Below are 70,789 nucleotides of genomic sequence, written 5' to 3'. Positions count from 1 at the left end.
CCTTTTTCCTCCAGGCCAATTACGTCCTGGACAACGATAATCTTCTTGTGACTCAGCGGCCCGAGTACGACGTGATCCTGTGCCTGAGCGTGACCAAATGGGTCCACCTGAACTGGGGGGACAGTGGCCTTCAGCGGCTCTTCAAGAGGGTCTACAGACACCTCCGACCCGGAGGCATGTTCATCCTGGAGCCGCAGCCTTGGGAGTCCTACGTGAGGAGGAGAAAGTTGACCGTAAGATCCCCAGAAGCGAACGAGAATTTCCGACAACAAAGCTGCTCCACCTGCATGCAAAGCAATGTTGTTTTGCTGAAACATATTTCAAACTTGGCTTTCTCTCTCACAGGATACCATCAGCAGAAATTATCACAGCATCCGCCTTAAACCCGACCAGTTTTCTTCATACCTCGTGCATGAAGTGGGCTTCGCCAGTTTTGAACATCTCGGGGCCCCCAAGTGTTCAATGAGGGGTAACTACCAGACACAATATTCTGAACAGTCCGTGTACGTCGTTGACCACCTTAGCTTCTCACCACGTTTGTTTTATTCATCTGCAGGTTTTCAAAGGCCAATCTATGTTTTTCACAAATGACCGTCCCTTCCTCCCGAACGTCGTTGGGACGCGAAGTAGCTTAAAACGCCGCTGTACATTCACCCGGCCGGCTGCGGTGGGCTGCAGGGAGGCGTCTGAATCCTGAAGGAACCGGGACGGCTTCTGGAGCTGAGGAGGAAGATCAGAGAGGAGACGGGGACCAAAACTGGAAACGATTGTGTAAAGATGACATCTGTCGTGAACCGCAGGCCGAACAGTAGAAAAAGGTTGGATTGAACTCTTGAGTGCAAAATCTGGACCCCCCCCCCCCCCCCCCGCCAACAAACATTTATTTGGCCCACCAGTGGAAGAGATGGAATATCCTTGGACTATCTTATTGCTGATGATGCCCCCGTTTGACGCATAAGGCCAAAAGTTGTTTGAAACTCTTTGGCCTCATGTTTTCTACCTGCGTTTCACTGTGCCGCCACATCACCGTGCATTGGCCATGTTGGGGTTGGGCAACAGATCAGGCTTCAACCATCATGATGATACCTCCATCTACTGGATCCCAAAGTCAATTTTTAGATGTTTTACACTGACGTGAAATAAGTTTTAAATCCACACTTGAAGTGCAGGGAATGCGTTTCATGCCACGTGTAAGACGGAGCGGGCTTCATGAAGGATGTAGCTCATGATGGCACACAAACTACACCTTCCAGAGGTTCTGCTTCATTTCATCTCATTGAATTTCTCAGTCGTGAACATTTGATTTGTGGCTCTGTAGCTTATGGAAACTTTTCACTCCTAACATCTTTTTTAGAGATTCCCTTGAACACTCTTCTCTCTAAATAAAGTCAATTTGACATCAATTACTTCACAGAATCATTTTTTAGTATTTGTTAATGCTACCTAGCAATAACAATCCACATAGTCTGGATTTTTCAGATTTACTTATTTAAGAGTCACAACAACAGGTCCAGACTTGACTCAAAGGTGGATGGATGGAGATTTTTTTTTTATTACAGATAGCTTTAGCAACCTAAAACAAATGGTAAATGGAAACTAAAGTAAAAAAAAAAATGTTTTTGTTCTAATGACTAAATTAAAAACATTTGGGTATATACAAATTCTTATTATTGCCACAAAATTAAACACACAGTGGAGGTCGAGGCTCAATGACTTGACTAAATCCTCCACCAAAAGATTTTTTTTTTTAAATATATATAAAGAATGGCTCATTCTGAATTAAAATCATAACCACACAAACATGGAAAAGCTAATGAAGAGTATAGAAATGTTTTTAGAAAGTTGAGCTACAAAGACAAAATACATGCATCAATGGGAATGAACGAATCCATAAGAACTTTAAAAATTCCGAATTCTAATAATTAGAATGAAAAAGACTCGGTGACATGGCAGCTGGTGTTTATGTCTTTTCTTCCAACCCTAACATGTGGCTATCTGTGTGTTTTTTGTTTTTATTATTTGCAAAAATGTCTTGAGTGGATTTTAACTTCATTTCATCGGAGCGTTTGAAACGCGCACGTCTGTTCTGAAATAAGACTCGAAAAGCCTCCCTCACTGCACAAAAAAAAAAAAAAAAAACCCAGAGAGGCGAATGAAAGAAGGTGGTCTGAGTGATAAAGACGATGTTGCACAATGTGGAAGGTTCCCTCCAAACAATCGGACCCACCTTGTTCCAGTTTTGCTTTTGCACAGCCAAAGTATTTCTTCATGCGACTAACACTGTAATTATATATCTATAGTAATAGTCCCAATACCTCAGAAATGACATTTTGACCCTCCGAACGTTAGCTGATTCATATCAGACGGGCCACACGGTGGAGTCGTGGTAGAGCTTGCATATTCTCCCCGTTGACTCCAGCTTCCTCCCACAGTCCAAAAAACAGGCCTTTGCAAGGTTTAAGCGACGACTGTAAAACGGCGATGCTGCGAGTACGCGACTCTGTGACGTGTCCGGGACGTTCCCTGCCGTCGCCGTCAGTCGGCGGAGGGATTCCCATCCAGGGTGTTCTCATTGTTTTCCCTCCCAGATAGCTTAGAAGACCGGTTGTAGCAAACGCCCACTCATTAAGCCGCCAAAAATGTTCCCCGTATCTCATTATGCTTTCGTTTGTCGTGTGCAAACTTTTTGAATTTGCCGACCTCGGAGCACACAAAGCTTTCGGCCCCCCCCGCGTGATACCCGGAAATCTTTAGGAAACTGGTTTGTACTGTAGTTACATGCTCGAGACGAGAACTCGTCGTTTATTTCAACAGTTTGCCGAGGGTTTCGGTTGTACTGAGCGTGAACGTTTCACTTCATGGTCCTTTCTCGGGTGTCTCGACGTCGGGCGGCAAATTGGAACTTGCGATGACGGCGACAACATTTCAGCACACGGGCCTGCAGCAGTACTTTGCACACGGCAGCAGGCGGCGGTCCATTTCTTCACAAGTCGAGGTCCTTTTGTGTCGCTCGCAACGTCCTCGCAACAGTTTGAGGCAAGAAGCCCCCGGTGGGGGGAGGGGAGGGGGTCTTCTGGACAGGCTTGAAGTCAATTAGCCTTACAGTCATTACGATGGGTTAAAAAAAAAAAACGTCGAATTATAAAACACAATTGCAAGAAAACGCTCCTCATTCCTTTGAAGGTTTAATGCGGTTATCCTGTTTTTATTGAAATGCTGCCAAAACCTCCTGGCTTTTTTTTGTTTGTTTATTTTTTATTTTAAACTGCCAGTTCATCCACCTCTGCCTTCATCAGTTCCAACAGTTTTGAGTTACAGGTTGTGAGTGTTTGTTATTGTGTCCCTTTCCACGCGCACTGAGCGCCACTCCTCTCCGTTTGAATACTTCTTCCTCTTGTTAAAACGACTTTTTGTTGGATTACTTGGCGTGCAAACACAGCAAGCGATGGATGACATATGTTTCTATTTTGATATGTGATCTGTGATCAATGTAAATACATTTGGAAATTTTTTTGTTTCACTTTTGATGTTGAGTTCATAACTGCTTTTGTCATTTGCCAGTGTTTTTTTTTTTTGTTTTTTTTTGGTCTTGTTTTGAAATGTTTGCTGCCAATTGAAGAGCCGGGGTGTTTCTGTCCTGAAAGCAGATTGTTAATTCAGCTTTTAACGCAAAGCAAACTTTGGAAATTTCTGTTGCGTTTTTTCGCTTTGTTCTGTCCTGGCAGGCACATGGATTGTTAGATTAGTGCTTTATTATCTTTTTTTTTTTTTTCATAAATTGTTTCAAAGCAGCTTCTGTGTCCATGCCCTCTCATCTTTACATCATTTTACATGTTGGGGATATTTTTGAAAATGGAAAAAAATAGGGCTTTTCTTCCTCAGGCTCTTTTGAGGTTCTGGAAACGGTGATTAAACGAATTATAAATCACATAAGTATGAAGATACAAGGTAACTTTTTTTTTTTTGAAGTGAACTGGCCTCCGGCTCAAACACAAGTCACCATATCTGTGTCTTTGCAGTAAATGACATTTTGTGATTTACGGTGCTTCATGAATGCTGCGCTCCCATTTCAACCTTTGCAAATGTCTGAAGTCGGTATAATTGTGCTTCTGTTATATTTAGCTGCTGTTGGAACCCGGCCTTCCGCCCACTGGTTCCTCGCGGTCCTTTGATCCTAAACTTAATGTATCGGCAAATGCAATGCGCAGCTCTGGACACCAGGTGAACTTGTTCAGGACGTCGACATCGGGTTGGTCTTCTCGCAATTGGTCAATTTGGTTCTGACGTCTGTTACCAAGCGAGGTTGGACGTCCCGTGTGTGTGTGTGTGTGTGTGTGTGTGTGTGTGTGTGTGTGTGTGTGTGTGTGTGTGTGTGTGTGTGTGTGTGTGTGTGTGTGTGTGTGGTGGGGGTGGGGGTGTGTGTGTGTGGGTGTCGTTTCAGCCAGAGAGAGAAACTGGTATCTGGTAATATGTTCCAGTCATTCTTATCTCAAGGACACAGTGACTCCCTATAAGCAAAGAGCCTCCTGCAGGTGTTTCATGTAACTGGTGCGGATATACCAGTGACTCCCCGGTGCAGGTGGTTTTCCGTTACTCAGACTTCCCGGAGCAGCTCGGCGTACAGCACTTTTTAAATGACCTCTCATAAATAGTTCCACTTGGAGGGAAACCTCATTGAAAACATTCAATATCCAAACTTTGATTTGGGGTTGGCTTCAAGTAAAAAAGGTCAAATACAAAAAAACAAAAACAACATGTTCTGGCCTTTTGGAGCCATTAACACCTTTTCTTTTTCCAGGTTACATTTCGCAGTTTGCACACGTATCAGGTCATCTTTGTGCATAATGCCCGTGCGTACTACGCTGAATTACAACTAGAGTCTTAAATTCAAGGCCACTTGAGCAAAAACACAAAGTACCCTTCCAAACTGCCAGTGTTAGTTTCTCTTAACTGTTGGACACTTTCTGATGTCCATTGCAGACTTTTGATTCAAGTTACTTGCATAAATCTCTGTGTTAAAGCACATTTATCAGATCAGGGTTAAGTCTATAAAACTCCATAGCAGTTTTAATTGCGAACAGATGTAGATAAGATGTAAGTAATACTTTTCTCATATTGACTTTAAACACGATATTCACAAGCTTTGAATATTATTTTAAATTGTGAGTGTACTCAATCGCAACTTATGATAGATTATATATGAGCAGAATTCCATTTAAAACAAAAACTAAATGCACCTTAAAATGCTGCTTTATTCCAGTAATGTCGGTTGGTTTGAAATTGTTGCGTTCACTCCTGGTGGCAGATAAATAATAAATGAACTCCATTCTCACATTTTCTTTTCAGATAAGAGCTTTCACATCACTAGAACATAAACTAGACTACAAGTGCATATTCATTTTACATGACAACTAATATTGAAAATAAAACTTCCGGTATCAAAACCTGGAAATCAGAATTTAGCAGCAATAGTGATTATATGTCCTGCAAATGTTTCCCTCGTCACACATTATAGAATCTGACACTACATTATAATGTTCACTGAAACCATTTTTTTTTTTTTAATGTCAATATCTGCAATAAATGCACAAGCTTAATGAGTCTACAATTCTTAGTGGCACTGACATTTTCCTCTTCATGTCGAATTTGTACTGACATGAAACCCAGGAATTAAACAGGACATTTTTGGAGTTAAAAGTTTTGCATATTTTTACCATAACTTGTGAATAATCCATTTTCCTGTAATAAAATGCACATTTGCTTTCTTTACTGTCAGGAAAGCATGAAATTGTCATGCCTCTGAATAACGGACTATATGTGAATGTTTCTCCATGTAAAACATTTTGTTTAAAATACTCCGTTTTTGCTTTCACTGTATTTTTTTAAAGCTTCTCCATCTGGAATGTCCCTTGTGACCCGTTTTGCTGTTGTTTATGCGTTTGATAAACAATAGCTGCATAATTAAAGTTTTGGGACAGCATCTCTATGAACCTCAGTAGTCGACTTAGAAAAGTCAAATTAATGACTTTCCTTCGGAAACAACTCGTGGTTATTGGTGTTGAAACGTGTCCGCTGCTGCTCGAAGGGATTGTTTACCTTTTGGGCCACTGTAGAAGCCAACATGAATATCAAAGACCAAAAAAAAAAAAAATACTAAATGTGAGGCAAATACATCTAATTAAAGGGTTTCAAAAGCAGGGAACGAACCATTTGATATGATCTTCTTTCAATTATGAAAAATATATATTCACAATAAGATGATAATGTGTTTTTTTTTTTTTCATGTTTCTTGCTGAAACATGCCTAAGACATTGATTTTGATAAGCCATTAGCTTTAGATTGTCTGTCTGCAGTTCTAAAAAAGCAACATCCGCAGCTCAGGAATAAACACATGCCGTAATACCTCTGTTTTAAGCGGTGGCTGACAGCTTTGTGAAGACAGACGTGTAAACAGGTTTGGGGGGGTTTGCCCCCTTTGTGGCTTGGTCACGCTGCGCTGTCTGAATAGTACAAAGATTCGACCCAGATGACAATGCAGGGTACAATACAGCGGCCCGTGTTTACAAATAGCATCCATGCCTTTAACACCCGCCGGCCCGGGCCAGCCATCAACCATCTTCAGGTCCCAGCTCACAAAAAAAGATAATAAAACCAAACCAAATGTCGCTAGCAGGTTGTCAGCATGTATTATTTATCATGCCAGGCTTTGTGTCGATCAGTAGTGACGAGCATGTGCAAATGCGTTTTCATTTCATCTCTATGTTCTTTTTTTTTTTTTTAACACAGAATGAAAAATATGAGGGGGAAAAAAAAAAGCGCAAAGTTCACCCGCAATCTAACCTTAATCAAACTCAAGCTGTGCGACAATGAATTCCCATTGCAATCAGGGCTGTTGGATTGTGACGCGTGTCGTGTGTCTGTTCCAGACAATATTATCCAGACAGGCAGAGTGGGGGGGGGGGGGGGGATAACATAAACACAGACAAGAGACATTACTCTTCATTCACAAAAGCTCGACTCCATCACAGCTATTTGGGTCAGTCACTTGACCATCATTGTCTCCCGTCGGTACGGGGCCGGGGAAAAAGCGTGCCAGACTCAACTCGGACTGCTTTTCATGCTGTTGTTCCCCCCCATAAGGTCAAACCGACTGAGGCAGAGCCACCAGCAGAGTTTCTCTGTTTCGCCTACGGTTTAAAGGTCACATTTTATCAGAGGCAAAGATCAACAGAGTAAACATCGGTGCCGTCACTCACAACACATTTATTGTCAAACGCTATACTCCAGAGCGTATCGGCGTCGGGGTTACATGGCGTCACTTTCGGGTAACAGGTTTTCGCTGCACGCCTGACAGTTTCAAATGTCTAACTACACCAAGTCCACTTCAAAAGCACTCGTGGTCAAATCCCGCGGGAGGAGTGAAGATGTCAGAATCCAGCGGAGAGCCGCGTGAGTCAACGTGGCGGGATACATCCGCCGGCGTCATCAGCAGACCGGCAGGGTGCTAAGATCGCGTAGCGCAGCACCTGAAAAACGTGTTCAAGACAACCTGAGTTACTCTACCAATTATTGGTTCTTGAGAGTAGACGTTTGCAATAAAGGTAATCAACAAAACCATTGCTCGCGCTACATATTTATTTGTGCGGGCCTACCTGTATCTCCGAGGGCAACCGTGATGGCCAACAATATACTCCTGAGCATAGCAGAACCGTCTGCAGAGTCCTCTATACCCACAGGTGTAGTAATGCATTTCGGGATCATTTCCTGAAGATAAGGATTTTTTATTTTTTATTTTAATAACAATCATAAAGCCAAATTTAAATCCCCTGAAAACAAAAACAAAAGTCAACCTGATTCATAAAAATATTTCTATATCATAATGACAATTAATCCCTTCAATGTGACACGGCCAAACAACAGCTTGAATGACTTCATGTTCCAGAAAAGTCACAATTAGTCTTATTGCTCCCCAGAGCACCACAGACAGACAGATTATGATGAGAGTATTTGTAGTTTTGAATTAGTCATATATTGATTTGATGCCTCGCTGCTACAAAACAGGTGTATCTGTCGCTTACCCTCTCCGACTGCGAGCATCAGGAGGAGCACAAGGAGAACCAAGCTCAGTCCCTTCATGTTTGGGTACCAATAAGCTTTCAGACACTGCTGTTGACAGGCCGATGCTGCATTTATACAGCATTTCAAGCACGGGGGAGGAGTCCGTCGTGCTCTGTGTGGAATCACAATAACAGAGTATCACTGAATGATGTGAGTCTGAGGGCTGAAGGTCATGACGATCAGCTTACTCAGCTTAGTCAACAGCTGCAGCCCCTTGAGACTTTGGGATTGCTTTTAGGATTTACTTTTTTCCTTAAAGAGTCGTGTTATACTTTTCTGAACTCAATGTGCAAAACTCTGGCCTGTTTACATGATAGACAGTTTCCTTTCCAGCAAAACAGAAAACTGAATTGGACCAAAAAAATAGAGCGTTTCCTGGTATTGTACTTACATACGCCTCTATGGCTGAACAGAGGAGTGATAACAGACCACAAAGGATCCCCTCAAAGGAACAAACCCTTCAAAAGTGGCACAGATAAAGATGGAGTCCTAACTGATCTGTTTGTTTTAGGCACAGTGAGCAGCAGCCCGCTTCAGTCCATCCCGTTGTATTTTCAGGTCTGGCCTGCGTTCAGCCACCGCTCCCCACATCTGAATATGGCTGTACTTCATGTGTTATTGCTGATGCTGTGTAACAACAGTCACACTGCACAAAACAGCTGCTCCGGTGACGCAGGGTGGGATTGTCAACTGAACAATGCCAAGGCATGAGCACACAGACAGGTATGTACAGCGTGCCCCCTAGTGCTTATGGAAAGGTGTTTGTTTGCCTTTATATTTATTCTCTCACACATGCAACAACAAAGAAAATATACTTAAATTTGTTTGAACTTAAAAATAAAAGTGTAAGTAGTGTCTTTGATTATTGTAGATATATATTTGACCACGGTCAGATTGGAACAAAGTAGAAATTCAACAAACTTTGCACAAACTTTTGTAGAAACTTAATTCAATAACACAGATGAGAAGACATTGAGATGTTTTATTGCGCATGAATGACTTGAGGAGTGTAAAATTAAGGTCACTGGTATAATCACATAATGAAATGGACTTATTGGACTGCGAAAGTGCAGAAACTCATCTCATTAAGTGAGGCCTGACAAGCTGACACATCACACCGACCTCTGTAGACTTCATTCCAATTTTCCTGTAACTTTTCTCTCAGCCTGAAAAGTTTATGGGGATTTTTTAATTAAGAAAGAAGTGGAGGAGTGAGGAATCATTTTACCACTGTTGACCGATTACTTTTAAATGTGAATGTATCTGTAAGTGGTTGCCTATCCTGTGTGTCTGTTGTCTTGACTGTGTGTGTGTCCCACTCACATGCACGCACGCACACACACACACACACACACACACACACACACACACACACACACACACACACACACACACACACACACACACACACACACACACACACACACACACACACAATGAGAACATGCAAATATACAAACGTGCAACACAGAACTAGTAGAGAAACGTAAATGTGATGTAAAGCAGGAACAGCAATAAATCAAAACTTAGAATCAGAAACTTTATGTGCCTGCTTCTCCTTTGTTCTTAGCGTTTTCCTGGCAACAGATGCTGAGCTCGTGTGATCTCCTTTCATTGCCTCCATGAAGTGCCTCTCCCACCCACATTGTATCTGACAATGAGCTGAATCCTTAACAGAAATTATAGCAACCTATTCTGGAACGTTCCGCACCTTTTTATGTGCTTTTTCATGTCTGTGTTCCCAACAGTGCGGGACTCGTTACTTGCAGAAAAACTGGTATAACAACAACAACAACAATAATAATAATAACAACAATAACAATAATAATAGTAATAGTAATAATCATAATAATAATAATAATAATAATAATAATAAAAACAGCCACCTCGAATAGTAATCCTTGCGCCTTGCCACTAACTCATTCACAAGAATCATGTCGTAAACCGCTATTTGTAAAGAAATGTTGAGTTATGTGGAGCAAACTGCAGCTTCTTCATCTTGGCCAAATTGTTTTCACGTGTAATGCAACTTCCTACCCGACAGGTGGCGATGTTCTCCTTTGCACTCAGTTTTCAGGGAGAGAAAAAGAATACAGTAACATCACAACAACACCGGACGCTCTGCCCCCACTTCCAAGATGGCGGACCTCCTCGGTTCCATCCTGAACTCGATGGAGAAACCTCCGACAGTGGGCGACCAGGAGAGCCGGCGGAAGGCCAGAGGTACACCACGTATTACCCGAGCGGGAACTTATTTTGAAACGGTCGGAAAGTCAATATTATGTAAAACAGTAGAGGACAAACGAGCGGGGGCTTTCTCGAGCTGCTATTGGCCACCGGTGCAATCCCGGGGTTTAGCACCGCCTCACCGGGACATGCAGCCCCCCCAACCCCAACCCCCCCTCGACCTCTCCGGCTGCACACTGCCGCAGACAGCGTCCCGAGATCCGGCTGCAGCGGCAGGACAGAGCCGCCGACAGCTGTCCCGACTACAAGCAGTAGTATTAAATGTTGTTAGGTTTAACCTCTAACAGCCTAACAGCTCTGCGCCTCGTTCATTTCCCACCTCCGATACTTCAGATCAACATTCTCCTGAAGTTTTAATAGACTTTATCCACCTTTTCTGCCCCTATTTGTCTCAGAAATACTATTTAGCTCCAGAGATGTGGGTGCCCCCCTGCCTCTCATGCTGCACATTCTCTATTAAAAACCTACGTCTTCCTCTCTTCTAATGCTATTTAACACGCTTTCTTTTGAACACATCATTTTTGGTTTTACACTGAATATTGTTTGACATCTTAGTAGTGATTAAGAAGAAAGAAATATTGCTGGAAAAAGGCATCACGTCATGAATTTATTTCTGATCCTGCACTCCCCTCAAACTCTTGTGCCCCAACATGGGAGGCTCTCTCACAATTCCCTTTACTGGCTTGACCCTGCAGATGTGAGCCAACGATAGAAATACACTTTTAACATGCAAGTTTTATTTCATCTCGAGCAATAATCTTCACTCACAATGTTTTTAATGATTAAATCCAGATTTAGGCATGCACAGTAATATCCCTGCATTGCATTGGTAGCCACCTGAGAGCACCATGCATTTACAATGACTCTCTGATTAAATGTAATTAATCAAAATGGCCTCATAGGACCATGTGCACAGTTTAAACAGCGATTAAGACGATGTATCCCCCAGAAACCAGGCAGTACAAAAGTAAACAAAGGTAATTACACAACAGGAGAGACGTGATGCAGTCTGCTGTTCAGCTTATACCGATAATGGTAAATATTGGTGTCAAAAATCAACTGCGGCATTTGGAAACCATCACTGTAATGTCAACCAAAATTCAGTCATGTGGATTCCTGCCTAAAACAAATCATTGTGCTTTCAGGAAATGTTACCTGTTACCAATCAATTAATCGGTCATTCTTTGCGCCATTAAAAACTCAAACTGCCTCTTGCCTCCAGTCACTGAGTTGCTTCTCGTCCGCTCTGTAATATTTCCTGTCAGCAGATGTAACGTTCAAAGCATGTTTCTCAGGCTGAGCCAAGCTCAAACTTGTGACTCTGTGCCAACGTTGAACTGGAGCGCCGCTACAAATAAACAACTTGATCCTCTTTCCAGTTGATGTGAGGACAGAGCCACAACACAGCAGCGATAAAAAAAGTGCCCAAATCCGTTCAATTAACCGTTAAGAGAGCGCACACACCAATAAAACGTCAGGCCGTTTCCCTGCAGACACATGCAACAAATAACTGTCGGATCTTCGTCAGCAGATTTTGAGACCCGAGTGATCTGGGAATGTGGTTTTTGCGGCATCACAGGAAGTCTGTCTCTTCATTAGCCATTTTGCGACTTGAGTCATTAGCGGAAACAAGTTGGGCTGGCGGTGGATGTGAATCCTATTGAACGTTAAAAAAAAACAAAACACAAAAAAACCCCTCATTCTCATTACAGAGCAGGCTGCAAGGCTCAAGAAGATGGAGGAAGACGAGAAAAGAAAGAAAGCAGAATTCAGGAAAAAGGTGAGAGCCGAAGCGTCGCAATCTGACGAACATGTGATTGTGTGGCGCCGCCTTGGGTTTGTTGTGACCTCTCAGGCTCCTCTTGTTCAGATGGAGAAACAAGTGTCAGACTTCATTCAAGACAGTTCACAACAGAAAAGGAAATACAAACCGATGGGGAAGATCGAAAGAAGTATATTGTGAGAAGTTACTTTGATATCTTTGAAAAACAGAACTGTTTGTCCGCCACATACCATTTATACTAATCATCATATTTCTTGCAGGCACGACGTAGCCGAAGTGGCCGGTCTGACTTCTTTTTCTTTCGGGGAGGACGAGGAGAGCCGATACGTCATGCTTTTCAAGAAGGTCTCATTATTATTTCATAGCCATTGTTTTTTTTTGGTTTTTTGTTTTGTTTTACATTCACTGTTAAATATTAAAGCCAAGTGTCATTCGAGTTTACCCAAGAGGAGGTAACTCGTAACCGACCGTTTGGCCCCGTGTGCTTCGGCAGGAGTTTGCTCCGTCAGATGAGGAACTGGAGGCATATCGCAAAGGAGAGGAGTGGGACCCCCAGCTGGCAGAACAACGGCGCAGACTAAAAGTAAGACTGACTGACGAGTGTGTGTTGAGAAACAACGAGGCTTTCTGTCAGTGTGAATGCCTCGGACGGCAGTGAAATCAGCCTTTATGAGTCAGGGTTTGGCTTAAATGCTCTTTCAGTTCGGAGTTATCAGGGCTGCTGTGGTAACGCCGAACAGAAGAAAAAAATAAAACTGATCATTTGTAAGGTTTAGACTCTTCTTAAAATGTCCTCATTTTGTTCTTCGTGTCCTCAACCCGCAGGAGCAGGCCGCATTGGAGGAGGCCGCCGCCAGCCAGACGCCTCAGTCTCAAGCATGTCCCAACTCCAACTACAGGGACAAGTACAGCCACCTGATCGGCACCGCCGCCGCCAAAGACGCGGCCCACACGCTGGAGGCCAACAGCGCCTACGGCTGTGGTGAGTTCGCGCGCCGCCTCACAGAAACGCCCGGTCAGTTTTGGCCGCCTCACTCATCCCGGCGGGCGCGTCTCTCTCTCTCTGTCTCTCTCTCGTCTCAGTGCCGGTGGCCAACAAGCGGGACACCCGGTCCATAGAGGAAGCCATGAACGAGATCAGGGCCAAGAAGCGGCAGAAGCGGGAGGACGACCCGGCGGCGCAGAGCAGCACTTCATGAGTCTCCCATGTTTTGTTTTTTTTGTCTCCCCCCCCCTGTGCTTTTGAGTGTGAGCGAGTGAATTTGCGTGTTTGAGGACGCGGCCTCGTTCATCTTATGTTATAATCCCCCCGTACTTCAGACATGTAAACTTCTCATTGACGCGACAGGCTGAGATATGAGCAGGTGGATTCGTCTGGTCTCTTATCAAGTGCTTCATATACACAATGGAGGTACAGTTTAGGTGTCCTTTTTTCTTTTTTTTTTTACTCTGTTTTTAAGGTAATGGGTACTTCAACACACCTGCTATCTGCAGACATGCTTTTTAAACAACATATAGGAAATTTTTTAATGCAGATGTGCTTCCACAGTCTTGAGCAGAAGTTCTATTATTGGCTGGTGTTTTTTTTTCTTGACAGTAAAGGATTTAAGGCTCAAAAGCCAGATTTTAATCTCACTGGGACATTTTCAAAATATCGACTGCAATTTTTTAAGAGGAAAAGAGGCAAAAGGCCATGTTTTAGCCAGCTTTTGTTTTGATTTGTTTTTTTCTTTGGTCTGAACCGGTTTTCCATTTTGAGCGTTTCCTCTCCATTTTGGGGGGGGGGGAAACTGCTTTGTTGATTTTAAATCAGGTCTGTTTCCGTTCGTTTCTCAAAATCTGCACTGACTGTGAATTTTTCTGTTTCTCCAGCCTAAATGTTTGATTACAAAAGCCATGTGATGACTGACGAGAGGCATAATGGTGGGAATGAGTGACGACATTTTGTTTTCTCTCTTTCTTTTTTTTTTTGTTTGTCCGGATCAAGTATTGAGTCAGTCACTGTCCATCAGCGCTCTGATGTTTGACTCAACATGGTTGCTCAATTTTATCCCCATGTGTAATAATAAAGGATGTATTGGTATGAGCTTATTCTCTGGATGTTGCATTAATTTCTGCAGACCCTGATTATATGTATTTTATCTTATTTGATTTGGTATCTGATGTGCTTGACACTTTGACATTTTTATATTAGTAATACACATTTTTGCACCTCATACTTTTTTTATTTTTCAGGTGAGTAAAGTAAACTGGATTAGAAAGTTATCTTAACTCCTGATATATGTATAGCGCTCATGCAATATGATAGGCAAATGATATTTACTAGCAGGGTTTGATATAGCAGAAAGCTACAAAAGGAACATGTCGTCACAGAATCAAATTCAACAACAAAAGATGGAAAAACAAAAAGAAGTAATTGCACACCTGAGCCTGACCTGTTTTGAATAAAACCTCTGAGTCATTCTGTGGAAAACAGATGCCCCCTTTAATAAGCAAAATGAGCCAAAAACATTTATTTGGGACCACATAAACAGATTCCATATTTGTTTTGGAATCTGTTCTCCTTCCTGTTTTGACCTCAGGTAGGGTTAAAGGTCAAACACTCACCCTGGAAGGACCATGTGTTTGTGATGGCACTGTGGTTGTAATAATCATAGTTTTGCGCTTCAGCATGATCAAGAGGCAAGTTTTCTTTACATGTTTATTTATCTATATTTATTGAATTTCTTGTATTTTCCAATGGTCAATGTATAAATAACTTTTTGGGTAATTGTTATGTTCATAATATAAACTTTTTCTTTTGTATTGTATTTAGTGCCTCACAAACTATGACAGCGCTCACAGCCGCTTCCCTCTGTAGTCTAAGTTTGCTTAATTAACAAATGCAAATACAAAATAGGGATTTTTTTTTTTCACATAAAGGACAGATTTATCAGCAAGAAATGAATGCTTTGGATCATAAACATTGCTGCACCACAGTAGTAATTTGTGATTTTATGGGATGAAAATCAGGTTGCACTCTTAAAAATGAGGAAAAATAATCTACTTGGGGGGGTGGGAATCAGCATTAAAGTGAGCATTTGTGAAAACTTTAAATGTTGCATGGCAAAGTTAATCTAAGTAATTAAAGCAGAGTTTTTTGATGTCAGTCAGACGTTTTACAGGACCAATCTTTTTTTTCTTCTCCACCTCTTCTGTCATCTCTGTCTGTGTCCTGAAGAAGGCGCCATAGATTAACCCAGGAACGTGTTGGACGTCTCCCCCCCTCCCGTAATCCCTCTTTCACACTGTCCTGCGGTGTCTGTCCTGCAGAAAACACACACTCACCGAGGACTCAGACACACGCACATGTCAAGAAATGAAGCCCACGTTTTTCTTCCTGCTCCTCATTTGGTTTGCAGCTGCAGAGTTAAAGCTCCGGAAAGGTAAGACGAACCGCAGCCTGCTCTTGGTGTCCTTCTGTCCTCCTGATCCACTCAAGGAAGAAAAGAAAAAGCACGAAATAAGAAGTTTTAGCTCCATTTCCGTCACAGCTTCACTCATATTTGTTAAGATCACCGCCCTGTGCTGCTTTTTATTTATTTATTTTTATTTTATTTTATTTGAACATTTTTCCTGTTTGTTTGTTTCTTTATTTGTCTGAGAAAACATGATCATATTTGAAGTTATTTTGCCTGACATGCAAGTGAGTGGTTGTGTCTCTGAGTCTCACATCCTCCCTGTTTTTTTTTTTGTTTTTTTTTGGGTCCACAGTCTCCGGGGTGGTTTGCACTTTCAAAGAGAAGAGCTACAGCCCAGGAGACAGCTGGCATCCTTACCTGGAGCCCTTTGGCTTCATCTTCTGCATGCGCTGTGTGTGCTCAGAGGTACCTGTCAATGTCAAACTAAAGGGAGATTACACCCAAATTCCTCAGCTGCTTCCTTGGGAGGCTGGGAGGGAGGAGGCCCACACTTGTTTAAAAATTTTTTTTTTTAAATGGATGGTGTTGTTGCTCTCTGTTTAGACAGGTCATGTGAAATGTAGCACAATCAAGTGTCCTGCTCTGTCCTGCGAGAACCCGGTGGCTGAGCCCCAGCAGTGTTGTCCCAGATGCACAGGTAAGACCCCCCCTTCAGCCTCACACGGGGGAGCTCCTGGCTGGTGGTGATGAAGACCGCGCCGTGTCCTCCTCAGATCAGCCCAGGATCCCCGCAGGGCTCCGGGCCCCAGCCAGATCCTGCAGGTACAATGGGAGCGTTTATCAGCCCGGGGAGACCTTCACGAAACACGACCTGTTCCCATCCAGGCAAAGCAATCAGTGTGTTTTGTGCACATGCTCTGTAAGTTGTATTTCATCACTCTGTTTTTTTTTTAAATTCTTTTTTGGGTTAGATAGTGCAGTAAAAAATGTCCAAATTATGCTTTTTTTTTTTTTTTTTTAAAGTAGGGCAGAGGTATGCTTTATTGACCATAAAAAGGATATAAAAGTCCCCCAAAAAATGGAGAATATAACCAACCGAGGCCTGAGATCTTCTCCAGTGGCTACTAGGTTTCTGATCTAATGTTTTCCCTCTTTAGGGTTTTTAGAATATGTTTCTCATGATGTTCCTCTGATGAAAGGCAGGTTGTAAAAAAAAATATTGAAGCATAATATAAATCAGTATTTTAATCGTTAAAAAAACAACAGGGAAATCTGTGACTGCAGCTCCTTAAATTATACTCAATCACAAGTAAAAAACACTTTTTTACCTCTCAGAAACTGTGGACATTTTATTATGATTTGTATGACTTTAATGTATTTATCACCCTGCTGTGCCTCTTTGATTTACTTCTGAGAGAGTCTTGATTTGCTGTGTATTTTTAATGGCTTTTATGTTGCTTTTTATGGCTGCAAATGTTCCTAACGGGACCAAGAAACTACCCCAGACTGCTTTGTCAATAACATAATTTAACTGTATATATCTATGTTCAAGACCCATTTTTCACAAGCACAATAATTACTGCAATTTTCTTTGTAGACTAATTTAGATAACTTAGTTTAATAATAATTTATGATCGTTAAAGTAAATTGCATGTTGCGAATTATTAACTTTGAGTAAAAGTACACGCTTCGAATTGAACTTCATTATTTTCATTGTATTCATTAGTGAGAAAATCACTTATCATTACAATTTATTATCACTGCGTATGTGCAAAGAGCCATTTTCTGTTGCAGATGTTTTGCAGAAATAAAAGGAGGCAACCGAGTTGTTATTTTCATTAAATTTATAATCCTTTAGCGGGTGGAAACATCTTGCTCTGGTTTGCGCGCTGGCTCGGCTCGGCTGTGATGGGTGGACATCAAAGAGGGGGGAAAAAAACGGAAGTGAAGCCAAAACTGAAATCAACAGGTTGTCTTTTTAAAAAGTGTGATGTGATGAGACAAGTTCGTTTTTGTGAGTTGTTACAAGTGTTTTGTTGTCGGCAGATGTTTGCCGCGGCTGCAAGGGCAACAACAGTCAGCTCAGGAAAAACAAAGTAGTTGTGAACAGAGTCGTTACGTTTCATTCAATGAGCTGCATCTCGAAGTCAAGGGTAATTTTGAGTGTTTACCAGTGTTCCAGTGGCAGAAATAACAAATTAAAAGATCAAAAATGACTGGAATTAAGTTGTTTATTTTGGTATCTGTACTTTTCTGGGTGTTTTTTCCCCTCTAAATTTTGAATTTGACAAATATTCAAGTACAATTTACCACCATAATATACTCTTAAATTCATAAATAGTTATGGAGCTGGAAATAATATTCCACATTTTTGATTTACATTTGCTCATGGAACGAGATTACACTTTGAAAGGAGAGCATCCCTGTGTTCTATCTCTTTTTCTTCAAGCAAGTCCACAGAAGTAATTAACTGGTTTGAACTTTTGCTTGAGTATTTTTGAACAACAGTACTTTTGCTCGCTTCGACGATGATTGAAGCGATTGCAACCGCACCGATTCAGTACTTCTTACACCTTCGTTGAGCTTTGTTAAGGATGGTTAATCAGAACAGATCGCTTTGTAAACGGTGGGCTCTCCTCTTCTCTCTACCCAGAATGGAAACATCTTCTGTGCCCTGAAAACGTGCCAGCCCATCACCTGCTCCTCACCAACGCCACATCCAGAAACCTGCTGTTTGGTGTGTAAAGGTAGTCCCACTCCTCAATGCTGAGAAAGAAAAAAAAAAAAAAAATCCTTTATTCTCTTTCCAACATGGGACACAGTATTGTCGAGAAATTTATGATGTGCGAGAGTTGAGCTCCATCAGTCATTATTACGACTGTTTGTATGTTTTTTATCTAACAACACTTCTGTGCACAGCCTTTTGACAGCCGTGCAAAAAAGAAATACTGCAGTCGTAAGAAAGACTCCTTTGAAATTTCAGGCACACACACACACACTCATCTGCTGCCTTCCTTTACCAGCAATATTTGCCACGTCCTGTTATCTGTACCCCTCTACGTTCCATTTCATGAGCAGATCAGACGTAACACAGCAAGTAATTTTAAGGTAAAGCGTCACTTGTGCGCGAATCTCAAACAATATGACAGAATACACTTTATGGCCACCACAGGGAAAATGACAATGAGTTAACAAAAAAAAAAAAGGAAATACAATACACATGTAGACATGAGCTCAGACCAAAGGGCAGCACTTGTAGTTAAATTATATATTGTATTTCGAATGACAGCATTTATTTTAGTATTGCTCCAAAAACATCATAAAACTTCATTAAAGCCGGTAAATGTAGCTTGCCTGCCAGTCTTCCTGCATTTTCACATTAAAAGATATTGCTTTCAATAACTGTAAAGACAGAGAAACAAAACTCTTCCCCTGAGGCGTGATAGTTAGTGAATATTTATGTATATGTACGCTGCAATGGTCACTCCAGGCCTAATCATTCAATCATTCTCACTTCATAGAATGAAAGTCTTTGTTTCAAGCTTGGGTTGGACTCATGGGCCCTTCCTGTGGGGAGTTTGCATGTTCTGTTTGTGGGTGTGTGGGTATTCCCTCAGTACTGTAGTTTGTAATGTGATGGATTGGTGACCTGTCTAGGGTGTATCCTGCCTTCAGACAAACTCCCCCAAAGTAAAAAAAAAAGCCGTATAGAAGATGGATGGTCTCCTCCTCAACCTAGTGTATCGCTTTAATTAATCCTGTTTAATAAAATACTCGCTTTATTATATTATATTCAGCCCAAACAAGGTGCAGCTTAGAAAACTTGTTTAACAATTAACCTCCGCCATTCCCCCATCCGCATGAATTGTCTTCCACACAGGACACACCAATGCACTCAATCACAAAGCGACTCCACATTATGATCGAGTTGTAATTATATCAAATGACTGCCACATTTTCCACGTCACAGTGTAATCGTGCTGTTTCCCCCCTGTCAGATCACGGCTCCAGCAGCGGGTCCTCGTCCAATGAAGATGGAAGCCAGCAGCTGAACAGAGGCGTTGTATGTTCTCGCTGTTTTTTGTTTTTTTTATCATTTTTATTCGATTAACATGATGGCATTGCTTTGAAATGAAAACTGTCCATGTTTGACCATTTTTATTTCTTCTTCTTCTTTTTAAACATTTTTTCTTTCTAAGAGATAGCAAGAATGCAAAGTGGTGTCATCAGTTTAAGCAGCTGCACTTTCACTGCAGGACATGGTCCGTGTCGCTGACACCATGTTATAAAGACCATATTTCTGAAACAGACATTTTGCTGCGAATTTTGAAGACGAAAGCTTCAAATGTCCCCCGTTCAGTGTTTTTTTTCCCCCCCCCAACGTGAGCCACAGTGAGAAGTGAGCCGTTGTTCAGATGTCTGGAGCCGAGCCATGAGCTGCTCCTTCAGCTAGCACTCGAGAAAATGTGAGTCAAGACAACAGCTGAATAGATGAAGGATAACTGCATTTTATGATATCTGTGTTTACAATAGAGGCATTCAGTGGACCAGTGTTCGGCAGAGCGGGGCAGGGCGCGGTCCGACCGTGCCACTCCACCCAGGGTCAGGACTCCTTCCAGAGGCCTGAACCTCAGCAAGCTCAACCTCAAAGGGGCTTCGGAGACCACTGTGAAGATCCTGCTGCAGAGGAAACACCACCGAGGTGAGACTCCGTCAAAACAAAGATCATTTATAGGTATTTTTTATTTTATGGACGTGTTCCTCACAACTTCTGCGATCGTTTCCATATGGAGCACAACGCTCAGATGTTTTCCATTTCTCGCAGCATGTTTGTACAATGGCAAGACATACTCTCATGGAGACATGTGGCACCCAGTTTTGGGGAAGGTGCTGGAATGCATCCTGTGCACTTGTACCGATGGCCTCCAGGACTGCAAACGCATCACGTGCCCCAGCCAGTACCCGTGCCAACATCCCATGAAATTAGCGGGGAAGTGCTGCAAGACCTGTCCAGGTAGTCCGACGTGTCTCCGAGACTAATGAAGTGTTTATACCAGCCTGATGTTGATTTCTGTAAACATCATCTGCTCCACTTCCCCCTGCTTTCTTTTTTCATTTTCTTTTTCTTTTTCTTTTTTTCCCCCATCTCTGCAGAGACTAAATCTGAAAGTAACCAGACCCAGTGCTATCTGGGATATAAAAGTAACCTGTTGGTGTACAAGGTGGACTCGTCTTTGAACGTCGACTCGCCCAACAGAGTCAGGATCATCGCCGTCGAACGACAGAGCACAGCCGAGGTCGAGGTGCAAGTTTGGAACACCGTGGAAGGTGGGCAACAAGTGGCCTCGTCACTATAAATGAAAACAGTCATCTACTGTGTTGGGAAATGAGTGTGTTGTGCAATAATGTGTTTTTTTTTTTTTTTATGGAAATGTGGCATTCAGGAAGACTTTACTAGGGGCAAAAATGAAAGTCGCAGTACAGATTGCTTCAGTTTATATCTGAGTTCATTGTTTTCACAGGAGTTTTGCAGTTGATGGACATCGGCGACGTTCAAAGAAAAGACATCGTGGATCATCCAGAAAATTACACATTGCTCACAACACTCAATGAAGGTGGTTTTCAATGGCTTTTGTATATGCAGGTTTATATGTGAACGGTTCGATGTTGTGATTTCTGGTATTTATTTAGTGTCATTTCCATTGTTTCAGAGACGTGGAAGAAATTTAAAGAGGAGGGAGGAAACCTGGCCAAAGCTCCCCAGATCGGTGTTTGTGAGGACGGCATTCGGGAGATGGTGACTTTCCTGAATCCAAAGCAAACCGAAGGCCTGTGTACACCCTGAAGGTCCCTCTTTATATTGGCGTTTGCCAAAAACAACATGGCTGACCTATGTACTAATTGCATACATGTTGCACTTGGACGGGATTCCCGTAAGTGGAATTTCTCGTTTATATTACTTTTTAATCCGTTAACTGTCTATCATATTTTAAGCGTCACATATTTAATTTGAGTTAAAAACAGAAAAAAAAAGTAAATTCAAACAAAGTGTTAAGATGGAGACTCTTCATCCACATATAAATGTGTTTAGGTTTGTATTTCTGAATGTATTTGGACAAGAGGTCACATTTTATTAAGAATATTAAAGGTTTTTTTTTTTTTTTAAAGAATGGTTTGATCTTCAACACACTTATTGTAAATACAAATTGGTGTTTTTTTCATATTATTTAAAGAGTGTTAATGCTTTCTTCATGTTTGCGTAAATACACAACAGTGTTTAAATGATTTCACTGTCTTGTACAAGAAAGAGGCATTTGGGAGTAAATACACAATTTGTGATTGGAGGGAAAAAAAAGAGCTTCCCTGTTTCTTTCCGTCTGACGTCAAATTTAGACTCTGCAGCTTTTTTTTTTCATGCAGCTGTGGGATTCAGTTTTGTTATCGTAACCTGACTTTTTTTTTTTTTTTTTTAAGAACTCCACATACCGTAGGTAATTGTATTTTACTGTGGATGTTGCTCAAGTCGCTGTATGCACACTGTATCCTCTGCTGGCAGTTTGACACCACAAATGTGTTTCATGTGGTTTCACACTAGGAAAAATATTTGTTGGTTTTTTTTTTTTGGCGGGGAGGGGGTAGTTTCTTATACATTCAAAGAGGAGCACGGCCTTCATGCGGCAGATCTATGGACTTCAGATGGAGACAGGAGGAATATATGCCGGCGATGCGTTGTGCCACAGAGCTTGAAGTCTTTGAGGGTGATCTGCCGATTCATCTGGGGCCTGCACGGCGGAGAGGTGTCCTCACGCCGCCATCGCCCGAAGCTTTTCCAGTGAACAGATCTGCGGAAGGCCGGATAAACTGTGTTCCCGCTGGAAATGAAATGTGATCAGAGGTTAGGAAATCAAAAGCAGAAGTTGAAACTTTCATCACACTCAACTTTCACACACTCGAGTTATTTTCACAACACCAGCATTCTCAAAGCAAATGTTATTATGAGTCGATGTTGATTGTTGGAAGTGGTTAATGGTCTCACCGCACAAAACAATCCTCGGGTTAGATTCTTTGTTTATTCCCTCGGATCCCTTTCTGCAAGAGATCCTGGATGGATTTCTGTATTCAAGGCTGTTTTCTCATTTCTGTACAGTCACCCGAAATTGGATCCAATCAATTTTATGCAGCACCAATCACAACGTGGCATGTTTGAATCACAGACGTCAACAGTTCCTCATGAATAAGTGCAGTGGAAGAAAAGTTTCCAGATCGAGGTGGTGTTAGAGATAAATGAGAAAAGGATGAGACAGAGAAAAGAAAACAATTTTATGAGGCAGGAAGCACAGACATCAAACATCCAGATCGGCGGTCTCCTGCAGGAGGGTAGAGAAAGAGGAGAGAGCACAGTTCCAGGAATCACATAAAGTCCGTGAGTTGAGGACGAAGGTTTGATTGTCTGTAAATGACAATTCCTATTGAGGGCTGGTAGTCATGACGAGAAATATAGGAATTTTTCATGGCCTCCGAAGATTCTTGTCAACAGTCAGTGTATCAACCAACTTCATCTATAGGGGGTCATGTGTTTGACCTAATTAATCACATTAAAAACTCAAACTGTCCTTCTTATTAGTTGACGTCTTAATAGATGGAAATACAAATATGTTTTGTATTATGTGTACTGACAAGCAGTGCATGCTTCCAATTTTGTGCAATAAAGTAAAAATCTCTGAGCCAGAAAGCAGTAACACCCTCCTGCAAATTCCAGTCTACTGGCGCAGTGAATCATTTATCCCTTCGCAATAGACATTATTGATTACATAGTCACATTACATACTTGAAGTTGCTTGACTCCACGTTTTTCAATCCACAACGTTTTGATTTATGCTGCTTTAGGTTATTATGGGGGTTTCTCACATTGACCTACCATTAAGAGTTATTATTCAACTCTGCAGCTCATTTTCAACTCGAGTTTTTCATTGTTTTTATTGTCCAACCCAGATTTCTACAGTTTTGATTCACTGGGATAGCTGTCATAGTGAGCTTTTCTGCAGCTGTTCACAAAAGAAGCTCTTTATACCTTCTGTACACATTACGGTCAGGACATTAACGGACACACAGCAAAGTATTTCCAGACATTGGTAAAGACAAATTAGAGCCCAGACAAAATCTATATAATCTCTGCAGATGACCAAAATATGACTCACAAATCTAATTCTTTATCATTAGATATATGAATAAATAAATATAGGTTGTGTTCACTGCCCTCAAGTGGTCAAACATTGTGAGTGGAACTATAGGCCATCTGTTTTTTACTCAAGACAAAAGTAGAGGAGGCAGAAACGTAAAATCTACATCCGTGCCGCCACAAAACAAGCAAAAACGTTAAAGTCGTCGTTCTGTTAAGCTCGTACCCTGGGTCATGGAAGGAATGAGCTCCGTCGAATGGCTGAGTGGGATTTGTACGAGTGGTTTCAGGGCAACGGCGCCGTGTGCAGTCTTTCCACAGGCCTGCTTGATCAACAGGTGTCAAATTATCACCGCGGTTCCCATGACTCAGTCAGTGTGCAACTGCAGGTTCTGGTGGGCCGAGTGGGGGCTCCACAATATTATTGCTTCCTTTCTCTGTGAACTCCCGACATGCTCGCTGACAATGACTCATTGTGTGTGTGTGTGTGTGTGTGTGTTTTTTTTACCACTCTGCACCAGACATTACTGATCATCCCTGGCTTTGTTACTCTTCCTCACAGTGGACCTCACAGTCCACAAGCACAGCTCTCCCTTTTACGCTCATATAGGCAAAACCGTGGCAAAGACATGAGAATAGGAAATTTGACCCGGACGCTGGATGTCTTTAAATGCAAATGCGCATTGCCCTGCTCGTCCTCAAACTTGACTTTTGGTACCTTACTCTGCAGTTTTTGACAAGAGTCCATATTTCATGGATTCTTCCAATTTGTCCCGAGGGCTCATTCAGCGATGCATGCTTAGTCTTGGCTGTGGCGATTGTAGCAGCTGGGGGCAGTCAGTAGGTATAAATCATGCTGCTGGTTAGCTCTCTGTGTGTATGTGTTCTCCCCTCTGCTGCCCATGCAGCCCAGACTCAGCGAGAAGAGAAGAAAACTGGAGACTCGGGGGTCACAACTTAACTCAGGACTGGAAGCCAAAATTGTGAAAAAAAAAAAAAAAACAGATTTACTGCTGTTTTACATGTGATTTCTTCTGGGCCATCAGAGGACATAAGTCCTGAAAAGATCTTTGACAATGATATGGTTCACATTGGGTAACCAGTGATTGATTTTTGTAGTTTTGCAATATTCAAACAAACAAAACACTTGTGAATGTATATTGATGCGACATTTCCTTGCGTGCTGCAGCAGGACAGCCCAGGGATGTGTGCAGTGTTTGCGAGGAACTGAAGCATTGCAAATCAATCGGACAGCTTTTCGATTCACATGGAGCAAAACTGTGTTAAGTTGATTAAGTCTGATAGATGTGTTTGCTTTCATAGCTGATTAAGGTGCTCAGCAGAACCCCCCCCCCCCGAGTATATACTTCGTCAAAATACTTCCGAAATCTATCAAGCGCTGTGTTTTTTACACCCTCGCCCCCTCCTTAATTAAGTTGGCCCTGATCATTTTAGCTGGTGATTGGAGCGCGGCCAAGGAAACATGAGCAATACCAGGACACACGTCGTGAACACTTTAGCCTGAGCGGGTGAATTTAAAGGTCATAATTTTAAACACATGCTTGTAATGACTGTTAACTGTTAAATACAGACCACAGTGAGGTGTACTGTTTTTTTTTTTTACAAGATAAAGAAGAGCGACAACAACTTTACGGTCATGATCTGTAATTAATAATGTAACCCCCCCCCCACCCCCCAACGGAGGAGTGTGTGCTCAGGTTCAAATGTCCATCAGGAGAAATAATGAACAGGTCCATTCTGCGGTGAACTCATTTGGCACTTGTGTAATGAGGAGTGTTGATGAGGTATTCATGCCTATTTTCCCTGAGCCAAACCTGGTGTCTGAGCCTCTGCAGGGTTATTCTCAAAGCTTAACTGTTGGCCCTCAATTTGAGAGTCAAACAAACGTTAGCCAAACTTTTCTCAGGCTTGATTGCTGTGATGAATGCTCCAGATGTGAAAGTGCGTTCAAATATACAGAAGAAGAAGAAGAGAAAAAAAGATACGTACATAAACACAGATCATTTTTGACTAAGACGCAGAAGACTGATGCCTTTTCTCTTCATCATGTCTTTTGTTATTATTCCTGCCTTTTGGACAGACTATCATGCTCCGCTGCCAGATCGTGTTCACCGAGAGCACTGATGAAATGTGTTTTCAGTTAATAAGTCACTTCAACAGTTTTTCATGTGAAGAGAAGAAAGAAAAAAAAAAATACATCAGAGCTGTTTTTGTGTGTTGATTCTGTGTTGACGTTCGAGAGACTCCTCCAGGAATAAAATGAGACATAATTTGCTCCTGGCTTTGCTCCACGGTGTCAAGTAAAACCTGCTTTCAGCTCGTTACGCTGAAACTGGGAGAGGTTTCCAGTATTTAGTGTATATATAAACGTGGACTGCGTAATTACCTTCATCATGCATGCTGCCATCTGATCAGATAGTGTAAATAACACATTTTTTCCAAGCCGAAAAATATATCTTAAAGGAGAATTCAGACGAAGAATAGACGGTAAAGGACATTTCATGAGACACCGGAAGGTCGTCAAATTGGTAAAAATGTGCGACCTCTCAGGATGTCCTCTTTCGTGAACCGAGTAGTGAGAAGTTGAAACAGCTTCGACATCTCAAGCCAGCTGCTTTTATGACACAATGATGACAAAAAGAAAACCAGACACAAGAGATATAAAAACAACAGCTAACAAGTGTTGGAGGATATTTACTGCTCCTTGGCTAATGCATCATAGTAACAGCAGTGTTTGTTAGTTGTCCTTGAGCCACAAAACTTTATGCACAAACTATTTACTGTTACAAAAGCCAAAAGTAGACTGGTTGTATCCGCAGTACGCACTGGTGTCATGAACTTCAGGCCGTGTGCTTGAGACCATTAAAACACAAGCTGGAATGGGAGATTTCTCATGGTGTCATTCACCTTTAACGACAGGACGTTTATTAACATATAACCTAAAAGTCAGTGTATTTATGGATTTACTGCTTTCCGTTTGACCTACTTTCTCTCCTGTTGTCTTTGATTCATGGCTTTCATGCGATGCACTCAAAGTAAATTGAAGCTGACTTGTTAACCAAGAAAAATTTGGACGTAGTCTGCAAGAGTATTTTGGGTATGTCTTATATCTGTTTCTAACAAAAAGCCTTTTCGGACGTTGTGATTATCCTTGTGAGTTTCTTTTGTATTCAGTCGCCTGTTTTGAGTTTTTCCTCCTGATGCCAGCATCTTCAGACATGGGGGAAAAAAAACAAAAAACCTTAATTTTACTGCAAGCATGTGTGTGTGTGTGGTCAGTGAGGATGCGTCCAGTTTCAAGAAAAAAAATGGTAAATGAATCAAATGAGAAAATGTGAACTTTGTGAAGCATTTACCTTCAAGTTTCATGTTTGTGATGATGTCAGTGAATGTGTCTGGAATATAAAAGCCTTCAGCGTGACTAATCATTGCCCAAAACTGTGGAGAGGTTAAAGGTGTGGAATAACCTCTCGCACGATAGTATGTGCTCATTTAGCTTTTTTTTTTTTTTTTTTTTTTTTTTTATGACTTCAAAGAAGCCCAACATCAAAACAAAGCACTTATGCAACCGAAGGTGAACGGAGCGCTCATCATTATCACTTCATAATTGCTTTGTAACGGCATTCTGGTGAGGTGAACTAAGATCAAGCCAGAACCCACTGGAAACAAGAACAAACTCCATCATGGAGACAGAAACTAATCTGCATCAAACTGTCAAGGTACAAAGAACATAACAGAACCACCGATGGCTTCAAGAAGATTCTGTCTCTGAAACGGTTGAAATAAAAATCCGGCCTGAGGGAGACAAATGTAAACTACATTCACCAATAACATTATGATCACCGACATATAAAGTAAACAACACTGATCATGGCACCTGTTATGGCTGGCAGGTGGTCATTATGTTATGGTTGGTGTCCAGTGCTGCCCGTATATGAAATGCAGTTAAATTATAGGGATGGATACAGATGATTACATGCAGCCCTGCAACGGTTCTCAAAAGAAAGGATTATTACATTGCACTTGCACTGCTTACAGTAACTGATTCACTAATGAAGGAAGCACTTCGGTCAGTGTGTGCAGTTCATAAATTATGTACCATTCAATTCATACGGAGGCCGAGATTAATAAAAAAATATGTACAATCCCTGTGCATTGATTTGTTCCATCGAGGCTGAGCGTGCATTCCACATCTGCGGCCCGCTCCGACCACGAATAATGGGAATCATATGAAGCAGAAGAGCTTGAAATCAAGAAGAGGAAGGAACAAACGAAACAGGACTGGAGGCTTATGGTGGCTTCTGTTGTAAGCTTTTAGATAGGACGATAAAGATATTTGAAATTAGTTATAAAGATCTACCAGATTTGCGGGCCCTGAATAAATCATCAACCTATTTGATGTGAACACACTTGTTCTTACAGCTCAATTCTGTTCTCAAAGCCTCAGCGAAGGTGTCCGTCATTAACAACCACACACATTTGCATATTCCTGTGTGTCATGAACTGATGCTGAACTCTGGAATACAGTCACCGACAGGCACTGGACATAACTGATGTTCGATGAAAATAAAAAGTAAGAAGTAACTTGGTCACCCGTGAAGGTAAAAATGCACATTATTGCATTGCTGTGATTCAAAAACTGAACGATTCATTAACACGTAAAAGCTCAATGTGCTCAATTCCAAGTGTTTTACTGGCAAGGGGGATACAAGGGGAGCAAGAAAGCAACTGAAGTAAACTACCAACATGCAGAAAATACAATCTATTATAGAGGTAAGCTCGGATCTTCGGAAAGAAAAACAAAACAAAAACAAAAACAGAACATCTTTGCTAATGCTCTCTTTTAGCTGGTGTCGCAGTCAAAGCTGGTGACGTCCTCCATTGCTTTCTCATAAACCAGCTTGCACTTCGCCCTCAGATCCTTCAGCAGCGACCGAGCTTCTTTGCATTCATCCTCGTCGTTGCCGGCGTTGTGCACGGCGCTGCCTGTACGCAACGAGAGAAAGCCGAGCTCGTGAAAAGGAAAGCCCTCGGCGTTTTGTGAGGCGAACTTACCTAAAGCCACTACTTTCATGGCGCGGCTCTCTTTGAATCCCTGCATCATTTCGTCAACCCTCGCGCGTGGATTCCTTCTTGTTCTGAGAGGCGGCAGCTCCTTGATCTGCACACAGAGATTTAATGTCGGTGGGGCGATTTATTCGATTGTGACCATAATGATGTGCGCAGGTCATTGTTAATGTGCCGACTCATCAAACCCGCTTCTCTTTTTCCCTGTACGGCTTCTGGATGCTGTCGAGTCTTGGTTTAGAGTCTCTGTAAACATTAAGATTGTTCAGCGTGTGCTTCAGCATCCAAATGGCTGGTTGAAATCCTGTTGACAGTAAGGGAGACGAATGAACTCTCTGGAGTGGATCCCTGGCCAGACTTTTGAGGATAATAATAATAATAATAATAATTTAAACAACCCGCAAATGAATCAGTTGCAGGTGAATCTACATTCTCACCAATGGGCTTCGAAGTATCGGGAATTGTTTTTTTATTCACCAACGTTTTCAAGTCTGCGAATTGTTTCAGGCTGGTTTTGTGTCTGTTGTCGTTCTCTGCTGCTTCTTTGTCCTCAGATGAAACATCCAGTTCAGGAACATCGGCTGCCTGAGCAAATTTTAAAAAAGGAAATACTTTAACACTTCCCAAATCCTTGAAAAACTGCACAATGTTGCACACCTGAGTGATGAAGAAGTGCTCTGCATGTTGGGGGAAAGTGGGACGTCGGCGCTCAGAAGCTGGCGGCCTCTTGCTGGGGGAGTTTGGCGACGAACTGCGCGACGGACAACTCGCATTCATCAACTCTGATTTCTTTGACACCTTCGGGACGTTCTCCTCCGCCTGCGGTACGAAAATGCCAAAAGAAGATAAATGTTGAGGCAAGTTGACCTTCGCAGTAGTTTGGGCCGGCGCTCAACAATTCGCGGTTCTGCGACAGTGAATACCTGTACGACCCATGATGCTCAAAATAGACCAACACACACACACACACACACACACACACACACACACACACACACACACACACACACACACACACACACACACACACACACACACACACACACACACACACACACACACACACACACTGATAAGCGTTCACAGAGGCCTTCATCCAACCTTCCATTTGAGAGAAGTGGACAGAGTCAGCGGGACCTTCTTGACCTCCTCACTCTTCTTGCGCTTGATGGTGATTCCCAGCCTCTCCTGGAGGTACGTCAGTAACGGAGAGTCTCCTACGTTAAAGCGTACGTGTGACGGTTCATAAAGTTCCGGATCAATCTTTAGGGAAAGTCTCTTTGATAGAAAGAGGATTACCTCTCCTCTGGGTTGTGAGAGGGTTGGACTGAATATCGATTTGGTGAAGCATTGGGAAGAGGGCGGCGGCCATCAGCACTTCGTCTTTGACGATCTGATGACAAATCACTGGTGAGAGATTGCTTGAAAAGTACACACACACACACACACACACACAGACACACACCTAAACTCCACACCTTGTTGTCGGCTAGATTGAGGAAGCGGAGCTCCGGTAGAGGTTGTTCATGTTCTCTGCAGCGCTCCTCCCAGTTGTCTTGCTGGAAGATCTGCGGTGTCCATCAGGCGCACAGGTTTAATGCAAAAAATAAATAAATAAATTCACATTGGACGATGTCGAAACAACATAAAACACCAACTTTACACAGACTCACCAGTGAGATTACCTTCAGATATCTGTCGGCGTTGGATCCTGACTCACCGTGGGCTGGATAAAAGAAGAGAGATTAAAAAACAAACAAACCGAGAGCGTCAATATTTTTTTTCGCGGATGTTGAAGTACTCCTGACAAACAGGTGAAGAATGAAGCTATTTACACATGACTGCAACCAGATGTTGGGCAGATTTACCAAGTGCCTCTTTTTGGGCTTCAGTAGAAACCGGCGCAGGTTTTGATGAGCCCATCAGCTCCATGTGTGGTATTTCAGAAATGTGGTTCCCCTTCAGGTTTAAATACCTCAGCCTGGAAATGAAGAAGAAGGAAAAAAAACAAAAATCCTCATGAAAATGTCTATGATTGATATCGACGCGTAAGAATCTGGGCAAGTCGTAATGTTTTGGGTTTTGTTAAATCCTAACTTTTTAAGGTGTGTCAGACTGTTGAAGACTTCAGACGACAGCTTGTTATCGTCAAGCATCAGGACTTCCAGAGACCTGAACGGCGCGTTTTCCTCTCCAGGCGGCCTAAACACACGACAAACGAACCAATTCACATTTGTAATTGATTCCATAGACAAACAGTCACAAAATACTAAGTATATTTGATGAGTCAGTAAAACGTGTTCAGTTCTACTTTACCAAAATAAAGCAACTTTTCACATTATCTAATTATGTTGATGAAGCAAGACTATTCTTTATTTAAACTTATTGGGTTTTTTTTGTGGTTTTTTTTACATGAAAAATTAAATCTAAGTAAAGTGAACGTAATTTCTTGTGTTTTTATATTTATCAGGCTGTGAGCTTGGGAACTGTGACGACTTATGGGTATTCTTGCCTTTGTTGTTCAACAAATAAGTATATAATTTTATTTCAATACGAGATGTATTTGTGTAAAACTGTTAACTTTATTTTTTATTGTTAATTTAACAGATTCAATTAAGTTATATTTACTTTTCAGATTGATGTTTCTCAGTCTTTGTGACTGGGGGGATGAATTTGTCTTTCCAATCACTTCAACAGCCATTAATGTGAATGGCGCCCCCTGTTGGTCAGTTTTAAAACATTTTTATTTTGTGAGATCAAATAATCCATGTCCTGTCCTGCTTCATCCAGTAATATTCTCACATACGGGTTATTTTAGGGTCTCAGGTTCAAATCAAATGCATTTTTTTTGGGACTGAGGACTTCAGCCTTAATATACCAATAAAACCATAAATCACTCCTAGGATTCTTTTTAAACTGCAACTGTTGTTATTATTAAATCATTCTTTTGCAGTATTTTTTTTCCATGTATGTAGCTTGACATCACATAATGTACTTTTCTAGTTTTTAAAACATAGAGTACAGCCTGTTTAAATCCACAATGTGAATTCATATTACAGTTATTTGATATGTAACCAATACATTTATTTTTAAATAGAGATATTTCCTGCTAGACTAGTTCATCATAGTATCAGTATATATGCTTCATTGTTGATGAAAAAGACGGTTTGAATGTAGATATGTTTTATAAATACCTTACAATAAGTGAGGTCATACTTTTAGCACTCTTTTAAGAGAATACTTTTGTAATGTGTATTTGTGTATGATGTTTTTTCCTCAGAACAAATGGGCGAATACCACAGGAGTGGAATTATTATATATTTTTTTTAATTATCATTAAACAAACATTAAAGTGGACATTGAAAAGGCTGAAACTTTTACCAGATATGAACAAATTCATCATCTGAGTTGACAGCAGCCACTGTTCTCAGAAAACAGTGTTGGTATTAAAAATGCTATAAATAGACTGCGAATCCAAAAACAGGCTGTGTCGCTTCGTGAAGAGCGAGGTACTTACGTCTCCTCCTGATAGGAGGAGTCCGGTCTGGGAGGAAGACGGCAGAGTTGATTTCCACTCAGGTGAAGGACTTTCAGTCCAGGAAGCCGACTGAGGGCCACGAAACCATCAGCTGACACACTATTATAGGACAAATCCAGAACCTGTGAGAAGAAAGAGACACGATTGAGATGATCACGCTGGTGTACAGAGAAGGAAAAATCACATTTAAACTGTCATTTGTTTTACCTCCAGATATGGGAACTCAGCAGCATCAAACGTCACATTGCAAATCCCATTCAAAGCTAAATTAAGTTCTCTTAAAGACCTGAAAGTGCTGAAAGATCCTGTGGAATAAGTGCAGATTGGTGAATTGTTTTACAAGCAGTAGAATAAAGTAAAAGATGTGCAAGACATTTTCACAAGAATCACCCAGAGAGAGCGAGTTGATAGACGCGTCGATGGAGGCTACATGATCGAACACCTTGAAGTCCTCTGAGTTGGCCTGCGAAAGAAAGCCAATGAAATGTTTTGGGTTTTTTTTACATTTTAGTGAAGAAAAATAACTGAAAACACGAGAAATGTTTCTTACAGAACTCAGCTTGCGTTCACTGATGTTAATAGAGCAGAGCTCAGAGGGCTCGTCCGCACAATGCAGCCGCAGCTATGAAGAGAAAATATACATTACAGGTGTTCATTCAACAAAAAGGCAATATTTTTTATCCGGTATATGATTGTATGCTTAGTTTTCACTTCCATACCAGGAGAGGCCCGTCTAATGTAAAACCACATTGAGTATGAGCCGCGCTGTTCTTGCTTTTTGTACTGGTCCGTCTTGTTTTCTGCTTGATTCTCCTGGATTTCTGTTCCTCTGCTTCTCTGTAAGCCGCCAGCCAGTGACCAGCACCTGCAAAGAAACATTGTGATCTACTCACACACACACACACCAACAGTCTTCTCAATTTCATACTGAGAATTTGATATTTTTCATGCACATTTTGAAAATTTTTCTTAAAGATAGTTGGATCCTCTATCCATCCTAATGATCTTCTTTTTATACCCAGTCATTTTAATCACCTGTAAGCTCTATACTTACATTATCTAAGTAATGATAAATTGATTAATCTAATTTTACACAACCCTATCATTTTGATGTTATTGATGTCTGTCTTTTAAGTGCCGATGACTGAATTTCCCTACTTCAGGGTAATAAAAAAACAGTCTTCTTTACGGTTCTGAACCCACCGTCTCTCCTTCTGCGGTTCCCAGCAGGGAGACTCTGTCCGGCATCAAATTTATAGGCTGCTGAAGTCATCCTGTCTGTCCTCCATTTATCGCAGAACAACTGTTTCTAATATGAGTTGTAAAGTGTTGCGAGAAGTTAAAAGGTGTAGGGTGGTAAAAAATAAATAAATAAATAAAAAAACCCTCGTTAACGATGTTTTTCACGGGCTGAACTGACAGTGTGGTGCTCTGTATCCTAGCAACAGCATGCAAGACGAGGCGCCGCCCCTCCCCTCCGGGAGGGGGCGCCGGCGCGCCAGTTCACGCGGACGAAGCCGGAAAAGACCAGCGGCGCTGACTTATCAAAGATTACACACAGAGACAAGATAATTCACCCCCAACCCGAGGGAAATATGTAAAACCGTCAAACACGCGACGTTATAATACGATAGCGGCTAACTTGTGATGTGACGTGGCAGATAATCACCATTCAAGACAACCTAGCGTCGGATATGTGCGCGTTTTAGACGATTTCAGCTCGTTCACTGCAGTGCGCAGCCGTGATCTGCCATTGCGGTTAGAGAATCGATTCCTAATTACGGCTCACGTGACTGTTTGGGTGAAGGCGTTTCCTCCTGACGGCGCAATGACAGATGAATCCTGGCGCTCCGCCCCGACGTTCACTTCCGCGAAGAGTGACCCGAGCGAACGCGGAAACGACGGCGCGAGTCCCTCTCGTCTCGGCGGCGTCTTTGGATTCTGATGAACCCACAGCATCAGTGTCGTGAACATCAGCGGTCCCCGGTTTCGCGTGCAATTAGACGGTATAATGCCGTTCACGCAGAGCTCGGGAGTGACACACCTGAAGCGTGACGAGTGAAGGTAAGGCTCGTGCTGTTGCGTGCATGACGTGCGTGGGGTGATCTGTTTGTAACGATGCACTCGTGTGTGTGTGTGTGTGTGTGTGTGTGTGTGTGTGTGTGTGTGTGTGTGTGTGTGTGTGTGTGTGTGTGTGTGTGTGTGTGTGTGTGTGTGTGTGTGTGTGTGTGTGTGTGTGTGTGTGTGTGTGTGCGCGCGCGCGCGCGTCTATGAGGATCTTCTGGACTGTGAACTCTTCCCGGGAGTCTGTGCTAAAGGTTATAAAAGACTGTGGAAGGAGGTTGGTCACGTGCAACATTTTATTTTCCGCCTGCAGGACGTTTGATCCGCCATGGGAAACACGCCGTCAAAGAGTGGCAGTGGAGATGAACCTGTCAAAACAACTTTATTTGAAAGAGAACCGAGTGGGATCACGTACAGGATCCCCGCCCTCATCTACCTGAGACACTGTCACACCTTCCTCGCCTTCGCGGAGAAAAGATCCTCGCCTGCTGACCATGACGCTAAAATCCTTGTCATGAGAAGAGGAACACTTAAGGATGATGGCTCTATTCAGGTTATTATTCTCACACAATCACCGGCATCAATACCAGCAAACGCAAACTTGTTCTGTTCTCATTTTCTCATCGTTTTTTTTTTTTTTTTTTCCCCTTTCCCACAGTGGTCGTCCAGTCAGGAACTGTCATCAGCCTGTCTACCAAACCACCGCACCATGAATCCGTGCCCGGTGTATGAGAAAAACACCAAAACGCTGTTTTTATTTTTCGTCTGCATCTGGGGCAACACCACGGAGATGAAGCAGATCGTCACGGGTAAGACCAAGGCGCGCCTCTGCTGTGTCAGCAGCACCGACGACGGTCAGAGCTGGAGTCAGACCGCGGACTTGACGGAGAGCGTGATCGGTGGCGCCGTCCACAAATGGGCCACGTTCGCGGTGGGCCCCGGCCACGGCGTCCAGCTGGAGAACGGCAGACTGATCGTCCCCGCCTACGCCTACTACGTGCCCTACAGATGCTGTTCCTTCCCCATCCCCTTCACAGTCTACCCGCGGGCGCTGTCGATATACAGCGAGGACTTCGGGCAGACTTGGCACATCGGCAAGATGCTCCGGAAGAAGTCGTGCGAGTGCGAAATGGCGGAGATCATAGATCACGAGGGCCGGAGCCACCTTTACTGCAACGCTCGCCACAGCGGAGGCCACAGGTGTGTGGCCCTGAGCGAGAACGGCGGCGTCTACTTCGACAAGCCCCACATGGCCCCGGAGCTCGTGGAGCCGCCCTCCGGCTGCCAGGGGAGCGTCATCGGCTTCCCCGCGCCCGAGTTCGTCCCGAACGACGACGCCGAAAGCAAAGCGTGCGGCACGTCGCTCCTGTCGCCAGACTCGCAGACCTGGCTCCTCTTCATGCACCCGACAAACAAGTCCCGCCGCAGGGACATGGGCGTGTACTTGAACCGGTCTCCCCTGCACTCGTCCGGATGGGACCGGCCCCGGATCCTCCACAGCGGCCCGAGCGGCTACTCAGACCTGGCCTACAACGGGGACAAGGATCAGTTTTCGTGCCTGATGGAGTGCGGCGTCGAAAGTGAACTCGAGCAGATCGCGTTTGTGTCCTTTTCACTCAATGATGTCATGCAGACGGGTACTAAGAAAGACAAGAAGATGCGTTGAATTTTGGTCGTTTAATTTCTGTATTAGTAAAGCTCTCTACCATTGTCCTGCAAGCTATGAAAAAAAGAAAAAAAAAAAAAAGTCCAAGCTGAAGCCACTAAATATGCTGTGCAGTTACATCCGTCTGTGTTTTACTATTGTTCCACACTGGAGATGATAATGCATGCATGGTTTGTGTGTTTTGTTGTCTCCTCGTTTACATGAGAAGGTAAATCCAGTCTTAATATTATTGATATGCAACCAGCTGTATAAGAAAGGAAACTATTTTTAATAGAATAGAGCCGAGTGGTTGAGTTTAAGCATGCTGTGCTGGACTGTCATTTTTGAAAACCGGCTTTGTGTGTAGCATGTTTGATAAGCACTTCATACCCATTTCTGCATCCTATTAAGCTGTCAGTACTTTCTGAGCGGCGGAGAAAGTTTGCCTACCTCTTTTTATTTTCATACGACGATCATAGCAGGCCTTGTAAAGTAGAGCGTCGAGTCGCCTCCATGCTCGGGTCTCTCCTTTACATTTAGTATACTCTAATTCACATATGCCTTCTATACGCCACTGTTTAAACTTGGGCTAACGCCTCGGCCTGGTGACTGCGCAGCCTGGTTTCCCGCGGGCGACGGGTTGGTGCCGTGGGACGAATCAAATCGAGGAGAAAAGGTGAACGTGTGCGTTTCACTTTCGGGGTTATCAGTGGGGAGACCGACCAAACTGAACCACATCTGTGAGTCTTTATAGCAGCTGATGGAGAGACGGTGAGAAAGAGGGAGGGAGGGGGGGAGGGGTACTCGATGTACTGTATGCAGATTTTTATTACATTCATTTTCAAAAGCAATATTTTTCTCAGCTACTTTACTTTTTATTTCTTCCTTTTTTTTCTTCTTCTCTCCCCTGCCCGCACATTCAGCATGATTTTATGACCAGGCTTTCTCTCCCCCTGTTATTAATCACGTGCAACATTACGATATGATTGGCTTGCTGTTGGTGATCAAATGAAAGCATGTAAAAGCAGACGAAGACTCTTATTTATGAAGCCACTAGAAATTTGCACACACCCAAGATATTGTACCGAGTGACTTTCACATCCTGTTTTTGCCTATCGTTGTGAGGCCGGATGCCTCCAGGTGGTTCTCGTTCAATTGTGTTCCTGTTGATTATTGTGGAAAGTGACAAAAACCTGCATGAACCATGTATTTTAGTAGAAAATAAAAGTAACTTGTGATCTCTGGATTCATCGTTTGTCTTTGCTTTCCATTTCATTTTTCTTTTTTTTTGGTTCAGTAACGACAATATTTAAGTGCTACAAAATCGAGCTGCAATCAGATGTCAGACGGGGGGAAGACAAAAACGATTGGTCAGGCATGAGTGTTGTTTTCCAAAACACTTGAGCTAAAAGCAGTTTTTTTTTTCTTTTTTTTTCTTTTCCCATTTCCCCAGCAGCCAAGAGACGCTCAGGGCTGCAGCATGTTGAAAGGATGTCGAGGGCTGTGTTGTGATGCGGCCTGTGGGGAATTGAATGTGATTCAGCAGATGTGCAGACAGCGGGGATGAATTTAGGACGGGCAGAGCGAAGCGTTGTAGTTAGCGATTGCACCGTGGAGCTTCTGCGGGTCCTCCGTATCGAGACGATACACTCTTCCAGGATTATTTGGTTGTTCATAAACCGAAAATGAACAAATGAACCGAAGCGGCGTCCTGCCACGTCGCCGCCGCCTCCTGGAAAAATATACACGTGCATAAACGACACGGGGGCAATAAAAAGGGAGTCGTGAGCGTTCCTCCGGACTGATACAATCCTGCATAATGTGATGGCACTTATTTTATGCTGCTTGTGCAGCAAACTTCCAATGAGGCGTGTTAACGTGTTTAGTGCAGAAGGAAAAAAAGAAAAGAAAGCACGTTTTATTGACACTTTTGAGATCCTCGCTTCACTGCTTGAAAGGAAGTGGCTGTATGGGTGTGAGGTGTTACACACTTCAACTGCTCAGTGGGAAAAAAACGACAAAAAAAAAACCTGTTCTTGAGTTTGCATGCTCTACCTGTGCTTCCTCCTATAATAATAAAAAAAAAAAAAATACATGCCTATTAGTTTAAATGTTATGTCAAGTATTAGTGTTTGCATTGATGGACAGGGCTGAGCTTAAGTTAAATAAAGGCAAAAAAAAAAGAAATATAATCATAGCATGTCATTTGCGTCCTCGTTTATCTGCTGATAGATGGTGGTGACCGTAACATGGAGGAAGTGAAAATAAATGTAAATATGCTACTATAAGAACCTTAATACAAAGGAAAAGTTCATTATTCAGATAACTTTTTTTTTTTTAACTAGAATTTTAGCTCTTTTTAACAGGGGTTCAAAAACAAACAGACAAAAAAAATGGCGGTTTGGAGACCCAAGAGACCACAGTGATAATGTTGGATCCATTATGGACAAAAGGAAGATGATGATCGTATCGACTGCCGGGGCGGAAAACTCCCGGCGAATGTTCAGTGGGACGATCAACGGGAACATTGCTCTGATAAATTATTCAGAGGGCAACAAATGAAATAACAGAGGGCATTATCGCACAGTGCTTCCATCGCACATCGAGAACGTTGCCGGTCACGTCTGTTTTGGGCTTCCAACTGCTTTTTCCCTCTGTGTGATTGTCTGTCTCTCTGATTTGCTCTCTGATGGATCCCGGGTTTATTGTGCCGTCGCCCAAAGTCTGCTGAGATCAGCTTCAGAGTGCCACAATCCTAAATTGGTTAAAGTGCTTCGATATTAAGTGGTAGATGGGTGGATTCGAATGCATTCTCTGCTTTTCCACGCAAGACGGTTAATTTATAGAAGTCAGTTTGTCTACATATTTCAGATTTTTTTTTAAAATTTTCCTTTCGTCGACATAAATATAAACTTATTACGAATCCATATTTTCAGTTTTAATTTGCACACCAATAATTGGTTAATTTCTTTGGTTCGTTTGGATCGTTTTTATTTAAGAAAGCTTTTAGCTAAATACTTTCCTCACTTTGACTGTATTTTATGAAATTGCCATGTTCTGTTTTATTGCGCCCATTTTCTGTTGCAGCACGTTGTGATTTCTCTCTGTGAAAAGAGCTTTATCAATAAACGTTACTTGCTATTTCTCGGCTGCAGATGGAAACCCATTTGAAACTCGGATGGCGTCCACCGGCATCGCCTGCATTAAACGTTTACGAGGTGACTGATTGAACAGGGGGTCATAATTGGTTAGCTGGAGGCAGCCTTCCTGCCAACACCGCCATCGCTCACCTAAAATGAAAAAAAAAAAGTAAATAAACTGAGAGCACGTGTTTTTATTAAGAAAACTGTGATAAAAGTTCAGGTTTAACTGACCTGGGCTGCCTGGTTCCGTTGCACGTTTCAGGGGTTGTGAGGAGACTTTAGGGGACGTCTGAGTCTTCAGGTGCACGTGGGCAGCTGGGATTTGAGTGGCAGGTCTGATCACAAATTTAATCACCACACTAACAGAAGAAAAAAAAAACAACCAACAACCAGGAAAGGTATGAAGAGTGCTTTATTAGATGTGGGGGCTTTGTAGATCTCCGATGTGCTTATCAGCTGCACGGCTACTTCTTTGCTATCTCTTTCTTTTTCTTTTTTTCTTTTTTTCTCACCTTGTCCAACTTGCTTCTTCACACAAAAAGGATGAATCATGTGGCGAAACCTGTTTCTTTCCCACAGTATCGGCGTCGAGGCGGACCACATTTATTCGCCGCATATGTTTCATCTGTCACTCCGGCGACACCGGGGGAATCCAGCAACAGAGTGACTCCACAGTGTTCCCGTCACAGATGTTTCACTGTGTACGGTAAAGGCACGTGTGCCGTCCCAGTGGGCGCCGCTCTTTTTTAGCGGAGCGCTCGGTGATGGACACGCAGCAGTGATATTGTGTTGGTAGCGTTCATTAGAGTGACCCCGAGGCCCTCAGGTGGGAAGCTGCCAGACATTGGAAAGGATTGTGAAAATGATATTATTACGTTTGCAGGGTTTGTTTGTTTTTTTTCTCTCTCTCTCTCTCTCTCTCCGTTTTCAGACTTGTGGGATCAGACTGTGGACGTGGACGTCGTAAACTTGGGTTTTGGACTCTGTGATGTTCACAGATGATGACAATATGTCATCCTGTAGGTCATTAAACAACACCGCTGGCGCCTCCAGGTTGTAAATGAAGCGGATCAAGATTTGAGTTGTTTCAGTTACATGTGCACACAGGGGAAAGGGTTTCGTATGGACAATTGCTGTCTTGAAATTTCTTGAAGTTTCTGTCTTTGGTTGATCCTCAAATCACTCTCACTGTACAATATAGCAACACATATTTTTTAAGCGACAACAACCCTCTGATCCACCAAGAACTAAAGTAATTTCCTACCAAATAACAAATAAAAACCTACTGTAGCGTACTTTAAAAGCAAACGTTCGATATGTTGATGAACCTCTCTGTGGCTTATTCATTCAAATGTGACACTTTTCGAAACTGATTGCTTCATGCTCCCACTGTAATTTTTCAAATCTGAGTCTTTGTTCCAAATATAGTGAGCGATTGTGTAAAAAGCAAAGCTGATTGTCACAAATGTCACCATCAACAATGTACTAGAATAACAAATTGACTGCCTTTGCCACAAAGAGAGGCATTAAGGAAATGAAGTGACTATTCAGAGCAAAGCCATTTCAGCTCCGACGGTGACTGTCAGACTTCACAAAACTCGTTGCTTCTTTGTCTCTGAAAAGTCTGAGGACCCAAATGCTGTGGAGAGACTGCTACAAATGTGCAGCAATGTGTGGGAGACATAAAGACAATGTTGTCTTTTATATTCTCTGTCATGTATATTGGCTGAAATCTGAGTGCACCAGCCTGTCCTCCATGTAGATCCAACTGTTAAGTCTGTGAGAAGATCACTGCACCACATTAAACAAATAAGAGAAGCCAATATATGTAAAAACGAGAAACCTTTTCAATCTTGTTGACTCTAAAACTGTATTTTGCCACTACATTATGGAATAAGTTCCACAAACAAAATACTCCCATAACAGTGTTACGCACGAAATCCAAAGTGAAAAGGCCTATTTTATAATTAGATTTTACAAGGCAGCCTGCTGAACACGTTTCCCTCCTACTTCATTCAGTTATATTGACCAAACATACATTTTAATCTTAAATAACAAATTTATATGATTTTAAAAACATTTTTACATTTGAAATTTGGTAAAAGATGTTTGGGAGGAATAATCCTTAAAAAAATGTAGATATAACATTGTTTTTGTAGTTTTAAATACATCTGTACGATTATTTTGAAGCGGTCAGGAGCCTATTAAACCTCAGCTGGCCCCATTTTTATGGCCAGCATTATGATTTAAGCAAGGCTTTTAGGAAGAAAATATAAATATATTCAACCCGGAGGCTGCAGAGAGTATATGTCTGCTTTCTTCTCGTCATTTACCTCCAAAAATAAGCCTTTCAGGATGATTGGTGATTGATAAATTTGATAAATCGTTATGGATACCAGATGAATGGATGTTCAACCTGCCTCCAGCAGCAGTTTGAATTTAAACAATAAAACTATGTCCCAGCATGTTGCACTGCCCATTAATATCTTCATTTTAGAAATAGTTAATATACTGTATGTGCAAATCAAACATTAATATCCCTATACGTATGCACAAATAAACAGTTTATTTCAAATATTAACACGGATGTTTCGCTAACTTTTGAGGGTTAGCAGACAGAAAGGTTCAACATCACAGCCGCGGTTTTGCCGATGTTCCGGCTAAAACGTCGAGGCTGTGAAATACAAAATCTTATCTGGCTTTTCTACAAACAGGTGATGATGACATGTTGAAGCAAAAGCATGTCGTGCCCAGTGTAAATGTATGCATGAACACGCTCAAACACAAAAAAGTAACAGCGTTTGGATAAATGTTATGTGCTTTGACCCCTCGATAGGTTTGAGCAACAATAATACATTCAATATGAGTTGTCTTGTATCTCTTTTTGTGTTTGGTTTTTTTTTTGGTTTCTCTTTGTTGCAAGACAGCAAAATAAGTAATGCAGGCAAGGTTACATTTTTCAGGTTTGATTGAGGTGTCTATTTACACTGGAAGCTACACTCAGTTAGACTGAAATCATCAGAGTCAAGGAGACACTTCTCAGTGGCTCCTTAATGATTTAGAAATGCAACCACCTTCTTGTGATGTCACTGCTAAACAGATAGGGCCTATTTACAGAACAATGTAACCCCTGTGCTAAAACTAAAGCAACCTCGTGTATCAAAAACTCCGCCCTGGAGGTGAGTGCTTCTCATTAGAAAATCACCCAAATAAGAAGAATCGCCCCTTTCTTTCACATTACAAAAAGTGGAAGTCAGTACAAAACTAAAGGGAAAATACATGAGTAAAATGCAATGTGTGTAGTGTGAGAATAAAGAGAAAGGAAAATACAGAGAGGACTCCCAGAGAAATGAGCAAGAGAAGCTATATTTTTAGGCTTCCACAAAAGAGAGAGAGAAAAAAAAATACATTTGCTAAGTTTTACCCCCAAGTGACCTGTGGCAGGAGATTTATCACATTTTGATGAACTCAGACTTATTTATTTCCTATCACTTGAAAAACAACAAGTTCACCACAGTGTGTCCAAATCCTTGTGACCTTTTCCACGTCGTCCGGCGGCCTCGGGCTCCGAGCACGACCACGACCACGACCACGACGACGCTCGTCACAGAAATGGCATCTTCGCGAGCGATGTCAACATCTTTTCATACAGTTACGGACGATACAAAGATTACATGTTGGATGGACACAGAGCCGTGTCATTCGGTCTGCTGAGAGTCTTTAAAGCGAGAGTGCCCAGCAGCGGGAACGCTGGGTCAAACTGCCAGACCATTTAGAGTTTAAAAAAGAAAAAAGAAAGAAAAAAATTTAAATAAATGGCTGATAAGGGCACTGCAAATCTACATAAGCCATAAAAGCCATGCCACATTTACACCCTGTAAGGGCTATTCTCTCTTAAAGGGACATGCGCACAGTTTACAAACAGAGGAGGCAAAAAGACTGCTGAGGAAGCAGCAGGGTTGGGAAAGTCACTCTCAATATCTCACCTCTAATAATTAAATTTGACTAACATTAAGCTATTTTTCAAGTATTTTTTGCCAGGATCAATGATTTTTCTTTTTTTTCACAAAGTCTATAATCTTGCAGTCTTTCAAACAAAATGTATTTATTTTTTTCACCTAAATCATGTCATCTGATGTTTGTTTGTTTGTTTGTTTGTTTGTTTGTTTGTTTTTTAAGGTAATACCAGACTGGATTAGATTTTGTTCAACAGTCAGATCACCGTAACATGACTACAAGTAATCCATTGTTCCCAACCCTGTAAAGCAGTGAGCATGGCAGACCAGTCACATGCACACTATGGGAAATGTTGGGCTAGACACAAGAGTACTAACCGTCGGCTCTCTGGCTGCTGGGTACTAAACATCATACAGAATAACAGGCAGCTGCGAGGGGAGGAGACTCACGTGTCCAATGAAAGCACTGTTCACGCAGTCGAGTTGCATTTTTATTTTCTGATCAGTAAGAGTCAGACCTGCAGCTGAGTATCTTTTTTACCCCGTCACGCTAACCAGCTGTAACCTCCCTTTTTTTTTTTTTAAACAAAACAAACAAAATAAAAGAATTAGTCTGTGAACAATCGACAGTGAGCAATATATGATCTGTTTTTGTTTCGTTTTTTTTTTCTTCTCCACAATTTGAGTGAATTCCTCATATTATTATTTTTTCTTCCCCCATACGTGATACAATGTACTGCGCAAAATGGTTATGCGCACATACTGGAAGCATAATGTTGCTGAGGACATGCAAGTTGTTGAGTATACAGCAGAGCAAAAAGCGATGTTTCCCCAACGCCTTAACCTTCTTCATCTTCTTGAAACATCATCTGTCACTCAGATTTGCATCTTCAAGCGCGCGACTCTTTCTTTGAGTGTGGCTTATTTCCCAGCAGGGCGTCGATCTCGGTGATGGTTTGGGGTGTCATTTGGGATAAAATCTGAAAAGGAGAAAAAGGGAGGAATCTGCCATGTTCAAACGTGATCCCTTGAATTTTGTGTCAGACTTTCATGTTGTACTGAACATAAAGAAGCGGTTTTAAATGGTATTCTAGTACCGTAAATCAGGAAAAAGGCATTGCTGCAGCTAAGGGAAGAGAAGGGAAGGGGGGGGGAGTTTACCCGCAGGGCACCCAGGTTCTCCAGTAGCTGGTCTGTATTAGAAACACCCAGAAGTACTGAGCTGACTCCCTCACTGCGCAGGCACCAGGCTGCAAAACAAGACAAACACACTAAAATCAGGCTCAGGTGGAAAAACCTTTCCAAACATATTCATCAAGCAAGCATCATGCCAACTATCACAAACATAAACCAAAATATTGAATAGATTTAAAGAGATGGAGAGACAAACACTACATGTTGATCATAATGTTAATGGATTTTCTCTGCATGTGATCAATCGAGGTACTTCTTATCTTCATATATGCAATAATACAAACAAAAGATGGAATTTTGCAACACTGACAGTAACACCCATGTGTTCAGGATGTGCAAAATCTTGCAAATGTAAAATCCAATGAATCTTGATTATGCCCGGACAGTCACATAACAAAATGAACAAAAGAGGCTCCTCTGTGTGACACCAGATACTGGGCCATGTGTGAACCCCATCCCCCATACTTTGTCAGGTATAAATTGAAATCCTTATTAATTAGATTATAACTGAGTTAATTTCAGGGAGTGAGAAATACCAAATTAAAACCAGTGACGGTTCACAAGAACCCCTGTGTTGAACACACCGAGCCCTCTGGCAGTGGAGGTGAGATGTTAAAGGCCCTCACAATAACCAGTGGCCCGACACTGTTAAAGCGGGTGGTTTTCCTGCTTCGTACCGATGGCTAACTGTGCGGCGGTGCAGCCCAGTCGGTCCGCCAGTAGATGGAGCTCCTTGATTTTAGCGAGCTGCCTGCGGCCCTCCTCACTGTTGACTCGCTCCTTCAGCCACTGGTATCCCTTCATCAGGACCAAAAAAGAGAAAATCACTGACACAGTACTGATTTCACGCTGTAGCACTCCCCGCGGAGCGGGTGGAGCTCCACACTGAGCTGGAGAAAATCACCCAGCAGTGCTGCTTCAAAATCTCTCTGACCTTCATGGCTGCTCTGGAGCACTCCGGTACGCCGTCGCTGTACTTCCCCGTGATTAATCCGCAAGCAAGCGGAGACCAAGTCATGGCTCCCACACCTGAACGAGTGCAGAAAGGGCAAGTGAAGAAAATGAGCCGGCAGATTAAAAGAAATCAGAAACACACCGAGCTGTGATTGTGAGGATGTCTCACCAATCTTGTGGTAGAGTTCAGGAAGCTGCACCTCCACTTTATCCCTTTGGAAATAGTGATACTCCGCCTGCTCGCACACAGGTGGTATCAGGTTGAACTGGCGTGCCACTGAGTAAGCCTCCTGGTGCCAGAGGAGTGGAAACAAAACGCCTGCTTACCGATCAGCACAAAAAAAAAGCTGACAAGCGTTACATTTGTAAAGAGTGGGCACTTGCAGAACGAGAGCTCTGCACTCACCATGATCTCCATGGCGCTCCAACGAGAGGTGCCCCAGTACATGGCCATACCCTGGTTTATTACGAACGTCATGGCCCGGACGATCTCTGCAAATCACAGCGTGTAGCATCTCACTAACAATTCCTCACTCATGAATCACACACTGCAGAGCGTGCAATCAGAAAAGCATGATCTTTTGTATAATTTAAAGTCAAACTACTGCATCTTTTTAAATGTCAACACATTAACAACATCATTGGAATATAATCTTTACACAATCTGTGTGTGCCGGAGCATCTAATCTCTCACAACATATAAACTTAAAGGTTTCAAATATCTTTTTCTATTTAAATTAAAAAAAAAATGCATTTTTTAAATTGAACTATAATAAAAATGTGCTTTTCTCTCTTTTTATTGCATTTTTTTTTCCAGTTTAAGAAGTATGTGAAAAACATTGATACATTTTGGGATAATTAATGACTTATGAGTGTAAAATACAAAGCTTAGACCACAGAAAGACGTGCAATCCTTCTGTATATGTTTAACTGATCTATAATATAGCTTTAGAATACATTGTAATGTTTTTAATCAAATTCTGTAATATATCGGTTGAAATACATTTTTATCATTTATTTAAGTGACGGCCTTCTTATAACTACACCTACAAATCACATTCTATGTTATCAATAATAATAATTACAACAAAATCACTGAAATTCACAGCATGTACCATTTGATTGAAAATACATATTTCTGATTAAACTGGCTGCATCTTTGACTGACATAAAGCACTCAACTCTAAACAACCTCTGGAAATCCCAGATTCCAATGTCTGAAACCCCAACATGTTATTAAAACTAAGTAAGTCAAATTTACATGATTGCATCTTCTTAATGCATAAAAAAACTTGTCTATTCACAACATATGTACGAGCAAAACTACTTTTACAACCATCTGAAACTGACCTTCCATCGGACTGTTGACGTCATTTCTGTTTGCAAAAACGATGTCCACGTAATCCATCTGGAGTCTTGATAAGGACCCTCTTAAACCTGCGGTAAACATTGAACATTTATTAGCGTCACAGTCGTCACACATTTTGAAAATCCATGAAGACATAACTATCTCTAACTAGGTGGATAAAACTGGGGCTAACATGATGCTTGAAGGGACGGTGGGAGTTACAAAAGTCAATTTTTACTGAACCCTAGTGGGAAAATGTTGTACAGTACATTTGTCCGGCGTGGATCCTAAAGGATTAGGTCGGGGCAAAGGAGATCCAACTTTCTTCCTCATTCCACAGTTTATGTCCTGTGTGAGAGCTAGGAGTGCCGGGTAGTTGGAAGTCTGTTTTCTATCCAAGTTTGTGCAAGCAAGCGGGATATTGGGTAATCATTTTATAAATCCATGTCCTTTCTGTTTGTTTTCTTTGGGTTTATATTTTGTTTTGTTTCGTTTTTTTTGGGTCCAGTTTGTGTTCTGCTCTCAGCTGCTCACCGTCAGTGTCTAAACTATTGTTTTGGTGCAGCTCTGGTTTCGCTACGATCGTCACATCATATTCTGGTGCATTTCTTTAGGGTTTTCATCAGCTGCACTGTCTTCATGATGAGATGGCAGTGGTGAAATTTCAACCAAACAATCATCTTCAGCTGTTTGTGGTCGTGCAACTGTTTGCAGTGCCTTCTCTCTAGACGACGTGAAACCGCAGGCTTTCGTCTGAGGTGAGCCAAAATTGTGCGTGTTGTCCCAAATGTGAGCACGTCATGAGCTCGCATGCCGTGAGAGCCTTGACATCGGCACCTCGTCGAGTCGTTACGCAATGACCTCAAATTAAAAGGCTTCATGATAATAATGGTCAAACAGCCCACTCAGCTCCTCAGTAAATGGTGGCCTCAGGCAACCTCAGAACAAACCAGTGACCACATACGAGCCAACAGCCTCTTGGCTTCTTTAGGATTATTTTTGGATGAGAAACACTCATTAGGTGACTAAAAAAAAACCCAGAAGTCTTCAGATGTCGTTTGCATCTTCCCTCGTATCCTCACCTGGCCCACTGTACCGTCTGTCTTTGATCCGCTCGTCTGACGACTGCAGCCCACCTCATCTGCATCAGCACTCTAAGTGATCATCCGATGAAAACATGCCCCTCATATCTCACAAACGTCACTCCTCTAACATAACCTCACAATGGCTGCAGAGGAGAATTCTTTCTTTTTGCCTTAGCCGGGATGAAACCGAGACATTTATTGGATTTTTATGGCCAGTTGATGTATTTACTGTGACATTGCAACGTGAGCAAGACAAACAGCCCTTGGACCCGCAGATTAAGAGGACATCAAATGATTTAGTCGTCGTCCGTTTAGAGGTTGAATGAAGGAACATTGAAGCATTTTAGAAACTATAAATATGCAAAGCATCCCAATAACCTCTGGACTGTGTTCAGCTCTTTCCTTGATTTATACATCACAGTTCGTGATGAGCAGGAAAACGCTGAGACGCTTGATCTCAGCTTTTCTTTAACTATCTGTTAGTGGGTTAACAATTCAATACAAAACAAACAAACAAAAATAAAAAATAAAAATAAAGCTAGATGGTTTCTGGATGATTATGCTTTACCTTCGATAATGTGCTTTCTGGAGAGTCCTCTCTCGGTCTCTGCTCTGTGGAGTGAAGAATATATACTTATTATTCATTTTCTAATTAAGATAATAAATGTTGAATATATTATTTTGCCATTTCATCTTTACTTACTGGCCTCCCCAATATATTTTTGTTGTGATGACGAAGCTTGAACGTCTGGTTGGAGCAGATTTAAGAGTATCATGAGCACAGTTTAATAGTAGTAGGCACATAGTTCTATTTTAATACCATCTCGACTGGTTAATGGTCACACTGTTCTCTCTTGTGCGTGTTAGCGTTAGCATAGCACATTAAAAATACATACATGCGTGTTCTTTAACCGTTGAGCAAGTCGTAGTATTATGATGTGGCACTTCATTTTCACATGAAAACATCTTCATCTTTTTATAGTCTTTTATGGGCTAAAGCACTACATGCATTTAAAAAACAAAAAACAAAAAAAGAAATCCCCTGTGATCATTTAATGGCATGTCCCTTCCAAAACTAATACAAAAACCTTGTGGCAATACATTGCATTTCAGAAAGGGATTATTGGGGATTATTTAAAAAAAAACAACAACATCTGGGATCTAATGGGGTTAGAAAGCTTTTATCATGTGTATGTGAGTCACTCTGGTCAAGGGAGTAACATTACCTCCAGCCTTTCTTCTTAATAATGTTCCCTAAAGTGATTTCGGCTCTGTGGACGAACACATATTTGATTGCGATGAGTTGATGCACACGTGAAATCTTCTCACAACAACACAGAATGCAGGCAGGAAAGTCTGTGAACACATGCATGTATCCAAGAGACCTAATCACATGTTTATTTGAGTGAATCATTTGTCTTCCATGGAGGAAGACGAAATCGAGAGGCGAAAAAGTTTTAACGGGAGGCTCGGTAGGAGAAAGTGCTGTCTCACCTTCCAGAGGCGTACACCTCCGCCGTGTCAAACAAGTTCACGCCGTTCTCATAAGCTATGGTCATCAGGTTCTCAGCCATCTGAGGGAACACAAAAAAATTGCGACCGAGAGAGTGAGACCATGGATAAATTCCAATTACCCAGAGGTAGTTCGTGAAGGGCACCACGCAGGACAGGATAATACGGTCGGGATACAGACCACGTCTCACCGAGCAACTGCGGCTTTGAGGTCCGAGAGACTTTGAGGCAATTCTCTAATTGACGACACTGAGATTTCTCGTCGGTGTGCATAGTTAAACACAAAGATTCATACAGAGAAAACAGCACAGCTCTCACCTCATCCGGGATCTGTGATCCGAATGTCACCCAGGTGCCTGACGGAGAGAATGCACAGGTAAGGAGAGGTTTCGTTTAGTTTGAAGGGTTTTAAGTGAATTGATATTTTGGTGCCTTCAAACCCAACTCACCTAACCCGAGGCAGGAAACGCGCAGGCCTGACTTCCCCAGGTTCCTGTGGAAAAAGCAAAAAAAAAAAAAGAAGAGGAAAACTCTGTTCAGCTCCAAAAATATCACAGAAAGAAAGAAAAAAAGATTTGCAATACTACTGCACATACAACACTACACTGGCTGATTATATACCATTATAAGCAACGGCAGGTGACGTTCAGTATAATAATCAACAATCCTTCCACTTAAGATTTGGTTCGGGGTGTTTCTGTGTGGAATTTGCATGTCCTGGGATGATGATGACGGATGATGACTTATAAATAAACACAAAGAATAATCCAATGAAACCACAGTAAATGTTAAACCAGGTGTTACGGGTAACATAACACAGGATGGAAAGGTAAACCCTGGTGTATTTTCTTTGAGTGGTATTCCTCGATACTACTCTACAGCTGCTAAGTGAGTTCCTCGCCCGTGGTTAAATTACTGCCTGTGTCTTAATTATTTCTAAACAATTGACCTTTCATCCTTCATATGTTAACAGTTCAGTGTATTACAGTGGGTCAGTGAAACAGCTGGAGGGGACAGAGCTCAGCTCGATGAGAGCCTCTCTGGTCAATACGGTAAAAGGCCTAAAATGTTCCATAAGCTGGAGAAGGAGTCCATTACCCAACACGCCACATCTGATTATCCAGACAGCTGAATTTTGAAGGGCGGCGGGGCTGCGTTCTGACCGCAGAAGCATGTACGGCTGAGAATGATGTTGGCTTCATGCTCGCTCTCCTCCTCCATGTGTGCTCTCCCCCATTCTAATTAGCCGGGGAGGCAGCTGGAGAAGATCTGCAGTGCAACTCGCTGCTCGCCGCCTTTTCATTTCCAGCGCCTCTCCCCTCGCCGCTCGTCTGCCTGTCTGCCTGCGTCCGGCACAAATAGCCAAATGCAGAAAGACAGACTGTCAGAGCATTTACACTCAGTCCAACGAATCCTGCTTTTATTTTCCCGGTCTATTTTTAATGCGCGACCTAAAGCTATTTTTAGATTCCTGCATATGTAAGCATTTGTGTCCCAGTGTGTATTGTGTGTGTGTGTGTCTGCGCGTGTTTGAGGAGCATTGATGTGCTGTGTGTGTGTGTGTGTGTGTGGGTGAGAGTTGCATATTGTTTGTGTCATTGCGTTAAAGTCTGTCAAAATAGCACATGAGTGGAAGGTCAGGGATGCTTTATGGAGGGAAAATGTGTTTGTGAGATCTTTTTATGAATCCTTGTATGGTAATCGCCGGGCTCTGGTTCACCGTTTGTCAACCAATGACAGCTCTCCCTGCTCCAGCACACTCACAGTCCCTTTGAACACGGGGAGTAAATAGAAATGAGGCACATGGGAACAGCACAATTCAGGGTTGTTGTTTTTTTTTTGGCAAAACCGTTCTTTTTTTTCTTCCCCCCTCATATTTTTTTTATCGGTTTCTTTTTCCTTTCGAGGCACGTTTTGTGACATTCATCAAAATATATCTTTTGTGCCTCGACTTCAGTCAGGGGAAGTTAAAATGAACATTTGACAAGGTTGAGCCAGCAGCAGCAGCAGCAGCATCCTAAACATGCTCCCTGCAGCTTAAGCTACAAAACTGACTAAAAATAGCTGGTGAAGAAAGCTGATGTATCTCCACCAGTCAGCCATAACTTTATAACCCGTTTGCCAAATACTGTGTTGGTCTGTTTTGGGTTTTTTTTTTTTTGCTGCTGAAACACAGCTGACCCATCCACGAGACCTCTGAAGGTTCTCTGGGGGTATCTGGTAATAGTAACAGTGTTTTCTATCGGCCGCAGCTCATCCAGAAACACCGAGGAAAAACCAGCACATCGCACCAAGTCTCTGTGCTGCTCTCCTTCGTGTCAAAGGATCGACTTCGCCCCTCCCTGTGTGTCAGGCCTCCTCCACATTACCACCTTCTCCTGCTCCCTCAGATCCTCCTCCACCATCCACCTCACTCCGTCTGGCTCAGCACTGGCGACGGACGGACGGACGGACGGACGGACGGACGGACGGAATCACTCACTCCCCCCTGGACATCCGCAACACCGAATACTTTCCCCTGTTTGAAACCTCTTAAAGTCTGCTTACTCACTGTGATCTCATTACGCCATATTTTATTTGCTTGTTGTTGTTTTTTTATTCTCCTCTTTGTACAGCGTTGTTGAGTATTTTATATGGCGTTTCAAATAAAGTATAATTTTTGAGATTTCTCCAAAATCTTGTGACTTCGCTATAAATCACTGAAAGGTCTCGGTCCTGAAGTCATCTTTGATTCACTGGAAGTTTCTGAAGGTCCCAGATCCTTCAGATCATCAGGAATAGATTTAGATTTAAGTTTTCCAATGAAATCAAAGCAACTTGAGGTCATCCTCACCTTTTATATGTCTTCATGGTTGCATTTGTTTGGGGATTTTTTTTTAATAACAACATTATTGATCTGAGAAGCTGTTTTAATGGGTTTTTTTTTCCTATCATCAACGTTTTGGGGAGAATTTTAAGAATACACCTTTGGATGTTTGATTAAAAACTATAGTATTTATCCTGAGACCCTCCTCCGCTGGCAAAAAATACTCTAAGAAAGGCTGTTTTCCAACTTAATCACAAATACTCTCCCTCCCTGTCCAAATCATACCACAGTGACATACAGGAAAGGTTATGTGTGACAAACAGCGAATCATGACTCAGCACAAGGATAATGTCAAGTGTCCAGCAGCATCCAAAGCCTTCTCTGCTTCTGCGTGCTTCTAATCAACATACTTTTTAAGGACGGAAAACAAGTGCATGAAGCTGACAGACTAATGTTGGCCCAAACGCTGCGTATGAACACATCGGGACTGGAAGCAAATGAGAAAGCGGCGTGAGTTAGTGGGTGAATCCCATTAATGCTGTGTCACATATCATGTTGGAATATGGCCGTTTATTTTATTTCTGGAAGGAGGCTGTCATTGTTTCTGTGTGTGACAACTGGCCGCCTCCTCCCTGCTCTCGACTCACCGCTCTCTGCAGTGCTGCAGTCTGCTAAATTACTATCAGTGAGTCTGGAGCGACACATGCTCTCTCTCTTTTTCCTCTCACTATCTTTTTCATGACAGTCCTTCCCACTATCTCGGTAACACATGCATACAATCACACACACACACACACATATACACACACACAGAGACGCTCAGTGTATATTTCAGCTGACAGGGGATTTTGAGCGATGCTTTGACCAACAAATGAGCGAGATCTATACTGCGCGAGCATCTCAGCGAGGCCAGTCGATGCTTTCACGTGAATATTCACGCTTGATGGGAATTACACTCAAACAGAGGCATGGATCTACATACGGACATGCATGAATGCACTTGTGAGCAGGGCACAGAGAAACGCAGATGCTTCTGCGTAGCATTTTTCATAAGCAGGGCTCTCCATGTTTTCTTGTCTATTTTTTTTTTTTCTCTTCTGTGATAAATCATGTTCTCCAAACAAGGTGATTATAGGGACTTGGCTGTTCCCCGCCATGCATTATTAATGAGAGAGAGAGGGAGGAGGCACACAGGTGCTCGGTCATGGTGTAGTCAGCATTTTAACCTGTGCTGACATTTACAGTTAGTTTTCACCTGAGACGGGGGAAAGACACGATATACAGATGGTTAGGTGCAAATGATGGATTTTTTTTTCCCAGCAGTTGTCATAAAATGCCACACACATGCTGAGCAGGCTCTTCTCCAGAGGAAAGCACACCTAGATATTAATAACACTCGCATCAGTCTGTGTGTGTGTGTGTCAGAGTGTGCGTGCGTGTGCTTATATATGCATTTTCTTTCTGAGCACAAACTGTGGGAAGATGGTGGACTGTCTGCTCTCTTTGACTAATGCTGTATTCACAGTTTCTGACTTGAAAGGGTCACTTCACCCTAATTATAAGGAGCATGTTTTCTCGCCCATGCAGAGATGTATGCTTTCGCTTCAGCACAACAGTGCTGAATTTATTTTTACAGGATTTTGTTTTGAAACCAACAACAACAACAACAACAACAACAACAACAACATGTGCTCTGTATAATCAGCCTTCTTTGTATTTGCAGCGATCCAGACAGTCGAGCACAGAGAGCACATACAACGCTACACCGGCTCCATTTATGAGAGCCCAGAGGAGACAGGAAGTACAACACAATAAACACATTTACCTGTGGTAATGATGCTGAGAGCCTCGACTTAGTTACTCAAGCATTTCTGAATGTTACGGGATGCCTTATTTTTGGTCAGCCGTGACGTTGCCCGACAAATATTTGGCAAGACACTCAACTTTGAATTTTCGGAGTATCAGCTTCTCTCGCAAAATCGTAAGAAACCAAATTATCTCTGTGGCTGAGTAACAGCTTCAGTGTGAATTTCTCTTCTTTGGCTAAACAACCTCTGTAACTGTGAGGGACAAGAAACCAGAGTTAACCCTGACAGAGTGTGAATTCTCGTTTCAGCTATTTTCAAGATAAACAACAGACTTATCGTGTAATGTGATGTTTTTAATTTGGTTATATTAAAACTGTTAGGAAAAGTAGGTCTGTGCTAATTATAAAATACTCAAGCTGTGAGTGGACTAAATGGAAAAAAAAAACAAAGCAAAAAAGGCACATAGAGAGTCATTCTCCCGCACACACACTCACACACACAGAAGCACAATTTCAGCTGCTGTCCTCCAACGCTGCATATCCTCTGCTAACACTTCATTAGCGGTCGTGACTCTCCTATTAACTGAAAATGTACATAATGAAGTTGCACAGGAGAGAGGGCACACGAGCTGATCTTAAAGTGACAAACATTTGCATAACAGTGGATAGTATCAAAGTTTGGGAGATGGTGTTAATGATCATCAACATTAAAGTCCCGCGGAGGAACCGGGCGTGAAATTTGCCCCGAGGCCGAAATGACAGCCGAAAAAGAATGTCGAGTCATTTTTACGTATTGAAATGTTAATGAAAACCTTTGTCGGAAAAGGTCACCGCACTGTGTTGCTACCTGTTTTATGTCTGCGGAGGAGGAAGAAGATGGGTATTTGAGCAATATGGCATTTTTGTTGTTTACAGCCACGTAAGTCACAGCTCAGTGGATTTAAAATGATGAAATATGGCCACGAAGACAGGTTTGAGCACCATGTCATGTTTGGTTTTTCGTCTGCGCTTCTTTTAAGATTGAAGCTACTTTGCCTCCATGAATTAAATGGGAAAGACGGTCAAAACAGTGAATGTCAATGTTACGGGATACTACTTGCTGGGGGAGGGAGGTGGCTTTGATATATAACTGCTATTTGTCAAAATAAGAATGGCTCAAAAAAGCACATATGGGAGTCAGGAGGCAGTTCTTTCTAGCAAAAGGATATTTTCCCCCATGCATTTCTAATAAGAAAAAATAAATGATAAATGAACAAATTATTTGTAATATATGGTACTGGACGTGAATTGATGTTAATATCTTAAAATGTGATGGTTTTCATTTAAGTCTGACTTGTCAAAGAGGTTTAAGCCTTACAGAGCAATAAAAAGACCTCTGACTCACTTGTTATGCTCATGTACTGAAGCTTCACCTCTACAAATGTGTGTTTTAGCACAATATCAATTATTCCTGCTTCAGCTTTAAATGATTTATTTAATTTTTTTAAACTTATATATGATATATGACAATATGATAACACAATTTCAAAACATGGGACCAACAGGCAGGATCAGCTTTGGAGCAGAGATCATTCTAGCAAGGTTTAACATGAAACCTTCTGTGCATATTTAGACTAAAACCTTTTGAACATGTTTGTGATTAATTTCATTATAATGTTGATTTTTAATGCACGATAATGTCATTCAAATCAAAGCAATATTTTATACATGCTGAAGCAAGTCTGCTGTTGATCTTTGAGAAATATGTGAGACATTTCCTGATTGTGCAAAGATCTCTCTCTCGCTCTCTCTCTCTCTCTCTCTCTGCTCTGTCTTACATAATAACATGCAATAATGACTTTGACTCTGCCAAGAGACAATATCAGTCTTTGACTTTGACGAGACAGACTCCTACGAAGACGTGACGTGGATATTGTGGCTCTGATTATGATGCTCGCAGCTCAGGACTGGCCTTCTAAGTCTTCCCGCGACCGTTTTTAGTCGATTATTGACAAATATAAGCCTCATCAAACAACAATAACCCAGAGGTCACTCCACATTTTCCAGATACGCTAAGTGATGTGCTTTATGTACCTTTTAGAGTACAGTAGTTTTTTTTTATTTATCTCTTGACATATATAAGAAGAGAACTGCTGGAATAATCAGCTAGAGATTTCGTTGATATAATTTCATAGTTTCAGATCTTTATTTTCCACCAGTTTGATTGAAATCAAGCCAGTGAAGGACTTTGTTTAAAACTTCTTGGCTCTGAGCATGAGTCACTAATCTGTTCATTCAGTTAAGGGGGAAAAAAATCCAGAAAGGGAAAGAAAAGAAGGAGAGCTGAAGGTCAAGGTGGTTACTGCCTGCTGGCTTGTTTTCTTCCCTATTACACAAACCATTTATTTCCTATGATTACTAATCATGATGACAATACGATGCCAAATGATTTAATTAGGACCAAATCATTAATAATGATGCCTCTGCCCTCAGGAATTCCTTCACTGTCTCAGCGATGTGGAGCATTTATACCAAGTTAAGTACGAGTGAGTATTAGTTGAGTGAGTATTGTGTGTATTGTGAAGTATAAATGTTAACTGTTAAACTGTGATGTGAGGTTATCATTTTCCCAGTAACATACGTTGAGGGCAATAACTCGGGGGGCTGGTTCACCGTCTCAGAGCGCTAAATGATGACAATATATTTGTAAAAGCATCAGAACCGGTGATTCAGCCGTTACATCATCCGGCTGCTGAAAGTTCAGGCTTTTGAAACTCACCAGTTCAAGTGTACTCGTTTGAAGGACAACACCTCTCTGAATGTCAGAGTGCTTCAAATCCTGGCACAAATGTGCAAATACATGTCGGGGTTTTTTTGTGGGGTTTTTTTTTTGGTATGCAAGGAAATATCACCTCAGAAAGTGTCTGAATATGGTAATATAATAAGATGGGACTTTTTCCAAACCCCAAAAGGAGTTTCAATAGCTCCTGACAAAAAGCTTGTAAATGAACACTATATTTAAGACTTTAGACGTACAACTAAAACAACTACATTCATAAAGTTTTAACATGTGTTCATTAGCTTTGCAGACTCACAATCAAAGGAAGTGCAGAGCTCGCTCACTAATATTTCATCTACTTCTGGTTCAATCCTCACAGGAAATAGAAGAACAGAAGTAACAAATTCCTTATTTCATTTTTTTTAACCAGGTTATGGAATAAATTTATCCGACCCAGAGATTTCCAGGCAATCAGCCGAAACTCCTCGTCTCCATTTTTTTTTGTGGGAGGCTAAATTAACTCACTGGCATCACACATTTGGCACACAGACATGGGTGTGGTATCAGTCTCTTCTCCTCACTCTCTGCAGCTCATATCTGTATTTCCTCTAAACGCTAAGCAGTTCGTTTGATGTATGCAGAGCTGACGCACAGATCCATTATTTGGAGACTCAGATGAAAGCACTCAGAATGTTTTTTGTTTGTTTGATAAATATAACAATGTTTTACAAACAAACAGACAACAGTGTTTGACCTGATCTGAGCGTTGGATGTTTTCATGGCTCCTTTACTGAAATGAGCCACCTCTCACTCGTGCATTTTGATAAAGGCATCCAGTTGCCATCACACCATGCCCCAAAGAGCTATTAACCAAGGCCTGGGAGAAACAGTAGTGCATTAATGTATGCCGGATACAGACCTTTTATAATAATGCTGAGGATCAAATTCCCAAATAACCTTTCAAACGTATAACCTAGATGTTTGTTTGTAAACACCACAACTCAAAATCAAGAAATCTCACTCAATTTTACCCATAATATTCAAAATTTGACTCTGTACAAATAAATGACAATTGTAGTTTTGTTTCTGAAGCATTTTTTTTTTAACAGACGACGATGAAGCCAAATTGTAAAATGTTTTTGGTTTTTTTTAAGCATTTTGGCTCTTCTGAACATTTCAGAATTTTGTTTGTATGATGTTCAGTATTCTGACATACTGTACTTCTATTTTGAGTTTTCATGTATTTTATCAAGTCGTGCAAAAAAAATAACAAACCTGACAAGATATGTAACTGACCAGTGACAAAAGTGAATGGATGACTTTTGTCTTATCTTCAAATAGGTCAACCCAAACACAGTGCGCGCACGGACACGCACAGTTTGGTGCTTTAGTAGTTTGAATAGTAACTTGATCATAAAAGGTGAAATATAGGAGGGAATTGGGGAACAAACCTAGAAGGAGCTGATGGGAGCTAAAGCAGACTGCAGGGCCATCGTCTACAACCTGCCAGTGAGTGATAAACATTGTTCAAATAGTGGGTGGATTCAAAAACACATAGCCACACCCAACAAATATTATGCAAAGTCTTAAGATTGTGCTTTCTTTGTGGTTTTTCACGATAGCTTATTTCATCGTTTCGTTTCGTATAGCATTCATTTCTAAGGACACCAAGAAAAGGTTTTTTTTTACTAAATCATGTAATCGCTTCATCCTGCTGACCTCCACAATGTCGACGTGATTTTGGCACGAGGGACTCCTTGTGATATTTACCGAGCCTCGGTCCGTGTCCTGTCGGGGAATCTTCTGCAGCCACAGACGGACTGAAACAGGCTGGATGGTTCACGTGTGCATTCCTGCTTCTGCCGGACCTCCGTCCCACTGCTACAACAGTGCTAAACGTGAAAACGCACGACCACGGCACGGCCACCACCGCCTCTGTTGCCAGGTGGCGGCGCTTAGGGCAGACTCGGATGCAGAAAGGACTGATAAGCGACAGCAGTGCCGGCTGATTAGAAAATAAGACAAAAACTAAAGGCAATGCCTGGGGTGTTGCCAATAGCAACTGGAGCTCGGCCATATGCTGTATAGACTTATTGTGCTGCCGCACTCGCATTTAGTGACACTTTTCTAGAAGAACTAGAAAACAATCCCATCTAGCCACAGGTATATATGCATTTGTAAAGTTGGATGGAAAAAAAAAAAAAAAAAAAAAAAAGGAGTCGTGTGGATATCCCAGTTCCTTCTTGGCCCTTATTCCCTTTTTAAGCGTCCTATTAAATAGAAACTAAATTGACTGAGGCGAATGGCAGCAATTCAATCAACCTGATTACCAGGAAAACAGGTCGTTAAAACTCTCCTCCTAGTTATTGAATTGTAGTGTCTAAATGACGGAAGCATATGGGGCATATGAGGCTGCGGTCTGCAGGGTGATATTGAAGTGCACACATTTTCGTTTTATATGCACATTCATATACATATGCGTTAAGTCCCAGTGCTCCAGGAACCCCTCTGTGAGTGAGATCTGCATGAACAGCTGTCCTTGTCAAGCTGACTAATCCATCAAGGTGAACTGAATATATGTCTGACAAAACCCCAAATCCCATTTTTTTTTTTTTTTTTGCTGTTTATCTGCTGATTTTCTATTTTATTTCCTACGTTCTGACTTACGTTATGACGTGCACGCAACGGTGGTTTTCTGTGCATAAAATACTCTGCTGCAACACCATTGTATGAAAATTAAAAGCCTTTATAACCTCCTGGAGACACTGGGTGTCTTGGGGTGATTTTAGCAAAGCTGTTATTGGAAAGAGGCTCTTTATTAATCTGTTGCAAAGAGCAGGAGGCGAAATCTGCATAAAGTCTGCAGCGAACGCTCCTATGTGCATACTGTCTGTTGTACTTTGATAACATTATTGCTGTTTGCTATGGATTACGAAAGCATTTTTTTTTTTTTTACATCCATCAGCGTAAGCGTTTTTCAGGAGTAAATGTCACATCTTTATAATGGCAGAGGAGTCACTGCTGGGTGTGCACTGTCTGGGGTGTTTCTCACCGCCTAATGGATACGTAGGCAGCCGGCACAGTGCACTGCAGGAGTGCATGTTGGTGACAGCCTAACCTCATAGTCACCACGAATCTCCACGAAACAGATGCACAGTGATAGACATTTAAAAGGCTGGTGATGTTCAACCATGATGGTGGCTCGACACCGTCACCTGCCAGCAGAATCTCTGCTGTTGCTGCTTGTCGTACTAATCTGAGACAATGTGTCGGCCAAAAGGCCCCAATGATCAAAGTGAAATGGATCCACGTGACGTGAAGGGACTTGCCGCTTCTGCTCCGCCCCTCGGCACCTCACGGGCCCACATCCTCACCTGTACTTCATGCTGGTGTGTCGCCCGATGGCTTCCTTCATGTGGGCATGGCCCTGCGGCGTCTGCCGGGTCCCGGACCCCTCCCTGATCTTGACGGAGCCCTGGGAGATGTAGTTGCCATTGCTGCCCTGTCCTCCTCCCCCACCACCTCCGCCTCCTCCACCTCCACTACCGCCACCTCCTCCTCCTCCTCCACCCCCTACTCCTCCACTGCTTCCTCCAGGAGGTGGAGCAGTGCGAAGGCCACAGAGCCGGTCCTCACTGCGACTCTTGAGGTTGTGCTCAGTGCATGCGAAGGACACCTGCATCTTGATCTGCGGTGCCTCTCGCTTCACGGGGAAAGAAGGGGTGCAAAGTCACACAAACGGCAATGTCTACAATGCAAACTGTTGATGCCGCTTGGCCACGGTCTCCTGTTGTGCTGTTGTGGCAACGCAGTGATGTTCATACAAAGAGCTCAGACAGGGCAGGTCAAAGATGCTGGCCCGGAGTTGGAGGGAGCAGGCGAGAGTCCAGCCTCTAACATGACACACGCAGAGCCACCGTCTGCTCCGTCTCCTGTCTGGTGATGCAAATCTGGCGAAAGGCTCTTTGGAGGTTTCACACTCACAAGATGCATCAGGGCTGCCCTCCAAAAATCCTCAGGAAGCTTGTAAGCTCACAGCAGTCCTCAGATGAATTTGGGGATGTTGTGGCGGTTCTTGGGAAGCCCCGAAAAAAACCTCAGTGCAACAGAAACCTCCCCGGAGAGTGTCAGCCTCTTGGCCTTTTCCCCCACATACATGCACGGACTCCTATGGCTTATGTTGGGTGATAAAGCACTTGCCAGCTTGCTGTTTTCCCTTCAGCTGAGGTTAGTTGAGTCTGTCTTGGGCTGGGGAGCTCCGGAGTGTGCCGCAGCAATGACACAATCACAGCTACAGGCATCCTCGCACCCCGCGTCGAAATAAGGCATATTTCATTTTTTATTTAGATATATCGCAAGGTAGGTCTGCATGATAGCAGAAATTTTAAAAAAAATTATAAAATGAAACAAACAAACAAAAAAAACAACGACCGGCTTAATTGCCCTAATTTACATTGCCGAGGAGAAACAGTCCGAGGAGGGTAAACACAGCTGATGAGATGCGAATTCACACAGTCAAAGTCCGCCGATGCATCATCGCCCGGCAGCTTCACCGAATAGATGCGGGAGGAGAGAGATCAGAAGAAGAAAAAACACTGAGCGGCGTTTTCATCCACCCTCAGCGCGTCAGAGAGTTCACATACCGGCAGCAAGTGCGCACGTCTCCCGGTACAAGGCTGGATCTCACGGCGCGCGCGTTTGGAAAAAATGCCGGCATTGCACTGGTCCGAAAAGCAGCCGCAGCCGCAGCAGACATTTCAGACGCTCGATGCCGCCTCTCTCCTCTGCTTCAGCATCATCCGCCTTTCCTTTTTTTTCTCCCTCACCCTCTTCTTCTTCTGCCTCCTTTTTCTTTTTTTTTCTTCTCCAAACGCTCCAAAATGTTCACGACACAGAGGCAGTGTGGGGGTTTGTAAGTCTCTCTCTCTCTCTCTCTCTCTCTCTCTCGCTCGCTCTCTCGCTCTCGCTCTCGCTCTCTTTCTCTCTCTCGCTCTCGCTCTCTCTCTCGGGTGTGATCTGTACATTTTTCATCACACTAGTGTACACACATTTCATACCATCGTCACAGCTTCTGTGCTTTTTGCATCTCAACTGAGAGTGCACCAAAATCAAAATGTGTGTGTGTGTGTGTGTGTGTATATATATATATATATATATATATATATATATATATATATATATATATATATATATATATATATATATATATATATATATATATATATATATATATATATATATATATACATTTGATATGTGTAGCCTTTTTTTCACTTGCAGGAATTCCTCTCTTTTCTTTCTACCACACCCATGGAGCCAGCAAAGAAGAGGAAGGATGGAACACACACGCACACACACGCGCGCACGCACACATCACACCATATAATGAAGGCTGTGCACTGTGCAGTGGTTAGCACTTTGGCCTCACAGGGAGAGTGTCATGGCTTTGAGTGTGTGAGTTTCCATATTAAAGTCCTAAAACATCTATGAGGAGTTAATTGGCGAGTGTAACTGTCTGTGGGACTGGGGGTCTGTCTCTGTGAGGGACTTCGCCCATTGCGAGCTGGGACTCGCACCACCCTCCAAGTGCAAGTTCAGAACCATAATGGAAGCATGTCATAAAACGTGCTCACTGTATTTGATAAGAATAGAATTGTTTCCATTGTGATTATTTTGTAATTCGATTAAAGATTTTGATGGTGTGCCTGTATCTCTGGATCAGTAGTGATGGTTGCTGGCCAAACTACTGTGTCATTGCGGTTATTGTGCATGCTCTGTTCCCATGCTTCATCGATGACAAGAGTAATCTGGCCTGTTTTTGCTAGAAGACCTAACTAAAGAGAAGATGTGGATTATGACAACTCTTAAATTTCAGGACAGACAGTGCACATGCTATATCTATATTTTTTTTTTCTTATTTTAGTTTTGTGTTTGTATATATTGTTTTTGTACCTACCGTGCCTTTATTTATCATATATTTCAGTTTCAGTGTTAAAAGATGGAGCTTTTCTCTAATAATAAAAGGAATTCTTCCCCAAGAAAGACCTGTGCTACACTTTGAGAACCATTTCATCTACAGCCAATCATCCAAGCTACCCTGAGACACTGCCATTAATACCTCAGTATTAAACAGCAGATACATGACTGGCGAGTCACATCGCATCACATCACACCACAGCATAGCATGGCGTGACATATCATATCAAACCGCATCACGCGTCACACTAAAACAAAGCCACCCTGTCATTTGGTGGCCAGGCAATGTTAATGGTCCCTTCAAGGCTGTGTTTGTGATCTAAACCATGTTTGCAATATCTTAGGAGAAGACTGTCAATCTAAAAACAAACCAAAAAAAAAAAAAAAAAAAGTTCCACTTGGTGTGCACTGTGTGCCCTCTGCTTCAAGCAGCAGGGCAATCTGCAAAACACCTCACATGTGCAAATAAAACTGCTGGCACGCACGCACGCACACATTCATCATTTCTGTCAATTTGTTCTCTCATCAAATGAAGTCTGGGTTGTTGTTTTTTTTCCAGCGCAATCTGCAGTCCCAGAGCAGATTGCATGGCAGTCAGCTGCAAGCACACTCTGACTCCGAGTTGGCAATCAGCTCTTTTTAAAAGAGCTGCTCGGTTCAATGTTGGGACGGGGAAGTTTCCAGCTGTATAGACACAAAAAGGAAGGATTGAAAGCCACCCGCTGTGAAACTTGGAAATGAGGGGATGGTTTAATGATTTCCACTCTTCCTTAAGCACTTTGTTTTCCAGGAATCAGTTTTTTGGGGGTTTTTTTGCGTGTGAGTTTATTCCAACCTCAGTTTAATCATGTTGACTTAATCTTCGTCTCCACGTGGGCTTAACCTTCACCTTCACACCAAATAATGCCCGCCACTTTCCACAGAAATGGCGCTGACTCAGTCTGCTCGACAGTTCAGAGGCTAACATTGCACTCCAAGCGAGGGTGTCACCAGCACTTCACTTTCATGCTCCATCTTGAAGTTTTGAAGTGACATGGAGCTCAAAATTAGCATTTCCATTCATTTCTCTGCGAGTGTGAAGGCTGGAATAAAAATGATGAGTAAAGGCGGCCTTTGTTCAGGCTTTATCCAACAGATTGCCTAATGGGGATGTACTTGAAATCATCACTAACTATATCTATTATATTTTTGGGACTTTCACAAAACTGCAAAGACTCGGTTCTATTGACAAAACAACACAGATTGAACTCGTCAATAACGCTACCAGCTATAAATCAGATATCGTCTTTATTGGATCATATGTTATAGAAACAAAATGCCAAGTAGATATGAGGAATGCATTTCCCATGCAATCACATACTCACAAGACATAAATATGTGGGCAAGTGAAGTGAATATGGGGAATAGGACAGTTTGATGAAACATCTGGTAAAAATAATAATTGCTTAAAGCAGCAAGTCTAAATGCAGTAAAGAAAATCATCTCCCAGGCTGAAGCGTTGTTTTTGGCTGGGTGTTTTGCTGGTTCTGACTTAAATAGAAACTCAATAATGCTGAGAAAAGTTTTTTTTTGAGCACATAAAATGTGAATATAGTTTAAGAAAGCTTAAGGCATTTGTCTTCTCTCAAACTATAACTTTGAAGTATTCCCATAGACGGATTGTTTGTCTTGCGTTTTCGGTGAATCTTTAAGCAAAACAATCTGTCACACAAAAAAGGGGGGTATTTTTGAATGCTTTTAGGAGAATTACTTTAATATAATCCATCAAAGTGTAGTCTCCGTCGACTGTAAATGTTTAAATATCTCAAACCTTGAAGCTTTTCTGTTAAAAGATGAGGATTATGCATTTAGCTCTCGTAATCTGTTTGCAACATTGAAGTATCTGCCTGTTTTGCTTTAATACGTTTGCCCTGCACTTAGGAGATCAGCAGATTTTTCTTGGATGAGTGCTGAGTTAGACGCCAGTGTTATAGATAATAATTTTTAGTCACATGGGAGTTCAAATGTGTCACATCACAACAAAAAGTTCAATTTAAGTGATGGCAGCAGCTCTGACAGTGGAGGCGGAAGAATCAGCTGAATCATACCCTGATAAGTCACTCATGTCCTTATTTATTTATATAATAGCACATATATACAAGAATACACTCAAGACGCAAGCATTAATGTTTTTCTGAGATTGCAAATGTCACTCTGGCCAGTCCAGTGACTCCCCTCAGGCTGTAGATGTTGTTCTTTTTCTGGGTTTGAGTCATTATATCACAGAGGCTGGCTTATCTTCACACCAGGGGGACACTGCCACCTACAGGCAACTTAATTGGACTCAGGACGATTGTGCTGAGTCTATTTTAAACTGTTAAAACTGTCCATCCGTCTACTGTGGTTCCTCCAGCTCAGGGTCATGGGGCATTGGACTCCAGATCCCAGCTGACTGCTGGCGAAGGGAAGTTACACCCCGGACAGGTCAGCAGTTCTTTCACTGGGCTAATACAGAGAGACACACGATTACACTGACTCACCTGCAAACCTACAGGCAATTACAGTGTCACCCCTTCCTCTATGATGCATTTTTCTTTTTTTTCTTTTTTTTTTGTGGGGGGAGGACTGTGGGCTTAAACTGCTACACAGAGAAATGTGAAAAAAGGCACACACACAAAAAAAGGCCACAAACCAGATATGAGTCAGGGATATTCCTGTTACGTTTGAGAGTCCAAACCAACACACGGCCCCGTATCATATCAAAAACACATTTCTGCAGATTTTGCAATCAAACAACGGCTAAATTACATATGTGACGCACAAAAATCCGACGACCAGAAGCAACTTACTAAACACCTGCAGTGAAGTTTGTCCTAATTTGACTCTAAATTCAATCAATCCCAGGCGCAACAACGTCGCCGCAATTCTTTCATCCCAAAATAGCCAATCCGAGCATTTTAAATGGAGAGACGCAAGCGCTGCAACGACCAACTGCCTGTCCCCTGCTGTCAAATCACGCATCATTAAGCCTAAACTTCTGCACCACTGATGTTGACCCCGTCAGGCTGTCTTTCGGAGGTTGAAATTAGACAATGGCTCATGTACGAGTCCTCATCAGTGATCCCGAGCACACAGATGCTTCAGCAGTCCAGCCACGTTTATTCGGCAGCCCTCTGCTTTAAAATCTCATCAAACGCCTGATTTTTCTTTCTAGGTCACCAGGATAAAAAAAAAAAAAAAAAATGCAAATATATTCTTTTTTTTTCTCTCCTTCACCCACGAATGATGTCTCCACTTGCTGCCTTCAATTGCCATCCTCTTCAAATACTCAACTCATTCATGCATTAGTAATGTATTAGAAAAATATGAATAGTGTTATTTAACTGGATCTTCCGCAGCCGGCTCGGGATGGTTTTATATTCTCTCAAATTCCAAAAATGACATTTGTCCTGCAGTTTATCTACAAAACAACTCAGCACTGTACCAAATCTGTGAACATGGAAGTCCAATTTAAAGGTCGTCACATTTACTTATAGAGGCAAAATAAGAAATCAAGAAGTTATAAATGCAACCATGACATCTACTCTATTTCTCTGCTCTGTGTGCCTCTTTGCCTCTCACCTGTATGGCATTGCGGAGCGCTCGGCCTGACACTCGGCCAGGGAGAGGCCACACTCTCTCAGGTAGAGCTCCAGCCGGCGTCGCTCCACCAGCCTGTGCGCCGCCTCCAGGATCTGGGAAGCCAAGGCCTCTGACTCGGTCCTCGGCTCCGTGGTCTTGCTGCTCCGGGCTCCAGCTTTCGCCACGATGCTCCCCGAGGAGGACGACGCCTTGGGCTTCTTGCTGAAGCCATAGAGGTCCTCCACTGAGTATTTCCCCCCTTTACCTCCGCCTGTGCCTCCACGGCTGGCAAACATTGTTTTCTGGATTCAGGTGCGGGAACTGATGAAAATTACTCTTCGCCTCCTCTTTTGTTCGGTTTTCACCTGCTACATCTACCTTAGGCAAAAGCAGCCTGTGAGTTAGAAACAAAACAACAAGGCAGTGCTATTTTGATAGAGATTCGTGAAGATTTGAAACATCCGGCCCGTGGATGTCAGACATCAAGCTGCTAGAAATACAAACTTAAAGCTCGAGAAAAAAAAAAAGAAAAAAAAAAAGGAAAAAAAAGTCTTGATTTGTCCTTTGTGGAGTGAAAATCTAAAATAAAACAAAGGCAGTCCTAGCATGTCAGCAGCAGCACCCAGTCACAAACAATGACTCCTGCTGATGTGAGGTGCTTCTTTGAGTAAAAATGAATAGGAAAAGCAATCAGTATCTTCCTCTTTTTATCTCTGACAGGAGGGACAGTCAGGGATTTGTGTTGAAGCTCCACCAGCTTACATTTGTTCAGATTAAGAGAGCGCCCGGATGAATTATCCTTACTTCTGCAGCCACTACATAATCAGTGTTGGGAGTTCAGCTATCTGACCCTTTTTTTCCAGATCTAAGGAAGTAATGATTTAAAAAAAAAAAAAAAAAAAAAATGTAATTCACTTCCATGGATATTTGATCAGTTGATATACAGTGGCAGTATCATCATAACCAAGCCTCTCGCAGCCTTCCAGCCCCTTTTCGCTGAGATAAAGTGAGGCTGGCATCCTCTCAGAGCCCGGCAGTGGCCTGAAGCCAGTGCCGAGTGCTATTGTCAGGGTCCGGGTTAATGCGCTCGCTAAAGCCCCCTGTGAATGTGACTGTTTTTCACACAAACCAGCAAAAAAAACTTAAAAATAAATAAATAAATAAAGCATGGAATGTGTGAACCTCTTTGCACTGGAGAAGGGAAAAAGCCCCACCCTTCTGTTCATATCAAGAGATGGGACACCTTCCGTGCGAAGGATTCGGACGCAGGACGTTAAGGCCGATGGAGAGGATTACTTTGGAAAAGCACGTATGCAAAGAACTCCACCTTCTAATCTCCTATGTGCATAACTATAAAGTCCCGGCTTAAAAGGCATCATCAGAAACGATCCATAGTTGAATCTATTCCTCCAGCAAACACATGCGGGACACTAGTTTGAGTCCCCGACGTACACATACAACATCCAAGCCAAACCTATGGGACGACCTTGCAATTAGGACAATTTTTCAGTAAAATTAATTTCTCCCCCAATTATTTCCACTGGACTGAGATTAGTGGACACATCACCGCACTGAAAGACAGAACTGAACGGACAATTAAAGCCAGTTGCTGCAATTAAATCTCGCTACGTTACAGCTGGAAAATTGACATTAGCATCAAATTCATAGTGTTAGCGTGTTTGTGAAAACGTGCCGGCTGCAGGTTGAAGAAAAACGTATGGCCCGAGCAGCGACAGAACAACCTATTGTCTTTGTGCGATGCCCTGTTTTTATATGTTTTATATTCCCTCGTGGGCCCTTGAGTCCTTGTAGTTCATGTTGTTCTGGTTTTCGGTACATGGCTGCTCTCTTATTCAATTCAGTGTCTCACTGCTCGTCCCTCACGTCCTCTGTGCTGCTTCAGATTACCCTTGATTGCTGCTTATCACATGTGGTTTGTCATTTTGTATATATTATTTGACATAGATATGACCTTCTTTTTAAAATTAAATAGTGCCTTTTGATTTTCAGTCTTAAATACATTAAGGCACAGAGCACAATTCAGGTGGTTCAGAAGCAGTTCGGTCAAAAAGTGCATTCAAATTGAACATTTTCAAAGTGTAATCACACGTCTCCGCACTGAAAGTGGGCTCGAGAATTATTTTGAGTCATTATTTACATCGTTTACATGCTACAGTTTTAACCGATTGAGTTCATCTCAGACTGGATGTTGCCCCTGAGTTTGACATTTCTGCTTCGAAAGGATTCGATTAGCTGCAATTTGGACGTGAGCGGAAACGTTTGCTCGCACGCTCACTTCCGCCGGCCGGCATCTACTAAATGGCCGGCTTCAAAACGAACTATCAATGACTTAATGGATGAATGAGAGTGCGTCTGTGCACCGAGGTTAAGCCCCCCTGACTATCTCACAACCCATTCATGCATCTCTTTAACTCTTGCAGTCGCAGCAGGGCTACAGGCTACAGGCACTATTCCCAGGACTTTTCCCCTTCCTGCTTTTGCCGCAGTGGCTTTTAGAGGCAGAGATCATCTGGGATTAAGCCGCTATATTCTATCTTTGGATTGACCACAGTCACACAGGCAGCTGGCGGAGGTCAGTTTTGATCTGCCCAGTGTGAATTACAACACACTGCGTTTTCCAGAGGCGGGACGGATACCCGCTGGCCTCCATCAGCTCTGGACAGCGGGATTATTAGGATGTCTCGGGGAGGAGGTACCAGATGGAAACATATAGATTTGAATTTCCGTGAGCAATTCGCGGTGTCAAGGTTGTATAACGGTGAGATATCTGGCTAGGAGCAGAGAAGTTTGTTTTTAGTGGTCGATTGCGTAACTGTGCAAAGATAGATTTAGTCCGTCTCACGATATAGTAACTCAAGAATATGAAGCACAATACTGTGATGGACTCCTACTATTTTTTTTTTTTTTTTTGTGCCATCTTGTAGAAACTGAACGTCGATGAGAGGGTGGCGAGCTCAGTCGTTTTTGGGAGTAGTGGGTCTGCTGCAGATGGAGACGTTTCCACATGTGGCAAAAAAGACAAAAAAAACAAACAGCTTTAATCCAAAATTAGGTCACCACTGCTGAAAAGGCTCACCTAGTTTCAGTGTTACTCACTCAGCAGTACCTCTAAGCACTGTGGCACACAAGGATGTCAGCTTTATTTGATTGAAACTGTGGGAGTTTTATGATAGGGATTGTGTCAGGAGGGGGCAAAGCACAGGATCACACAACAGGGCAGCCTGTCTTTGTGTCCTGTAGCTGGAAACAGCTTTTTCATCACATCTACTTGGACATCATTTCACAGATCTTACAGATCTTTTTCAAATCCCTCTCACTCTCTCTCAATCCCCCCCCCCCCCCCCCCCCCCAACATTCAATTTCCTGATGTTATCCTACAAATGCTGCATTTTGCTTGTGTTCAGACAAAAGAAAAATTCTCAGTTACATGAGCTGAATAGAAATGTTTACACATACTCACGTATGACATATATACTAGCATCTTAATAGCTTGTAGAACGCAACACGATGCTGTTACAAAATCAACAACGTAAGCTTCCAGGTTGTAGTTAGCTCAGTTTTTGTAGTTTGCAGTGCGAGAATGCATCATACTAATAGGTAGACATGATGTGGGGAAACCCCTAAAACATTCTTCTTGAGAATTATTGAATGGGTTTCTTGTAACTGGAGCAGGTGTGAGTTCTGATATCGATGTTTTTTTTAACGCCGTCAACAACTCCAATAATATATTGGCGTCAAATTACAAGCACATAAAGGCGTCAGATTTACGACTGAATCACTGGTTACCAGGAAGAAAGTGGCCAGTCAGAGGAAAGTGGGCGGTCATAGAGGAGTGGAGGAGAGTTTAGAGAGAAAAGAGACAAAACTTACAACATTTCGGTCGACTACGACCCTTGCATGGTGTAGAAGAAGACAAAATGTGGACGCACTGTTTTAGTGACAGCAGTTAATGGACTTCTTTTTTAATCCCATTGATTTTTCCCCCCAAAATGTTGTATTTATTTGCATTAAACTAAAAAAAAAAAAAAAAAAAAAAAAAGCGCACTGGGTTGTTGATATTTAAAGGTTACCCAGCTTTCGTTTTGCTCCTCTTGTCCAATTAAGACCAAACCGGTCTGTTTATGGCCCCTGAACATCTCTGATTTAGACGTGAACTGAGAGGTTGACACCACCACCACCACCCTCCTCCTCCTCCTCCTCCTCCTCCTTTTTGCAGATTGAATTTTCTAACTTTAAATGAAAAACTCAGTATATTGGCAGTAAAGTGTCCTTTACTGGCTGTGGTCACATTTTAAAAAGGTTAACTGCCCGTCTGAAACAGGAAATGAGTCTCACATATGGGAACGTTCCTGCTTTGTTGGCCTGTCCCTCCTCCCTGACCGCCTGCCTCTCATCACATTATGTGACATCCACTGTTTCTTTAATTATGATGCCTTGATGAATGATCTTTCTCCTAAACACACACGTGTGCTTTGCAGAAGCTCAAACGTCGAATGAGTAAAACAAGTCATTCAATTCATGCATGACCTACATTCAGGTTTTATAGTAAAACCTTGTTTTCTTTCT

The 70,789-nt window shown here is 42.3% G+C and overlaps 6 protein-coding genes across 6 annotated transcripts in view; 4 read left to right on the top strand and 2 right to left on the bottom strand.

Moving 5' to 3' along the window:
* mepcea (methylphosphate capping enzyme a) overlaps positions 1–3,733 on the top strand; it is a 10,183-nt gene extending 6,450 nt beyond the window's left edge. Inside the window, exons 3-5 of the mRNA XM_080508938.1 lie at positions 15–233; positions 346–469; positions 557–3,733. Coding sequence (XP_080365064.1) covers positions 15–233; positions 346–469; positions 557–591 — 378 coding nt within the window. The 3' untranslated portion in view covers positions 592–3,733. The remainder of the gene's footprint in view (positions 1–14; positions 234–345; positions 470–556) is intronic.
* A 6,471-nt stretch (positions 3,734–10,204) lies between these two features.
* On the top strand, positions 10,205–14,239 carry spag7 (sperm associated antigen 7). The gene is made up of 7 exons (XM_080508683.1): positions 10,205–10,341; positions 12,078–12,145; positions 12,236–12,324; positions 12,409–12,493; positions 12,642–12,731; positions 12,974–13,130; positions 13,232–14,239. Exons 1-7 carry the CDS (start codon positions 10,257–10,259, stop codon positions 13,345–13,347), a joined length of 690 nt encoding a protein of 229 aa, XP_080364809.1. The 5' UTR covers positions 10,205–10,256; the 3' UTR covers positions 13,348–14,239.
* A 1,213-nt stretch (positions 14,240–15,452) lies between these two features.
* On the top strand, positions 15,453–21,715 carry chrdl2 (chordin-like 2). Its single transcript, XM_080509384.1, has 11 exons — positions 15,453–15,573; positions 15,902–16,014; positions 16,153–16,246; positions 16,323–16,468; positions 18,203–18,296; positions 19,548–19,612; positions 20,083–20,251; positions 20,375–20,563; positions 20,704–20,877; positions 21,072–21,164; positions 21,261–21,715. Exons 1-11 carry the CDS (start codon positions 15,507–15,509, stop codon positions 21,392–21,394), a joined length of 1,338 nt encoding a protein of 445 aa, XP_080365510.1. The 5' UTR covers positions 15,453–15,506; the 3' UTR covers positions 21,395–21,715.
* A 6,877-nt stretch (positions 21,716–28,592) lies between these two features.
* xrra1 (X-ray radiation resistance associated 1) lies at positions 28,593–33,602 on the bottom strand (the record flags this gene model as incomplete). The annotated part of the gene is made up of 16 exons (XM_080509006.1): positions 28,593–28,735; positions 28,805–28,910; positions 29,005–29,120; positions 29,254–29,401; positions 29,474–29,635; positions 29,918–30,033; positions 30,116–30,209; positions 30,295–30,384; positions 30,502–30,542; positions 30,685–30,797; positions 30,914–31,018; positions 32,334–32,476; positions 32,562–32,659; positions 32,745–32,817; positions 32,905–32,976; positions 33,558–33,602. 16 exons carry the CDS (start codon positions 33,600–33,602, stop codon positions 28,593–28,595), a joined length of 1,665 nt encoding a protein of 554 aa, XP_080365132.1.
* Positions 33,603–34,287: 685 nt separating this feature from the next.
* Positions 34,288–36,791, top strand: LOC308139064 (sialidase-3-like). The gene is made up of 3 exons (XM_080508390.1): positions 34,288–34,418; positions 34,732–34,971; positions 35,077–36,791. Exons 2-3 carry the CDS (start codon positions 34,747–34,749, stop codon positions 36,082–36,084), a joined length of 1,233 nt encoding a protein of 410 aa, XP_080364516.1. The 5' UTR covers positions 34,288–34,418; positions 34,732–34,746; the 3' UTR covers positions 36,085–36,791.
* Positions 36,792–44,052: 7,261 nt separating this feature from the next.
* On the bottom strand, positions 44,053–60,308 carry LOC308139225 (voltage-gated potassium channel subunit beta-2; the record flags this gene model as incomplete). The annotated part of the gene is made up of 14 exons (XM_080508576.1): positions 44,053–44,142; positions 44,324–44,412; positions 45,034–45,154; positions 45,291–45,385; positions 45,480–45,600; positions 45,717–45,802; positions 46,661–46,747; positions 48,312–48,355; positions 48,447–48,491; positions 48,970–49,014; positions 49,238–49,317; positions 49,574–49,611; positions 49,705–49,748; positions 60,001–60,308. The coding sequence occupies 14 exons, from the start codon at positions 60,306–60,308 to the stop codon at positions 44,053–44,055; spliced, it is 1,293 nt and encodes a 430-aa protein (XP_080364702.1).
* Positions 60,309–70,789: the final 10,481 nt, after the last annotated feature.

Source organism: Blennius ocellaris (genome assembly GCF_963422515.1).
Source record: "Blennius ocellaris genome assembly, chromosome: 14".
In the NCBI taxonomy this organism is placed as follows: domain Eukaryota; kingdom Metazoa; phylum Chordata; class Actinopteri; order Blenniiformes; family Blenniidae; genus Blennius; species Blennius ocellaris.
Note: the sequence above shows the minus strand (reverse complement) of the source record. Positions and strands in the feature narration are given on the sequence as shown.

Bases quoted from the DNA above. Each gene is read 5' to 3' on its own strand.
- spag7 (XM_080508683.1), top strand. From the start codon at position 10,257: ATGGCGGACCTCCTCGGTTCCATCCTGAACTCGATGGAGAAACCTCCG. The intron at 12,325-12,408 runs GTGAGAAGTTAC...TATTTCTTGCAG, and splicing joins AAGATCGAAAGAAGTATATT to GCACGACGTAGCCGAAGTGG. The intron at 13,131-13,231 runs GTGAGTTCGCGC...CTCTCGTCTCAG, and splicing joins CAACAGCGCCTACGGCTGTG to TGCCGGTGGCCAACAAGCGG.
- chrdl2 (XM_080509384.1), top strand. From the start codon at position 15,507: ATGAAGCCCACGTTTTTCTTCCTGCTCCTCATTTGGTTTGCAGCTGCA. The intron at 19,613-20,082 runs GTATGTTCTCGC...TGTTTACAATAG, and splicing joins AGCAGCTGAACAGAGGCGTT to AGGCATTCAGTGGACCAGTG. The intron at 20,252-20,374 runs GTGAGACTCCGT...CATTTCTCGCAG, and splicing joins GCAGAGGAAACACCACCGAG to CATGTTTGTACAATGGCAAG.
- LOC308139064 (XM_080508390.1), top strand. From the start codon at position 34,747: ATGGGAAACACGCCGTCAAAGAGTGGCAGTGGAGATGAACCTGTCAAA. The intron at 34,972-35,076 runs GTTATTATTCTC...CCTTTCCCACAG, and splicing joins AGGATGATGGCTCTATTCAG to TGGTCGTCCAGTCAGGAACT.